General features: G+C 35.0%; 3 protein-coding genes across 3 annotated transcripts; 2 read left to right on the forward strand and 1 right to left on the reverse strand.

The window, feature by feature from the left end:
• Positions 1 to 12,989: 12,989 nt before the first annotated feature.
• LOC132550266 (uncharacterized) lies at positions 12,990 to 15,875 on the forward strand. Its single transcript, XM_060214312.1, has 2 exons — positions 12,990 to 13,001; positions 14,856 to 15,875. The coding sequence occupies exons 1-2, from the start codon at positions 12,990 to 12,992 to the stop codon at positions 15,873 to 15,875; spliced, it is 1,032 nt and encodes a 343-aa protein (XP_060070295.1).
• Positions 15,876 to 18,670: 2,795 nt separating this feature from the next.
• Positions 18,671 to 31,373, reverse strand: LOC132550245 (superoxide dismutase [Mn], mitochondrial-like). Its single transcript, XM_060214284.1, has 4 exons — positions 31,317 to 31,373; positions 29,013 to 29,212; positions 27,359 to 27,655; positions 18,671 to 19,742 (listed from the first exon to the last, which is right to left on the reverse strand). Exons 1-4 carry the CDS (start codon positions 31,346 to 31,348, stop codon positions 19,591 to 19,593), a joined length of 681 nt encoding a protein of 226 aa, XP_060070267.1. The 5' UTR covers positions 31,349 to 31,373; the 3' UTR covers positions 18,671 to 19,590.
• A 431-nt stretch (positions 31,374 to 31,804) lies between these two features.
• Positions 31,805 to 53,923, forward strand: LOC132550252 (pre-mRNA-splicing regulator WTAP-like). The gene is made up of 8 exons (XM_060214298.1): positions 31,805 to 31,878; positions 33,149 to 33,193; positions 33,573 to 33,628; positions 33,827 to 33,891; positions 34,096 to 34,220; positions 34,576 to 34,754; positions 48,442 to 48,596; positions 51,114 to 53,923. The coding sequence occupies exons 2-8, from the start codon at positions 33,164 to 33,166 to the stop codon at positions 51,851 to 51,853; spliced, it is 1,350 nt and encodes a 449-aa protein (XP_060070281.1). The 5' UTR covers positions 31,805 to 31,878; positions 33,149 to 33,163; the 3' UTR covers positions 51,854 to 53,923.
• Positions 53,924 to 60,948: the final 7,025 nt, after the last annotated feature.

The following is a 60,948-nucleotide window of genomic DNA, read 5'->3' on the forward strand; positions in this document are numbered from 1 at the left end:
CACCTCCTCCTTGGACATTAGTGTCTGTTAACTTAATTTTCATCTACTACTTTCGACTCTGTAAGTCTATCTTGGAAATGCCTTAACATTCTATAATGTAAAAATTGATATTCAAGCAAATTTGTGATTAAATATTCGCGACTGTCTATACATCTATCTACAGGATTCTTGCTGAATTTCACAATTTTGCCGTTATATCGTAAAGATCTAAGGGTATCTTAATCACTTATGGTCTCTCATGCCATTTTCGTGGACTGAATCAATCATTTTCTGTTAAACAGTTTCCATGGCCCGATTAATCCATTGTCATTAAGTACATTGTAGTTGTCATGGACCGGATCAACCAAGAAGTTCAAGATTAACCTTTGGTGTTTGGAGAGGCCTCGGTAGCTGATCTCCGGTTAATGGAGGTCGATGTTTTAAGAACTGCGTGCAAAATATCACGAGTTGGCAACCTCTCTAGACATCTTGCCCACTTATCCATCTTGCACAGAGCGATAAAGTAGTTTATGGTGAGACTAAATTTATCGTGCTTTTCGCCGTAACACAAATAAGATGGTAGCCAAAATCTTTCCTAATGTAATAGTCATACTGCAGTATTGGCACATGTTTCTGAATTTCATAATGAATTTGCAAGATAACGATTTGAAGACACATTTAAATTGTCATATTATGCATGTTTCCCATGAAGCCTAATAATCTAAATTGAATAAGTAAAGTAAATACAGCAGGAACCAGACTATAAATTGAAAATATAGCTAAACCATTAGATATCAACATCACTTACCCATACCGTTCAACACTATTGGGAATTATCAAGGTTCGCCAGATCTGTGATACTCGTTATACAAGTGAACGGCATTCAGACAAATTATAATCAATATTGATGATGAATGCATAGCATAACAGTTGTGTTATTTTCGTTGTTATGGACAAAAAAATATCCCCATTTTCCATCACGTAACATCTACTTGGCGTCCCCTCGGTAAGCGAGAACTCGAATGGCAATTAATCTTGTGGAACGATTCTCATCGATTGATGAGCTCATGCTGGCAATTTTGTCTTCTCGAAACGTTGCTATAACTATCAATACTCAAATGACAAAGGGCAACAACCGCTCGGTTGATACTTTTATACCACTGTATAAATCCATAGCGTGTACTTGTACCTAAAGGACGGAGAGTGTTTGCGATACATGGTTAGATGTTTAACTTGAGAATACTGTTTCCCAGCCCCACCAAGAGAATTAATTATCTATGTAGCCCAACGTCTACCTAGCTGGAACCGTGTGTATAAACAAACAAGGTCTACCAAAATCAATGTTGTCTGTTTTTGATAAGGACAGTTCATATATTAGACCAACATCGAGGCATTATATCGAGTAAAACAATGTAACAAGACTACATAAAGGATGGTAAAGAGTTGACAAAATATTAAATGGCAAGATATTACAATCATTAATAACATTTAAAACAATCTTAAGGCAGTGCTTCTGTTGCTTCTTTTAACGCAGAGCGGAAAACGATAGGCATAGATTTCAGAAACAATACAATGTCCTCATCATTCGTGCATGAACTCAAGTTACAAGATTTATTGAGACGTCACAAAGTGAAAATAAATGGCATACTCCTTTCAGAGATTGTATTATGACGTCAAAATGGAGGCTATAAAAACACGTTTTCTGTAATTTATTGCAAACACAATTGATTATGTGACACAATGATAATGAGAACATCTTTGAAAATTGTCACGTTTCACAATTAACGCATTAAAACACGATAGCAATAAACACATATAACACAATATTAAATATCTGTACATTAAACATTTAAAATGAAAATGTAATTAAATGACAGCAATAAGTTTGTCTTTTCACGATTTTTATAGAAATTAATTACTTAATGGTTGAAAATAAGATACAGTAACTTCTAACGTTCATTTGTAAATCATAATTGTAAACATTAAGTAGCTTACGAATACCAAGAATTCGAAGCGGAAATCAAATTAACTGAGTAAAGAATAAACGTATGACAATGATACTGTACCTGTGAACTATCGCACTCGCCCTGAAATTCCTGAAAACCATCCTCTTCTGAATCAATTCCTCTCTATTTTATAATTCTTCTTCTAAAGAACCAAGTGAGTCAACGCTTTCACCTCAGTCCTTACCAAAGTAAGTTACCTTTTCTTCTTTTTTCCACAGAATGAAGCTATTAAAATGAATATATGAAATTAGTTAACGGATGTATAATGTCATTCTATACCATGTAAACTGATGCTTGGGTAAACGAAGCTATAATATAGTGCACTAGTGCACAGACGTATATTCATCATCTGTTAACTGAGGCGTAACGGAATATTTTCATATGCAAAGTTTACTCGCACAACAAAGATGAAAGGCAATAAATGTACGCACTAAGTATTCTGATAAATATGTTTAAATGTAAGCTAGGATAACCGAAACACACATTCAAAGAACTGCCTCGTTGTATGTACTATTTTCGTTCCCTATTACCAAGACAAGCTGTAGGAAACGTTTAATTAGAAGATATTTAATGGAGCCGAAGGGTATTAGGATATTATTTGTAGTCTTAATGATGATATTTGATAACAATTACTGTTTCTCATAATCAGTGAAATTGTTCAATATACACAAGTGAGAGCGGAAAATGGACATTTCTTTTGGTCATTTTGGATTTTCTTCAGACGCCTCCTAGTTATCACAATTTAGTTACATGGCATCACTGGCGAGTCCTAGAAGGACGAAACGGTTGAACGATGCAGTTTCATTGATTATTCGGCTCTATAGTATCTTCTTCTTGATTGATATTAAAAGGTGATATTCACGTGTGTGTCTTTTTTACAATCTCGTTCGTTATCCGTTCATCTTGCTAGAGCTGGTCTGGTTATTTATATACCTGCTTTACTCGTATACACTAAACAATACCCAAGATACTGGTAAAAATATCAACACGTTCCTGAAGGAGCTCTTAAATATTGAACTATGGTTTTATGTCCTTATGGTATTCAGAGGGACGTTTGCCTGGAATTTATATGTGTCAAATTATCATACTTTCTATAATAAAACAATACAATACATTTACAATCGATCGTATTGAAGGGGAGTATACAACGATCTGGATAATGTGCGGGGCTAGTCGTAACACAATCTTTGGGATTTGCAATGTTGCCCTACTCTCGTTTTCTGGTTTATTGTATAGCATCACGATGTTTCTGTAACTCTTTTATGCTATGTTGGTCTAACATATTTGAATAATGTATGAGATCCCTGTCTAGAGTTCAATATCTTGGCTAGACATGCGCGAACACTCACCAACAGACATCAAAATAATTAATTTACACTTGATGTTATCGGTTCGTTTCAGAACGACATGTTACATGTTTAAAATGGAAAACTAGTAAAATGACTCCAAACCAGACAACAGCATAATGCTTCAGGAAAAAAAGTGATTACTGATAAAACTAAAGTGGTGTTCAAATAAATAAAAAAAGTGGATCAGTCCCATTAATGATTTCCCAAATTAACAGAACCCGGACGTATGGCTACACGTTAAAGAAAGATGGATCTGATATCACTGATGAACCCATAGCACAATTTTACAACTTGTAATAGGCGTCATATTAAAATCTTTATGCCTAGATCATATCCTGGCACCAATGTAATCGGCAGGTCTGTACACTATTTAACAGGTCCCATTTTCATTCCTTAACTATTATTTCCTTCGCTCATTAATGTCTGTCTATAAATAATTTCGGTAACTCACTAACTCAGTAAAATTAGAAATTTCATTTCACTAAAACAAATATATGCGAAATAACGTTTATGATATTCTTGTACAGTACAAAGGTGTCTCTACAATTTCTACCTTGTATATGTTATATAGTATATATTTACATTTCACTCGTATAACAGCATATCAATATTTTCAACAGTTCAAAGTACCATGCGAGTAAATGATTCGAGCGAATCATACAATATGTGTATAAAGAAGTCATTCATTTAACTTGGTTTTTGAAAGCAGTTTATAAGAGAAGTTGTCAAAAAGTCCATTAACCAAAAGAGCGATATTTTGGCGTTTTGATTAACAGGAAACCAGTTACATTGAACGGGTTGTTGTAGGCGGAGTACCGGTCTTTGTTGCTAATCGTTAGGGACAGCTTACCAAACATACTAAATATCAGTGTAGATGTAATCCATAGTACATACGTTAAATGTTAAACAATTTCTTATTTATTTTTATCCATTTATTTCTAAAATGGAAAAGTTGTTGTATCCCATTGTAGCATATAAAAAACTGTGCAGTAATGATTTTTTTATAAATACTAGTGGTATATCGTCTAAATACTTATAATTTTATATAATTTCACTTTTAGAAATAATGAATAATGTCTTTATATGTTTTCTTTCTTTGTTTACATCCTCAAAAGCCAACGGCCTTGAAGACGGATACCAAAGAACACGGGATGATTGGAGGAGAGGCAGTGGAGAATCTTGTGCTATAAGATACCATTCATCTTCATACTCAACTGAGAAAAGGGACTTCTCATGAACGATGTCAACATTTTACGGAAATTATCTGATGAGAGCAGTATTTTATCATTTTATTAATATAACAATTACCCCAGCCGTTTAATGTTAATCAACTTTGATGTAATATCAGTGCGTGGAGATATTTCCCTTTGACATGATGTATCAGCCTCATAAGACCTCCTTATCAAAGTGCATATTTCATCCTCTGTAGTGTGAGATCTTAGTTTAGACTTATTCCCTATAGATCGTCCTCGGTATCTGTATTTGGAAAGATCGCCCCATATCCGTCTAATTAGTTCTGTAGCTGAGAAGCATTTCAAGTTGTAAATGTAAAACCAAAAATCTGTTTCTAGTACCCGAAAAATCAATGAAACCAGAGAAATGTTGCTGTGATAAACAAGTATTCCATTTATAATCTTAATATAAGTACATGCATGGTACATTGACCTTAAGAATTAAAGCAACTTTTGCTACAAAGAGTTTTTTCATGTTTATCACCATAAAGCCATATTTATCTATACTGGTATGAAGTTTGGTTATCATTTAAACCACGTCTGAAAAGTTACTCGGAGTAGAAGTGTTTTCTTCTTCCTGAATTCCCAAACTATTCTTGGAAAGGTGCCATGGTGTGATATGTGTTTGGCGAAGAGTCCCGTGTTGGGGATAGCGTGGTGTAATTAGCGGATTACACTTGACCAGTATGTGATCTATTATTCATTAGTGTTTGTTAGCCGGATGTAATTAAAAGGACATGGGTAACTTGTTTGAATGTGCTATTGCATTAATGATTAGCCTCAATGCTGAAGGGGAATTCGCTAAAGCATGTCTACAAAACAACATTTTTTTCTTGGTTTTCGTTGAATTTGTTAGTTTTATAAATGTCATCATGATGAAAAATGTCGCGTTTATGCAGATTCAGTAACAAGCAACATTAGGCTATATTACAATTCCTCATCATAATGTAGGTAAGTATTAAATATTCAATTTATTTACAACATTGAAATACTGTAAATGTTCCTATTTTCGAGACGCTTTTTTGTCATTTTTTTTAAAGAAAATTACAAAATTAGATTAACTGAAAATAAGATCTATAGAGAAAGTCATTGTCTGTTTCAAGATTTCCACGAAAAATAAATTCATTTCCTCACATGTTTGTAAAACCACAAAAAGTTGAACCAATTACTTTTACAATCAATAATGTTATTGTTTCAGACATTAATCAACTGAGTATATATTTTTCTTGTAAGCTTTTCATGACCTCGTTGTACTCCCAGTTACAAGAAAGTTTCAACATCACCCACCACATCTGTTAGTGATTTAGATATTGTAATTGTAAGGTACTTTACCCTTGGTGAATTGATTTTCCAAAACAATTTTAACAACATAGCCATTTGGAATAACGCCAACGTTATTTTCAAAGAACAAAATCCGTGGATATCATTCAACGATAACATCTACGGGAAATGAATATCCTTATGCCTAATAGAACCACTTTTAGCAGGATGCAAAATTTAATTTAGAAATATTGTACAAGACTCTTAACACAATCATTGATTTTGTCTTCTTAATATTTAAGATATAAGCAGGCAGTGTAAATCCACTTTTAAATCGTTATCACTATCCATGATATCAGCGATTACAGAATTGGTCTAAGATAAGTGTTGAATTTTTCAGCGAAATTCCTTCTTCTGAGCTAGATAGATCAACCAATCGAAGAAAGACTATTAGGACAGGACAAAGAACTCTCTACCCGAGAAGGAGATTCGCGACTGTCTAAGCCAGGGCTTCCCGAGGAAGAGATTCGCGACTGTCTAAGCCGGGGCTTTGCTGAAGAAGAGATTCGCGACTGTCTAACCCAGGGCTTTGCTGAAGAAGAGATTCGCTACTGTCTAAGCCGGGGCTTTGCTGAAGAAGAGATTCGCAACTGTCTAAGCCGGGGCTTTGCTGAAGAAGAGATTCGCTACTGTCTAAGCCGGTGCTTTGCTGAAGAAGAGATTCGCTACTGTCTAAGCCGGGGCTTTGCTGAAGAAGAGATTCGCTACTGTCTAAGCCGGGGCTTTACTGAAGAAGAGATTCGCGACTGTCTAAGCCGGGGCTTTGCCGAGGGTTACACTTTCGGAAATCTTCGCCGAAGGAAAATATTTCTCTGCCTTACCCTCAAAATCAGGTAAAGAACGACATTTGGTTTTTATTTTGGCCATTTTGTAATCTACGAGGTACATCATACATTGTACAAAGACAATCGTAATGATAAATTATTGTCACAATCCATTTACAAAACTGTATAACGAACGATGATCAGATACTGTCTTACAATAACATTAAACTTATCTAAAACTGTCCTTATCAATCACATTTCTCACGTCTCAAATTAACTCCAGCTTTAGCACGTGTTTATGTTCTGTGCGTGCAGACTGTCTCACCCCGGCTTTAGTAGATGGTTCATTGTCATCGATAGAACAACACAAGCACACTCTGTGGTTCCGTCTGATTCTTGCATTTTTAAAGACCTACTGGACGTGACGTGGTCGTCAACGATAGTGTTTTATGTGGTGATATCCCTCAATCACTTTGTGAGAAAACAAACATACTCGAGAATGGTCCGCGGGCGTTTTCAAGAATGGTGGATGAATGCAATATTAACCTGATTCTAGCAACAGATACATTGGGGTTGTAATAAGAGATGACGTCATTTAGGCCATGTCGAAAACACACTAGCAGAAGGAGTTTTACCGGGGAATTGCCTCAGGCACAGTAAACATGGTACTGGGAGTGACGCCGGAACATATGTCCAGAGGATGAGCAAATTCCGATGTTCCGACACCGAACTGTTAGGTTTTGTACCGAAATTCCACCTTGGAAGAGATTTCACATGCTACAAGATCTTCCTTGGAATACTAGTGAGAGCATAGCTTAGTTTTCAGTAAACAGTCCACTCCAAAGAAAAAAAACAAAACAAAAATACAAAAACAAACAGTTGAGAGAATATCAACGTGTTAGCAGAATTATAATCCAAACTCAAAATCAATCGGACTTCAGCAAAATATGAACAAAAGAAGATTTACAAGGAGACTCCTAATAAAGTATAAAGAAAATAAGAACAATTTCAAATGAAAGTAAACGTCCTCTGCCTCATCGCCGACACCCACCATGGTCAAACCAAATAAGTAATGTCACATTCCCAGATATATCTCCATCAGAATTAAACATATCTCCCAAATTTTGGAGAGCGATACCTTTAAATAGAGATATGTATATGATGTATGTAGATATGTTTATCTAAGATACAACGATGAGATAACCATTTTTTATAATAAAAACCTCCAATTAATACATTTGGCTCATGACTTGATAGTTGTATCTCAAACAAAACATAAACAAAACGAAATACTTCAAAAAAAAGTTTCCGGATTCCCGGTCGTTCGTACTTTTTGCTAACGACCCCGTTTTATTAACATTTTGGTAAATCTCTAAGATATCCTTAATGATTTTTTAGTCGTGTTTTGTTTTTGGGCATAGCACCCAGAATCAAAGTCACTTTGACGCTTGACATATATTTATAAAGAAGGGTGTCCAACATGTTCTTTACACCTTTCTTGTAAGAAACCAGAACGTTAATTCAGTTTGTTAATATGGCTGGTGTAAAAAAAATATTTGTGAAATTGTCAGCTTATATCAGAGGTATATCCTGATTCTGATTCCACTCCGTAAGTACTTAATGTTTAAATACAACCAAAAAACCCACACCAATGGAAAAACAAAAGTGGACATATGACAAATATGGTAAAAAAAGGACGACAAAACCGGAAAACATCATGAACTTTCACCAAAACTAAAGGTGAGGTCAGGAGCTCCGGCAGGTATGCTTCACTGTTGCGTCTTTTCTCAATGTGGTACCTCTACATTGCTTTGTCAGATATTGACCTAACATCTAATTGTTTGTTTTTGTTTTTCCGCTTTCTTTTTACACAACCACAAACAAGTTTGACAGCAATATAGGAACCATCTTGTCTGTCAGTTGGTCTATCTTTCTGAAAGAAATTCAGAACACGATAGTAAAGGAAAGACAACCATTTTCAAACCTCAAACAGCTTAGATGTTCCGACGGATCGTGGTATGCAGCACGCTTCAATTACGCATGCGTGAGCCATAGGTATAGACCATTATCTAATCATTGTGTGGTATTTTTAGATCTAATCATTGTGTGGTACTTTTAGATCTAATCATTGTGTGGTACTTTTAGATCTAATCATTGTGTGGTACTTTTAGAAGTCCGTGTCAAAAACAATTGTTATTTAAAATCAAATAACCGACCTACCAACCCTATAGTTTATGCAGAAACTGGAAACACAGATGTTCGGATATTTCTTTATCAAGAGATCTCTCTCCTATATGAGATATCTGTTTGAGGTTGGTTAGTGGAAAACCCTGAAATAACCTATACTTGTGGAACGAACATTTCGATTATAACTGTATAGTGAATATCATTACTACACTTTGCATCATTACCTAGTGCTAGAAGGACGAAACAGCTGTATGATGCAGTTTAACGATTGTTTCACAATATCTAATACTAAATCGACTCGAGTGTTTTTGTACAATTGCCAACTACTTAAACTTTTAAACATCCTACGTGTAACCATACACATACATTAACCCAAGACAAAATATCTTTATTCATCTCAGACACACAACGTGTGCAACAAGAGTTCAATACAATCTTTGCATAAATCTAAATTTCAGGAGCATGACAAGCAAAAGTATTATATAAGGCTAGAAATATTACATCATTACTAACTTAATATCATGAACTCGTACTTATTGAATACATTGATGTCACTAATTACCATGCATTAAATATGCAATAAGTATAGATACTTATAATAGTGTCACTAATTAACAACATATTAAATGATACCAACGATAACATAACATATCAGATATTTTTTGTACAAATTGACTTATATTTACTAATAGCTTTTCATTTAAAATTTTAAACATACTTTTCATTTTATTATTTGTTCTCGTGTAAAAATGCTATAGAATAAATTTACGTTTTAATTGTACTACTTAAACACTATTAACTAAAGCACTATTAACACTAAACATTAAACACTATTAAAGACAAATAAATAATGATATTCATCTCCAATACCCACAGTACACAATGGACATATTCTATCTTACCGTTGGATCCCGACCCATCTTCCTGTTTCCATCGGAAATTTGATATTGGCCGTTTTAAATTTACATATTATCTTCCTTTCATATCCGTTTAGTCGTTTTTAAACAAAAATCTTCTAAACCAAATTGGGTTTTTAAGATAGAATACATTTGCCCTCGTGATGATGTTTCAAACGAGTTACCCCAAGTCTGATTAAATTGGTCGTGTAATTTATGCTTAATTGTATCATTTAAATGATTAATATCAGGTAATCATGTTTTCTGATACATCCAAACAAAACTTAATCCAACACTCCTTAATATATTTAAACATAATTAATCCACTTAAACTCGATTTGTCCAGATCCATGAAGGTTATTCACCAAATGTATATTTGGCTAGGCAGCTCATTTCCATTTTGAATAAGATTATGTCAAAACCTAATCATTCTTAACTTAATGTTAACTTCAATCGAGTATCTTCCTGTTTCACCATATATCATATAATTTGAGGTATTTTTCCGTAATCCAAGTATTCGTTTGCAAAACTGAAGGTGAATTGTTTCCATATGACTTACATTCTCAAATCTCCATATTTCACTAAAGTCTAACAAGATAAGATCAACTAAGGAATCAAATCATTTAAACTGAAGATCAATAGGTAATTTTAGGTTTCTAATTTTTCGGCTCACTGCAAAAAGATTTTATTTTTAGTAAGGGGGTGGGGGTGGGGGGGGGGGGGGGGGGTCGGTGATCGGACAAATGCTTATATCAAAGCTTCCATTGTAAGCTATCTTTTCGTCTTTTCATTTTCCCACTTACAGCCAGTTAGGACATTAAACACTAATCTATAGTGAACAACTGAAATAGAAGAATCAAAATCAAGAACTTCATAGTGATTCAACGTAGGAAAAACAATTTGTAGAGACAATCCACTAGGCTGACATTTTTATATGCATTCATTCCTATAAACTTGTCGATTCCTACTTTGCCGTTAGTAATATATAAATTATTATTCTTTCAAAACTTCAGCAACTTTACACCAAATGAACCTGGCCTGACCAGGGGTTGACTGGTCCTTTGTAATGGAATTCCTGGTCACGATAAAACTTCATAATCACATAACTAATTATGTAACTCGTCAATCTCACTTTTGTCAGACGCATTAATTAACTGATGATCTGGAGGTATACAATCATTGCAACAATGAGTTCTAGCATTAAAATCTCCAATAAGGATAATTTTGCCCGTTTCTAATCAACGCAATCATTTCATTTTCAATCTCAACAAAGCTTCATTAGAAGCGTATTTTGACGTTGGCACATACGCTCAACATAATTTAGCGTAGTAGAAGCCTTCTTACATGAAGTAATCTCTACCATTGAACCAACTCTGATGAAGTTTGTGGAAATACATGTGAAGGTTAATGTTTGTCTTTATAGATAAAAACTACTTCACCTGATTTACGTTTTACAATTGGTCTAATGTTTTACAATTGGTCTTTTCTTAACTGCATATTTATACATCCAGCAGGTAGTTCAAGTATGTCGAATTCATCGGTTTTGGTTTCAACTAGGATACTGACGTCATGAGACTTAATGATGTTAACAAATTCTGGTATTAGTAATTTGGCTCAGATTCCACAAACTTTTAAGAAATTGAACTTTATCAAGTCGCGAGTTACTTAATCTCTTACTGCGTTGGCCAAGGAGGTGATAGTCCACGGATAGTAATACTAGCGGAGGTGTAAATAGCTGACGGGGTGTCACAAAATACACAAAGATACTCGTAAATCGTCACATTTATATCTTTCTAAAGGGGTCTTCAGCGTACTGCCGGTCGAATGAATTAACGGGGTATTTTTAAATATATGTATATCATTTTTCTCCGCTATAGTGTGTAACTTTGTCTTTGTATCATATGTCGTGTATCTGATCTAAATCGTACCGTATTTTGTTTCCATGGCCACGCGAGGTTATTATGTTAATACAACCATCTGCAACGTTACACCCCCGACATAACCCAACGTTGCAGCTGCACAGGTATAAATAATTCAATGATCACTTTAAATGGATGATATAGTAACGCGAACACTATTTCATGAATATTGAAATGATTGAGTGACGAATTTTTTTCCTTTTTTAAATTTTCAACTCGTCATTATTATAGCTTTTGGAAATGCATATTCATAACACAAACACAAATCAGTTAATCTTACATTTAAAGAAAACGACTGACGAGCAAAACAGGGTTTAAGTATCAAGCAACTGTTTCCATTTATTCTATTCACTATCTAACTTCCTAATACATTCAACACGTGTATAAATCATCCTAGCATCACAATCTTTAATCAAGTCGTTTACAATCGGAACACCTTAATTAAACCACTCCTTATAAAAAAGGGAGCTTGTTTCATGTCTTAAAGTGTTTGTTATGCTAAATACGTGTTTTCAATGTCATCCTGCTTGTCCCTCAAATTAATTTCTTTGATTGCCAAATTCTTCCATGTTGGAGTCTTCCTAAAACAAATTTTAAACTGTCTGTTGAAAACTGGAAATATCTTCAGGCCCAGACCTGATCGTAATATCTTGGTGTTGGTCAGTATTGAGTTAAATGACCCACTGCATGTAAGTTTAAAAGCATAGTGTAGTATCATATTCGTGTTTCTACCATTAATTGTTCATTATAAATTTGCTGAATTAAAATAAAAAGCTGTCTTCAAGTGATATGTAGCGAATATCTTGGATGAGACAGAGTTGACGAACTAGAAAATCACAAAAACATTTACATTAACAAATAATATGCTGAAAAGATTACTGTCCTACCTTACATGTATAACGCGCCCGGTACAACAGGAAGGGGGGTAACTCTGTAAACCTTACTTAAACTCTCGAAAATTCAAATATTCAAATAATCTTCTTTGACTTTTGACAACACTGCATGGATTCTTTGTGTCATTTTAAGATATTAGGATTGCATTTATATTGCGGTTATGCAAACGGTACTGTTCAGTAAATCAGTGTTAAATTACTGTAGAACCTGGACTTGGCATCTTTGCATAATTTTTTTTATCACCAACCAAGATACACAATGTATTAATCATAATTATAATCATAGTTTTACCAGAGAGCTATAGATTTGGGTGTCTAGAGTTCGTTGTTATGTATCCAGCCAACTTAGTCTTTTTCGTTTCGCTATTTTCTTACAATCTCCCGCCTTTTTATAAAATTATCACGTGACACTTTTGTTATGATCCTTCAAGAAAAGCATTCGATATGGATTCGCAGGTAAAAACATATGTAGAAGACAAAAAACACCATGACACATACAAAATGATGTTCACCTTGAAGACCACATGTTTTTTCTGCATAAATGTGAATTTATTTTGAACGTATTTTAAACCGAGAGTCGGAAACAGGTATTTGTATCCTCAGTCCAAAGAACAAAACCGTCGCTGTCCATTAATATGATATAGTTCACAGCAGCTGTATTCTTTTTATTTGCTTGTAAAATATTCTTAGTTAACACAATGTCTAACTCCAACTCCCGGAACTCCTTCATTACAGAATTATTGCCCTTTTGTTATTTTTTGTGTTCAATGAAGTTGATAACGGTGAGCATTCATCATTTCATCGATACTCCGCCACCGGTTTTCAACCAATCTTTTTCAAACTTTGTACTAAACCCTGGCTTAGCTAGGACTTGAAGAGTTACTCCTCTTGTTGTGTCCATAAGTTTAGTCTTGTGTGAAGATCATCTCTTTCAGTTTTCGATGGATTTCTTTCAGACTTAGAAGGCTTATCATTAAAACCCAGTAATCACCATGACAAAGTAAAGAAAGCTAACTCCATGTTTGCACTTCAAAGAAGGACATTTCAGTTTATGGATCAACAATCTTTTATCTCATTGTATAAATGCTATGCAAGCTCAGTTTGGGCACAACAACAGATGAAGCATGTTGATAAAATTGAGTGAGTTCAAAGAAGAGCAACCAAATGCCTACCTGGCAAAATCTTACCTATAGCCAGAGATTGGAAAAGCTGAACCTACCAACTTTAGCCTGCAGGAGAGTCTGGGGAGAAATGATTGAACTTCATAAAATCCCCAATGGAATGTATGACCAGGAATGCTGCAACTCTGTCCAACTATGGGCTGAGGCCACTCAACGAAACAGTTGGCAGATCCAACTCGATAACAATTTTTCCAATATGAGCTTAAACTAGACTACGAAAAACTTTTTTTCCATAAGATCAGCATCGATTTGGAACAAATTACAAGGCCATATTGTTACTGCAAAAAGTCAATAGGTTTAAAAATGATTTAAACTGGAAGAACAAAGAACTTTTCTTCAACTACAGAGCTGAAATAACTTAACTATTGAATTAACTGTATAAGAAAAATTGTTTCATGAGAGACATACATAATTTATTTATCTATTATAGAATCTTGAAACTTAACATGCATTATTGAGTCTGGTAAAGAGGACTCTTCACGTCCTGAACTGGAGATAAACTCATCTTATCTGAAGTGGTGTTTCCTACACAGGAGATTGATTCAAGGAGTCCTGTGCGTTTTTTAACATTTCTATTTTGTATGGAGATCTTCTTCCCCAGTTTTTCACCAATGGCTCTGAGATTTGGAAAGCTTTATAACCATTACATGAAATGGTGTTTTCCCGACTGTCATTGTGATTTTGAAAGAGTTATTGCACCTTTTTTAAACATTTTTATCTTGTCCAGATATTACCTCCCACAGTTTTTAACCAATTTCTTTGAAACTTTGAAGACTTGCAAACAACACAAATTTGATTCAATGATATTTCCAAAAGTAATTGCCCTTTGTTCTTTTAAGCATTTTAATCTTGTCCAGAGATTTCTTTCAGTTTTCCACCCACTTTGTATGCATATTAGGATTTTTTTTGTATTTATTTTCAATACCAATTAAACAAATCCTGAATATTATTCTACCACACAATACTCATGTTTATTATTCAAAATGATTGTTTCAAGTGGAAAAGAAAACTGCAGTAATGGTCGTTTGATGTGAAAAGAAGCAGGGATATTCAAATTTTCTTTTTGTAAGATAGCAAACCCTTGGAATGATTATTCAACTAATCATGACTGTTATATTCTGCTTTCCAGGCTAAAGGTGTTAAAGTAGAGTCATCCATGACTGGTTCAATACACACTATAGAAGATTTTGTGATGAGAATTGTCAAGCATTTGAAGGATCTTGATTACCAGTCCCTACTATATGTACAAGAAACCCTTCAAAAAATGAAGAACAGTGTAAAATCTAAACATGAACTCAATTACTGGAAAGTGTTACAATGTCTTGGAGAACTCTCCATTGACCGTTTTGTAAGAACTCTTGTACTTAATGAGAGAGCCTCGTGCAAGTGCCATACATATTCAAATCTATTCTGTCTTATGCAGCTGTTTGTCCAGATGCAAGTCAGTGTTGCTGTGATCAAAAGGCTGCTGTGGTATAAAGAACAATTGATTCCGGTCTTCTTGAAGGCTCTGAGACAAAAAGAAGATCCAGCTCTGGTTAGAGAAAGCCTCATGGGAATGTATCGCCTGCTGATAGTTGGAAGAGGAGAACTAGTAGAAATCTTCATGAATAACCAATTACTTATGGATTTGCATGCTCAAATCAAATGTCGTTTTTCCAGTATTGGAATCCATTCATTTCAAACTGTTACTTACTGTTCAGAATTAATGCATGCAATGGCTGTTCATGGAACTCCAAAGACACGACGAATTCTCAAGAATTCTCCAGCTCTCAGGATAATGAAAGACTATTGTAAAAAGCTTCAGATGATGAAAAATGAGTTACCTAACAGGTACAAAGTGTTAGACAACTATGAGTTTATAAATGATATCGTTACAGATGAATACAAGGCAGAGAAAATGGCCCAGATCTGGAAACCAAAAGAGAAATTGAAGGAAGAATTTGAAAAGGGTATTGAATATGCCAATTATATGGTTTTCTGTTCTTCCCCGGCTTGCCGTAAACAATACATAGATGGGATGGCACATTTTAGATATTGTGGTGCTTGTAGACTTTCAAGATACTGCAGTGAATCATGTCAGAAAGATCACTGGAGGAAGAGCCACAAGACTAGCTGTCTTCAAAATCCTGAAGAAGAACCATTTTGATTTTATCTTTATAATGAAAATATCTGTGTGATAGAAAGACTATTGTTCTGATATGCCAAGACGTATGTTGTGTAGATATAGCCTCAAAAAACCAGGTGTAGTGATTTTGTTTAATTTAGATATGTGCTTTTATTTCATTTTTTAGTTATCTAAATATCTGCAAGATTACCGCAGTATGTGTTTTAAGTATGATTCTGTATCCATGTACTAATTATGTAGGTAATTTCTGCAAAGTTGAATATAATTTCTGTTTATACCTGCTATTATGTTTTCTGTTGATATATCCATCAAGACCTGTTCACATTATTTGTATGGACCCACAAACTTTCATTGTGTGATGTATATATTATACTATTCAGATAACACTAATATGAAGTATTTTCAAAGGTGAAGTCTTAACTGTGCTACAGTGAAGAACTACTAGTGTCTAAACACCAATATATATTTTTCACTCATTGTTTTTGTTCATTGATCCTATGCTTTTGATCAGTTTTTATATCCTTGAAGACATTTTGATATGTCGGGTATGATGATGTTTTAATTTATATTTTTTCTTTATGACCTTATTTCCCTTTTTTACTCTGTTGACTACTGATTTCTCTTGTTAACTGCTAGTCACTCATTTTGTTTTTAATGACCTTTTTAAAACCTTGTAAGATTTATTATTGTGATGTTCTTGTGTTTTTGTATTACAACAGTTTCATTCATCAATTTGTAACAGAATTTTTCTCTGTACCTTTTTGTGGCATTTTTTCATTGTCAGTTTTGCCTTCTCCCATTTTTTTATTGGTCTTTTTCAGGTCCTGTTAATATTCACACTTGTAACATGTTGGAAACATCACATTTTGGGACAGTATTTTTCCACACAGCCATGCTCATATTTCCAGATCCTTCTCAGGTCATTCAGGGTGTAGTACATAAAATGTGCCCCGATTAATAGATTTACTTAATTTTACATGTAGTTAACAATTGCTTGAAGGAATTAAGAATAACTGGTCCCTATGCCTTCACTTCAAATATTTTGATATAATAAAATAGTGATTTTGATCAATGAATAAAGGGTGTATATTCTAAATTGGTCTTGCTTTTTAAAACATAATTCAACAATACAGTTTGAATTCATGACAAATGTCTTGAATGTTAAATAGTCCCACACTTTCAATTATGCCTTTTGTTATTTTGTGTATGTACGATTAGTTATGAATAAACATTTTTTCTTTTTTTTTTTCACCCATTGGTATTCACTCCAAAATGTGATTTGGAATTACTGGAATAAACACCATGTTTGTGAAGGTTTTGACTTTCTTGTGAATTTGAATTAAATTATATTTTTCTACAATATGTGGTATTTGGTCTTTTAATCAATTTCGTAACAAGAAATACATTAAAGGATTCCAATATACTTGTTGAAATATTCAAGTAATTCATGTCATTGGTTCAGTTTTTGTGCATTTGTCACCATTCTAAAGATACAGTGGACAAGTTCACAAACCGAGGTTGACATGTCAATGTGAAGCTCACTTTGTCCTCATTGTGATTTTCTTTCAATCGTCACCAAATTAGAGCATACCCAAATAAGTACAATGGTCGATATCTCAATGTCGTATTAATAAATCAGTAAATGACATCTTGTCCTTGGTTATCCAAGGGCGGTTTTCAGCTCCCCAGTCATGGTATGGCACATCATCTGTTGTCAACTACTTGTCATGATAGGTGGATATGTCCAAATTTGGTCTGAAGCAATCTTTGTGAAAGGGGAACCAATAGTGTATAAACAGTGGGTACAGACCTCATGAGACTGGGCTCAATTGGAGAAAAATTGCATATTCAAAGTTCTATCCAAATTTGGTCAGAAGCATCTTTACCCGACAGAAATTAATTTTTGTAAAAAAAAAACGTTGGATCCAACCCCTATTGGCCTCTTGGGTTAGAGCCAGGACCAAGAATCGAAGGATAAACGAATGAAAAGCTTTGAAATCAACCCAAGATGCTTTGAAATCAACCCAAGTAGGAGAAATATATGAGATGAATTAAAAAAATTAGTTGATGTGACAAAATCCAAGATTGATGGCCATATCCACCTTGCAAGCTTATTTTTTACAAATTTTCAGGCACCGATGAAAATTTACATTTTGAACATAAAACCTGGTGAACACCTTGGGTAGTAATGTTAGCAAAAAGTTTCATCAATATCAAAGTTTTTTACCGATACCTGTACCTGCAAAAGTCAATATCAGGATACTAGTATTTGTTCTCGGACTCGGGTCAAATTTTATTTGGTAATTTTAATGAAAATTAAATGCTTCCATTTTCAATGGGCACCAGTGAGAGGTCAAATGATCATATCAATTGCTTTTATGTCTTTTGCAACAAAAAAAAGTGACAAATACTTTCATATGCCTTGTCTGCCATCACCATGAAATTGCCAAGATAAAAAGTATTGGATGTTTTATCATTGATTAGTTTTCAACACTTTTTTCTTTGATGGACAGAGATACAGGACTGAAATTCATGAAAGGATGCAGATCCATAATTTATCAGCATCCTAATTTTGGATACAGTATTGTTTATATTTCTAATGTTTCTGTATTGTTTGATCAAAAACAGCTTTTAATAAACTACGGTCACCCGCCTTGGTCATTCAAATATATTTCTGATGCAGTGTGAAAAGTCACAAGTTCACCAATCAAAAATCCAAGTTGCTCTAACTCATCAGTTTCATAGCTTAATAGATTTCTTTTACCTATATACTGTGTTTATAAAGAGCATGTACATGTTATCAAAGAAAAACTCAATTGCATTTGTGAATATACTTTTATTTTCTGTATCATGAATCATTTGAAAATCACAAAATAAAACAAATACTGTTAATCACACGTGTGCAATTTGAAAATTCACCCAAAATTAATTGCAAGAATATCAATTATGACATAACATACCAAATAAAAGAAATGCAGAAATTTTGTAAATAGGATGTCACACTATATACTTTGTACTACTTCTGATTGAAGAATTTTGAACTAAGAAAAGTATTTATTCTAAGTCCTAGAATGGAAAATAAATATGTTTTCTTTTCTTTTTCAGTGTAGTAAAATGTTAATAAATGCTATAAAGTGACAACTCATGAATACTGTCATTAATATGTAATGACAGTATTTATAAACATGATCTAGTATGTGCTGACATTTGATTGGTTTATATTATTGTGATGGGTTTATTCATTTCAATTTGGAGACATAATATACTTCCCTTTGTACACAAATGGAAGGCATTATAATCATTCTTGTGCACATGAAAGTGAAATATGTTAAATATACTCAAAATTAATTAGAAAGTTTCAAAAAACTGAATTAAATTATTCAGGACAGTGAACAGATCTTCAGCACTACCACTATGTGTATATAAACATTAGCACATTTTGAAGCTGGATTCTCAATATAGTGCTCTTGTAATAATGTAATAAAATAAACTCTGTCGCCACTCCTATGAGGCGCTGCTTAACCATCTCAGAGGCATAAAATCTGTCGATCACTTTCCTGGTTGATACGTTTGTTATTCAAATCATAAGATACATACACCAATTTTGCATAACGTACATGCTATATAAAAGCACAATATACTTGACATTATCTCTTGAGTAGATTAAATCCTGTTGGCCAGATTGACTGCTATAATAGGGTGCACACATCAAATGGCATTCTTTGAACAACATCTCCTAACATGCCATAATGGCATCCTGCAGTTTCTTAGCCACACTTTCCCAGTTAACAACATTCCAAATAGCCTTTACATAATCTGGGCGGACATTTTTATATTGTAGGTAGTAAGCATGCTCCCAGACATCAATGCCAAACAGAGGGACCAGTCCTGTAACACAGAAATGCACGTCAATTGTAATTTTACCTACTATCATTGAGGATATTGCTTGTACAAAATATTCTTTGTTGATTGTATTATCTGGTAATAAAGGCCTCCTCACCCACATCTAATGTAAAACTGCTTATTGTTTGAGTTAAAAGCCTCTTCTCTGTTGAGAGAAAGTCTGGTACAACAGAAATCATCATCTGCTACAAGGAGTTGACCATTGAAATATTGTATAAGCAATTAACATCCTGTCAGACCTCAATATTTTACTTTACATTGCTATAATGAAATTAATAATTGTTATGAAAAAACTGACAAGGGAAATAACTGATCCAGAATACTGTAAAGATTATTATTTTCAAGGTGTTTCATGGACAGTATAAAACTGCAAAAAATGATACCTTGAAAACAAGATTAACTTAAAGTAAGCCATTAAAGTATTTTTCTTTGGTTGTCTGGTGGCACAGTGGTAATGCACTCTTAATTTCACATTAGGTTATATTCCTAGGACAGATGTGAGGTAAGGGTTCACCTCCCAAACCATACGTGTTTTCCCCCAGGTACTTCTGTTTTCTTCCACAGTAAGACCCCATATAGCACATATTAGATTGAAAAACTTTTTTTGTAATTGTTGTAAAAATAATTCTTGTGTATAACTTTAAATGAAAATCTAAAAAAAACTTGATCAATTGAAAATATCTTTTGTAGAAGGAGATGCCAGAAGAATCTTGGTGCCCATCAGATTATTTCCATCTTTTTTCAATCCATTCAATAATAGATGTTGCACTTCTAATGATCAAGGGGAACCTACAGATATTGTTTCAGGGAAGACTGACAAAGGAAGATTTGAAAAACCCATCATCTGATGAATAAGGATTTAAATAAGAGGTCCAAAGGGCCTGTATTGCTCACCTGGATACTTAAGTCATTATTGCAAAACTGTACATTTCTTTAGAACGACCATGTTTCTGATGATGAGCCTCACCACACAGATAGTTTTAAATTCCCTAGGGATGGGGACTGAGATCAGCTGTTAATCTCTTGATGTCAAGCAATGCTATTAAGTTATGGGACGGTAATCTCAATGGCTTCAAAGACATAATCTGTCCTGGGGTGGGACCAAAACAGAGGACAAATTATCAGTTATGATTGTGTTTATCTCCCCATGCTCAACAATTCTGAAGTAATTCAGTGGTGGTCACAAACTGTTTCAAAGATTCATAGATCTACATGAATTGTTGATGGTGCAAAGCAATATTATGAAAATAGGATGCTTCAGACCAAATTTTATTAAAATCTGCTCAGTCATTCATGGAAAGTTGGAATACATTTGTATATAGTAAAACTTGACAGACAACCAACAGACGCTGCAGTATCCCTATGGCTCACTTTGCCTTTAAAACTGTTTGGATGTCTATATTTAAAGAAGAAAAGTAGAACTCTTCGTAATTATTTCTGATGCAGTTACATACAGTCAAACCTTGTTATTTTGAACTTGTATAGCTCAATGACCATGATTCAAGGAAGAACAAGGAGATAAAAGGTGCTGTCCTACACATTTTGTGATATACCTTAACTAGATGTCCTTTTTTCATCGCCAACAAAATCACTTGTTAAATAATATGATTAAAAATTTACTTTAAACATGCATATAAAGCAATAACATACTTAACAGGCACCAGTCCCCTTACAGTTTCAAGAAATACTATTTGTATCCTTTAAAATTCATTCTCAAAGGTTCACAAAAACCAAGTCAAGCAATGAAAAAATTGTCAATTCTGAGGATGGAAATAAATTAATGTATCAAATGAAAGAACAAAAACCTCCAATATGTTTGTGTTATAGTCACCGCAATACATACCGGTATATATATGGTCCTGGGTTGGGAATTGGTGCCAAGTCCCTGTGACCATGGCCAAAGGAAATATATTGACAATGTTTTGATTTTTCACTGACCTTTATATCATAACTAAGATCACATCCTATCGTTGCAGAAGTTGCTAGGTACAAAATCTTCATACCTCATTCTTACCATATTACATCACCAGAAGTGTCAATATGTAGCAAATAAAAGATTATTTCTCCTACTAAAATGTTCTTACCTTGATGAATGTATGGGCATAGACGATTGAAGTTTCATCACAAAAATGGCAAATAGATGAAAACAGTGCCATACAAAATGGGGCAAAGCATATTTTTGGGGCTCTGGTATAAAGCTGACACAATGTATGTTAGCTAACTCATTGCCTGTTTCAACAGATTAGAGGGGTATTGTTTGTTAATATTGCAGTTCGTTTTGTTGATAATTCACAAATGTTCACAAAGTACAGCATGACGCTTGTTAAGGATAAAACATGCTTTTATGTGGATCTCTAATACAGAAACCTGTATTGACAGGATTACCATTGCTAAAAACTCAAAATCACTTCTCCATTTAGAAGCCCATTTAGGGAGACTGTATACAATATTATGTACAAACCACACTGACACATTTCTTTTAGATTAATTTAAGTAAATGGTTGATCCATTATAGTAACAATTCAACAGTCTAAATCCAAAATGGCAAACTATCAGTATTTTGCTTTTCCAATCAGTCACAAAAGTTAACAGAAGCAACACCCTATTTTTCAAATTTATGAAGATCTCCTCAGTACTTTCCTAGAAATGGTACCAAATTTCAAGATGGTCATTTACAGTCATTTTCTGTTTCCAATCAATCCCAAAATTAAACAAGCACAACTAGGGATCATGGGAGATGAAATGTGAGAATGATTCATCTAGTACCAGGCAAGAAATAGTTATGTCAAAATCGAAGATGGCAACCTGTAATTTATGAATGAAATGTAAGAATGATCCATCCATTACTTATTGAGATAAACGATAACAACAATTAATGACAAACAAACAACAATTGTTGGATAACGAATGACAACATATCAAAAAGAGTAATACGAAAAACCCACTATGGTGGTATAACAAAATTATATTTCTGGTCTCTCTCGTGCATTGTTACCAAATTCCAGGGATACATGTCAAGTTTTACTTTGAATGTCATACAGATAACATTTTAGTGTGTTATGACACAACCTTAGTGTATAATACAACCATATCCTAGCTTCACAATTTCTAAAAATGCTAAAGCAAACCATAATTTACAGTTTTAGATTCAGAGTGATGTCCACACTAAATGTACAATAAAGTAAAAGCCATTCTGCCTTACAGTATTTTTTGATGAAATCAGGAGTTGGGTGTTTTATACATACATAGGAATCAATTCAATCATTATTGCTTTACTGGAGAAGGACATCCCAAAATCACTTGACATTGGCCAGTATCTTCCAAAGTCATAGTTACCTCTGGCAGTGGTATATTCGGTCTGAAGTACATCCAGGCTGTCAAAAGCTGGTATTCGCACTAGTTTCTCAACTGTATTGAACCATGTAAATTTTGACAAAATTATTCGCTCAATATCTGTATGAGTCTTGTCCAGTATAAACCAGACATCACGCCTTGCTTACCAATCACAATGTTATAGTTTATGGGCCACTTAGCATAGGTAGGTAAGTTCTGATTTATTCCTGAAATATTGTGGTCTATGGGGTGCTTTGCACAAGTAGACCATTTCAATTTTATTCCTGAAATATTGTGGTCTATGGGGTGCTTTGCACAAGTAGATCATTTCCATTTTATTCCTGAAATATTGTGGTCTGTTGGGGTGCTTTGCACAAGTAGGTCATTTCCATTTTATTCCTGAAATGTTGGGAACTTAGCATAGATAGATCAGTTCTAATCTAATACTGAAATGTTATGGTCTATGGGGTATGCAGCATAGGTAGGTAACTCCCAATTTATTCCAGAAATGTTATAGTCTATGGGGTACTAACCACAGGTAGGTAACTCCCAATTTATTCCAGAAATGTTACAGTCTATGGGGTACTAACCACAGGTAGGTAACTCCCAATTTATTCCAGAAATGTTATAGTCTATGGGGTACTAACCACAGGTAGGTAACTCCCAATTTATTCCTGAAATGTTACAGTCTATGGGGTACTAACCACAGGTAGGTAACTCCCAATTTATTCCTGAAATGTTACAGTCTATGGGGTACTAACCACAAGTAGGTAACTCCCAATTTATTCCAGAAATGTTACAGTCAATGGGGTACTAACCACAGGTAGGTAACTCCCAATTTATTCCAGAAATGTTACAGTCTATGGGGTACTAACCACAAGTAGGTAACTCCCAATTTATTCCAGAAATGTTACAGTCTATGAGGAACAAACCACAAGTAGGTAACTCCCAATTTATTCCAGAAATGTTACAGTCAATGGGGTACTAACCACAGGTAGGTAACTCCCAATTTATTCCAGAAATGTTACAGTCTATGCGGTACTAACCACAGGTAGGTAACTCCCAATTTATTCCAGAAATGTTACAGTCTATGCGGTACTAACCACAGGTAGGTAACTCCCAATTTATTCCTGAAATGTTATAGTCTATGGGGTACTAACCACAGGTAGGTAACTCCCAATTTATTCCAGAAATGTTACAGTCTATGGGGTACTAACCACAGGTAGGTAACTCCCAATTTATTCCAGAAATGTTACAGTCTATGGGGTACTAACTACAGGTAGGTAACTCCCAATTTATTCCAGAAATGTTACAGTCTATGGGGTACTAACCACAGGTAGGTAACTCCCAATTTATTCCAGAAATGTTACAGTCTATGGGGTACTAACCACAGGTAGGTAACTCCCAATTTATTCCAGAAATGTTACAGTCTATGGGGTACTAACCACAGGTAGGTAACTCCCAATTTATTCCAGAAATGTTATAGTCTATGGGGTACTAACCACAGGTAGGTAACTCCCAATTTATTCCTGAAATGTTACAGTCTATGGGGTACTAACCACAGGTAGGTAACTCCCAATTTATTCCTGAAATGTTACAGTCTATGGGGTACTAACCACAAGTAGGTAACTCCCAATTTATTCCAGAAATGTTACAGTCAATGGGGTACTAACCACAGGTAGGTAACTCCCAATTTATTCCAGAAATGTTACAGTCTATGGGGTACTAACCACAAGTAGGTAACTCCCAATTTATTCCAGAAATGTTACAGTCTATGGGGAACAAACCACAAGTAGGTAACTCCCAATTTATTCCAGAAATGTTACAGTCAATGGGGTACTAACCACAGGTAGGTAACTCCCAATTTATTCCAGAAATGTTACAGTCTATGCGGTACTAACCACAGGTAGGTAACTCCCAATTTATTCCAGAAATGTTACAGTCTATGCGGTACTAACCACAGGTAGGTAACTCCCAATTTATTCCTGAAATGTTATAGTCTATGGGGTACTAACCACAGGTAGGTAACTCCCAATTTATTCCAGAAATGTTACAGTCTATGGGGTACTAACCACAGGTAGGTAACTCCCAATTTATTCCAGAAATGTTACAGTCTATGGGGTACTAACTACAGGTAGGTAACTCCCAATTTATTCCAGAAATGTTACAGTCTATGGGGTACTAACCACAGGTAGGTAACTCCCAATTTATTCCAGAAATGTTACAGTCTATGGGGTACTAACCACAGGTAGGTAACTCCCAATTTATTCCAGAAATGTTACAGTCTATGCGGTACTAACCACAGGTAGGTAACTCCCAATTTATTCCTGAAATGTTATAGTCTATGGGGTACTAACCACAGGTAGGTAACTCCCAATTTATTCCAGAAATGTTACAGTCTATGGGGTACTAACCACAGGTAGGTAACTCCCAATTTATTCCAGAAATGTTACAGTCTATGCGGTACTAACCACAGGTAGGTAACTCCCAATTTATTCCAGAAATGTTACAGTCTATGCGGTACTAACCACAGGTAGGTAACTCCCAATTTATTCCTGAAATGTTACAGTCTATGGGGTACTAACCACAGGTAGGTAACTCCCAATTTATTCCAGAAATGTTACAGTCTATGGGGTACTAACCACAGGTAGGTAACTCCCAATTTATTCCAGAAATGTTACAGTCTATGGGGTACTAACTACAGGTAGGTAACTCCCAATTTATTCCAGAAATGTTACAGTCTATGGGGTACTAACCACAGGTAGGTAACTCCCAATTTATTCCAGAAATGTTACAGTCTATGGGGTACTAACCACAGGTAGGTAACTCCCAATTTATTCCAGAAATGTTACAGTCTATGCGGTACTAACCACAGGTAGGTAACTCCCAATTTATTCCTGAAATGTTATAGTCTATGGGGTACTAACCACAGGTAGGTAACTCCCAATTTATTCCAGAAATGTTACAGTCTATGGGGTACTAACCACAGGTAGGTAACTCCCAATTTATTCCAGAAATGTTACAGTCTATGGGGTACTAACTACAGGTAGGTAACTCCCAATTTATTCCAGAAATGTTACAGTCTATGGGGTACTAACCACAGGTAGGTAACTCCCAATTTATTCCAGAAATGTTACAGTCTATGGGGTACTAACCACAAGTAGGTAACTCCCAATTTATTCCAGAAATGTTACAGTCTATGGGGTACTAACCAGAAGTAGGTAACTCCCAATTTATTCCAGAAATGTTACAGTCTATGGGGTACTAACCACAGGTAGGTAACTCCCAATTTATTCCAGAAATGTTACAGTCTATGGGGTACTAACCACAGGTAGGTAACTCCCAATTTATTCCAGAAATGTTACAGTCTATGGGGTACTAACCACAGGTAGGTAACTCCCAATTTATTCCAGAAATGTTACAGTCTATGCGGTACTAACCACAGGTAGGTAACTCCCAATTTATTCCAGAAATGTTATAGTCTATGGGGTACTAACCACAGGTAGGTAACTCCCAATTTATTCCTGAAATGTTATAGTCTAAGGGGTACTTACCACAGGTAGGTAACTCCCAATTTATTCTTGAAATGTCATAGTCTATATGGAACTTACCATCAATTTGTTATATTTCAGATGTTGACAAATCAGTTAAACTGCCTAAACCCAAGCAGTCTAAGACAGTTACACTAAAAACTAAATTAAAGTCTGCTGGAATAGAGATTTAAAGACATGACATCTAAGAATGCCAACTTGTGGCTACAAATTGGCATATCCTCAACCAATGTGACTGATTAGATGTACATATATTGCAAACATTTATATTTCAATGAATTTACTGTCACCTACAACAGACAAATGACCAGTGAGGCCTATTTGCGCTAATATACAATGTATGAGATGATAATGAAATCAAGAAGACATTTTGGCTTTACCATCGTTCTATGTACACTAAGGTGGACAAGATGTTTGACATTGACAATTTAGTCATCAAAATGTCCAACATACAGTTCCACACAAATTTTTTAACTGGCTATGAACATCTAATAAATATCTTAAAATTACTAACCTGAAGAGAATATTTCATAAGATATGAAGGATGTCAGAGAAATAGGACCAGAAGGATGCATATGGTTATTATTCATATTTTTTTTCCATTAACTAGCAAGTTATAGATGATGATGATGAATCAAAGAAACAACAAACTTATGATAATGATATGTGATAATAATAAATATGGTTCTTCTTCCTCAGTGGAACTTATATATGTACCTGTGGTTGGTTGCAGTGGGTCTTGGTTGGCACAAGCAGCTACTCTAAGTCTTTTACTGACGGGGTTGAAACCTAACCACCCCCAGCCAGAACCTTGGACTGCAGCAGAAGCATTGCTAAGTTCAGTTTTCATAGCTTCAAATGAGCCAAAGTCTTGTTTAATGACATCAAGCAAATCCCCAGATGGTTCCCCTCCTCCGTTAGGGCTAAGGACCTCCCAGAAGATTGAGTGATTGATGTGGCCACCACCATTGAACTTCAGAGCTGGCTGTAATTGGATCACCTGACTGATATTTTCTGCACAAAGGAAAAATAAAATGTGAAAGACTTGATCCATTAATTTCTGACCGCAATGCAAAGAAGAGGCCCATGGGCCTTAACGGTCACCTGAGGACTTCATGTCTTTGGACAGTTTTAGAACCTGTCCATAAGTCCCAGCATTTGTGCAGGCAGAACAGAACTGATATATGCATACTTACAAAGTTTTATTATTGTTTTTAAGTTTGATGGCTTCATTTTTGAATGGAACTGATAACACTCACTGTTGTTGTACTTAAGTATATTTGTCCCATGTGACCTTGAATAAAGATCAAGGTCATTCATTTATACAAACTTGGTTTTCCTTCTTCCCAGCATGCTACATGGCCAATATTAGTACCATGAGCCTTTTTAGTAATTGAAAACAAGTTCTTTTAAAGATTTCAACACATTTGGCCTCTTATGACCTTAAAAGTGAGTCAAGGTCATTCATTTTAATAAACTTGGTAACCCTTCATCCCAGCATGCTACAGGCCCAATATCATTACTGTGGGCTTGGGCTTTTTGGTTATTAAGAAGAAATACAAAATGTCAATAGTTTACGCCGCATGATACCAGACAAAAGGCAATCGCAAATTAAAAACCTTTAATTTAACACTATTTACAAATAGTTTTGTGCAAATTCTGCAAACCATCCTAATGATGTAGGCAAGAAAAACAACATGATTGATCGGCCTCCTGATTATGTCCATCAAAATGATAAGCAGCTTATGAAGATATGTCAACTGACTATATACTCTCGGTTTGTAGAGTAAAATTCATTAGCATAATGAAACACTTTCCATTTCAGATGTTGACAGGCTTGTAAAAGTAAGAATAAGTATATGGTCATCCTTTGTATCAAATTTTAGGTCATTAACCTGCAGTTAATTAAAATGTAATCTGTAAATTAATAGGTGTTTTCATGAACAAGGTACAATATTTATAAAAAATACTTTGAAGAAATCGCTTGAGGATATTATTGTTCTAATACACTACCCTAGAAACCAGCATTCATTTTTATATTTCTTTATTAATAGTTGCAAATAGGATAAAAAAAAACAATGTTTTGGGAAAAGAATTAATACTGATACATGTATAATCTCTAAACTTTTTTCTCTATCCCAGCTGTAATATATGTGGGATGTTTAACCTTACTTCAAGTAATATATGTAACAAAGGAATACTTGGTTCACTGTTGATATACATACTGGTTAAATCATTTTAAATTTCTCAATCTTTACAGCATTCATGTCTTTGTCGTTTACAAACTGCCAAGAACTAATGACTTAATTAGTAGCTGAATACTGGTCTTTTACAACACAATTTCATACCATCATGAATACAAACATCTTACTTGTTTCCGTTGCTTCTGCTAATTTCTCTTCAGCAATGTTCAGGTTGTTGACATACGCAGCATGGTGTTTGGAGTGGTGGAGTTGCATGATCTCTGCAGAAATGTAAGGCTCCAATGCATTGTAGTCATAGGGAAGGTCAGGCAAAGTATGCTTCAGGCGACTCGTCAATGTGCCAAAAGCCCCAATACTTTTGGGAACACTGAAAATTTAAAAACATTATTGAATAATGTTGTTAAAAAGATTTTCAGTTTGCAATCACAAAAAATCAATTACTACTATATCAAATTATTCAATGTGAATTTTATGCCATTCCATTTATTTAGATTTGCAGTTGTACATTGGAGTAGAGAAAACATGAATAAGAAAAAATTGTTCCATATTAACCCAGTCCTCCTGATCTAATGACATAATTTTGGCTCTATTAAACTTGTATTAAAGCTTCAAAATCTGTCTGAAAAAAGCAAGTTTTACAAGATTAGCTGAATTTGACTCAACAAAATAAAGAATTAAAAAATCATGTTTTATATCTGTTGAACCCTTAACCTTTGCCTTCCATGGGCAATTAGGAAAAATTTAATCAGTCTTCTTTATTCAGGCATTGCATTTTTTCCACGTAATTCCAAGATCTCATTTTTAGATATTTGAACTTGAAGTGCTAAGGTAATTTGTGTGTGTGTCCAAACGTGATGAGGCCACTAAATGCCGTTCTCAAATACCATTACACACTGAATTACCTGTATTACATTGCAGTATGCATGTCACTCAATCAAGTCATGGTTCTTATTAAGAATATACTAACATCAGGCTAACCATACAACCAGCAACACTCACTTAAATCTGTTCAAACAAAAAATCCTTTTGTCATTTGTTATTTTGGTATTTATGTACCCCTCTATCCAAAATCCAAACTTTAAACAGAAATCCAAATATGAATATGTATGATCTAACCCTCCAGCAAAGTCTGATTATTGAATAGCAGCATTTTCTGTGTTCTATCTTTTACTGTTTAGTTGATTGTATTTAGAAATGGAAAATAAGAGACAAAGCATTGCATGTAAACTATATACTTCTAAAGAATGTTGGAAAGCATTCATTAACCTGATGGTATGTACCAAATGTTCTCTAAGTTTTAGATGTATGATTTTTAGATGCAGACATATTTTACACACTAGATGTTATTGCAGTTAACGATGTAGATGTAATAGAAAGACTTTAGTGCAGATTCAAATCAATGCAGAAGAGACATCACTTCATGGCCACTGTTTAGATGGACTACCACTTTGGTGTGATTCAGCAGAAGAGACTGCACCTTAAAAGTTTGAAACAAGCATCACATTGGGGTGACCTGGTTCTTCAGACCATCTCTTCTGCTGAATTGCAGCCACAGTTGCTGATCTTTGCTGATTTTTTTATGTCTGTATCTTTCAAAGTACTACATTTTAAAAGTAATTTAACCCTTTATGTCAATTTCAACTATTTCCTTTAGAAACACTGGTGTGATATGGAGGTAATCATTTAATATTTGTAAGTTTTTTATACACTGCTGCATTACTATAATCTATATTGTAATTCCAGGAAAATAATTCTGAAAATTTTTCAGAGGCAACCAAAAGAGCAACATATTTTTTATACGGCCCAATAACAATTGCATCATTGACTATTTTAAACAAATTATTTGTCTGGTTTTTGGTATTTTTGTTTCCTTTTTTTATTTTGTTTTTTTTTTTTTTTTTTGTTAACTCATAAAACTTATCACCTCCACACCACTAATAGTGTGGGTAAGAATTGAATACAAGTAAACTCATGCTCAATTATGGTATTAGTTCTAAATGTTCCAAATGGCTTACAATGAAGTCAGTGGTGGACAATATCGGTGATAAATTGTCGTTTGAACTCAAAGTTGAATGAATCAAGGACTCGGACATATCTTAGTCCGTTGATGAAAAGATCTTATGCAACATTGGATGGAAGACCATGTTAAATAGACGGCGCCAAATTCCACATATTTGTTGCAAATGTTTTTAAAATAAGAAATGCATTTGTTTCTATTTCAAATCGTTCGACATTTGAGAAAAGTATTTATCACTTAAGCCGTAAATGTCATTGTCATTCAAATGCATACGAGTACAATAAATCGTCACGCAAGCGTCAAGTCATTCAAGTGCCCTTCACTTCTCTTCGTCCTTAGTAGTTTCTGAGTAATAATAAGGGTTTAGTTGAAGCCTTACTCACAACCAACCGACAAAAAATTCATGCTTAGCTATATTTGAAAACATGACAATATCAAGTTCGCAATTTAACACCTTTTGATTACAGTAGCTGTAGCAGACAGCATGGTTCCGGTGATCCTCTCAGTCTCAAATGACCTTGACCTATCCGATAGCAAACTACACAAAATAATAACTGTGTATATGTGGAAAGAAAAGATAAACAAAATCGAAATGGAAATAATAGCTAATGAAAGTTGATTTCATAATTATTAGATATAGCTTCTAGTGGAAAATCCAAATGCTTAGCCATTTTAACGATAAACTATTTACTAAAAGCAATAATATTGTTCCCTATTCTTTTATTTGACGAAGTCTAAATTTATATTGACCATTTCAGAAATGTTAAATATTTTTATAATTATTATCAATTTACTACATATGACGATTTCCTTTTTTAAACTATCAAATTTTCGTATGAATTAACTTAGTAAAAGAAATAAGAATTATCACTACTTTTCCCCCCATGCTGCCTTCCCACAATTCCTATGTTAATTACATATGGCGGCCCCCTTGTGTCGATGGACAGTTTGAAACGTCGTTGAAATTTACCTTTGATTGCAGAATTTCATTGTCAGCAGGCGTGAAGAAAGTGAAGGTGAACGGCGATAGTAACATTTGATGATTTCTAAATATCCAATGTTTACAACATACGTTTTGTATAGAAAGGATTCAAGGAAGTAATAAGGCGTGGCGAGCCTAAATTGACGCCATGATCAAGTTATTAGAATGCGTCTATCATCAGTGTATGCAGTATTTAACATCATAGTGCTATTCTTAACATCATTTCCGAATATTACATCATAAAGAACACCGTACATTGTACTCCCGCCATACATCGCGTTCCTGCGGTTTCCTTCTCATTTCTTGTTCGTATATTTGAGTTATTCTGTTACTAAGACTACATCCAACTCTACTGTCATACTGGCACGTTTAAATTCCCGGGTGGGTGATGGTATGCAATAATACGGCAAAAAAAAGTGTCCAGAGTTATTTTATTCGTATTTGACATGAAAGTGCGTCTTTTGAATTCAAGGATAATTACTTGAATGGTTTGTTTTTTTGTTTCTCGGAAATGAGACGTACACGTCAATAGAAAGTGAAACTGCTAATTCAGAAGCAGGTATTGGGCAAGTTAAGTAGCGTTGTGACACCATACTAAAGTTCAACCTTTCTGCATAAACATATTATGTACTGAAAGATCACACATTTACTTTAAGTGCATTAAATCTGTTGGTTGGAAGAAATTTTAATACATTTTTCTGTATCAGCAATCGGGGCATTCAGTTGACCATTGGCATTTGACAATATTAATAATTGAAGTGAATCTTTTCTTCACAAATTATTTCAAAATTTAAAATGTGTATCATGATATTGCATGTATATATCTTTCGTTAGCCATAAAAAGAAACCTTGGTCAAAGTTAATTGATTACTGCTGAAATTGAACTGTGACTGTGTGATTCCATGAGAGGTGCAAAGGTCTTCCAGCTAACCAGACATGATTATTCTGTGTTTTACTGGTAGTCAAAATTAATCATTATGGACATTTCTGTAATTTATAAGATAATCTAAGTAATGAGTACAAGGTAGAAGAAGCTACCCAAGGCATTGAATCAAGTTTATAAAAAAGTATCAAAATGGTGACTGTGATGAAGGTGGTATAAGATGATTGGAAGGTGCTTCTGCATAATGTTATTAACTTAATTGAATTTCACCTGATGGGGACAGGAAATTGTTAGCAAACACTAGCTGTTCATGGTACAGATACAGTCTAAACTTTGACACATAAACTGCGCTTAACTTTTAAAGACACAGATACTGACATAGATTTATTATAATGAAAAATAAATTGATTTTTTTTTCCAGGTTACATTATCAATCATGACAGATAGCCCGCCATCACCTAAAAGGGTAAGAAATTTCAGTTGAAGGAATATATCTCAAGTGCTGAATAATCGAGTATCCAGTTTCCACTCATTGGAGAAAGGGTCTTATCTCATTTTTGGGAGAGAGTTGATCAGTTAGTACATTTAGTTTCATATCCATGCACTGAGTTTATTGTGTGAAGACTACATACATATATACTGTATGCTATATATGGGCACAGGCATTTGATGGTTAGGGCAACCTCTGCAAGAGTTATTCTATGAAAATATTATGAAACAGGCAGGGGTGCCACAGTATGAACAATAACAATAAAACAATAAGAGTTTGATCCCATGAACTCACACCATTTCCATTGCTAATATTATCATGATTATTGATGCATTTGCATACATATCCTTTTCAGGTGAAAATGGAAACAATAGACCTAAATGAACTTACCCGTGAAGAATTGATCAACAAGTAAGCTTATTAGGTTTTTGATTATCAATCAAGACTTTTTATTTCAATTCAGCTGTTTGAATATTCACATCCTTGCCATGGCCAATCATGGCCCTTAAATCTGTCTGTTAATATTAACTTCATTCAGTAAGACACATAAATGGATAAGCTCTATTCATCACACAAGAAATATTTATTATCATAACTTACTTTTGTCAGGGTGAAAGAACAAGAAAAGTATGTGCGGTATCTAGAAGAAAGACAGCAAAGAGGCCGTAAAGGAGGTATGGAAGATTTTAACAAAATCAGACTTCAAAACTATTGCCAATTGTGCCTGTTGCTGTGAATAAGAAAAGGCTGGATGATATTAGTTATGAAGAATAAATATATATTAGGAGACCATATCTGTATATTTCATTGGTTTACATAATTTTATACAGAAAACATTTAATGCATAGAAAGTTATTTTCAAAATTTTCTTTCCCAAGATGATGATAGTGATATGAAAGAGCTTGAGGAAAAAATGAAGCAACAGCTGCGTGATAATATGAGACGGGAGAGCACTCTGGTTCACCGCCTGACCACTAAAGAACAGGAGCTACAGGACTACATTGTATGATATAATTCATTTATCACTTATCAATTTAGTATCATAATAATGAATATCACAAACTAATTTTTCTTAGGAAAGAATAATAAAGTATATTATATAGAAGTGCTTTAGGGGTTAGAACATAATGACCAAAGATCAAAGTTATATCAATATCAGTATGTTAGGTGTTTATTTGTGAAACAAGGAATGTTTTTCAAAGTATCTTTTGTACTTTTGAGGGTAAATTTCCTGATTTTTATAGACAATTCATAATTGTGTCACCTAGCACAGACTTATGTTGAAAATACTGAAATGCGTTTGTGGTATGATTTATTAAGCACTAGTATTGCCACTCTGTTGCTATTTTTATTCTCAGAACCAAATTGCAGAAATGAAACAAGCACAGACCCAAAACTCTGCTCAACTAAGATCAATGCTGTTGGACCCTGCAGTCAATCTTGTGTTCCAGAGGATCACCAAGGAAATGGACGAATCACAGGAGAAACTCAAACAAACCCAAAATGAACTAAGTGCTTGGAAGTTCACACCAGACAGGTGCTTATCACCCCTTTTGGTAACTTTTATAATACTGACCAATTCATTACCAACATGACATGTAAGGCTTCTCAAGATTTGTTTCCATTTTAGTTTGTAATGCCCGTATCAGGTTCGTATTGTACCACTGCAGCCAAAGGTGTTTGATGCGCTCAGGAAAGTGTCCGAAACAGACCGTCGGTCAGTTCCCGAGACTTTAGCCAAACTTTCATCTCGCTGTGGCGTTTTCCGAATTTGAACTCCATTTATTAATTGACACACTTGAGGCTTACTGAACCACATACTATTGGTATGAAGCTGCCAGACCATTAACCAGACTGTGTTCAATAGAGGACAGGAACTGAGCCCCTGCAGTTCGTCCTACTGTTGTTAGGTATTATTTGAGGTATCATCAGTGGATAAACTGCTAATTTCAGTCACTGCCCATAGTGTGGAGTGACAATTTGTCGCGAATCTTGGGACAGAACTGTTGCTGCCACTATCATAATTTACTGTCCTTTTTTGACATTTTGTTATTAACTTCTTATCACTGAGAAGAAACAAACATTCAAATTCAAAATTATCTATTTCTCTTATCAGTAGCATGAACTTCCCCTGGCTTTGAAATCAAAATAATGGAGAGAAATACTGAGATATGACATGACTTTTAGGAAACATTTCTGAGACATAATTACATGTTGGAATTTGAAGATAACATTGCAGTTGATCAAAGGTTTGTATTTAAAATCCTGCTTCATTTTTTGATAAAATGATATGAAGCTATGTTTGGCAGATTGAATATGTTTCTTCGTAGAGACATTGTTGGGGGAAAAGTCTGTAATTATCTCTATCAGTGAGTTGTTGGTTGTAATTTTAGTTTCAGTCTCATATTGATGTGTTAACTTGTCAATAGGAAATTTATGGAGATACGTTGCTTCATGGTCATGATGTAGTGTACAATAAATATACCATTGTATTTAGGAGAAACATCTGTTCATAATATTGAAGAATATTTTCACTTGAATGCCTTAAATTATGAAATACTTTCTTTTTACTGAAATGTTCAGATCTTGATTAGCTGTGTGTTTATTTGTATGTGATTGTCTGCTTTGATGTTTTGCCCATCCAATCTGAACAAAATTACATATAAGGTATTTATAAAAATCTATAGATATGAAATTTACTTCATGTGACATTTTATCATAATTCGATACAGAACTTTCATCAATGTTATTGAAATCTTCATGAAATCTCTTATTGAACACCCACAGAGAACATAAATAGATTTTCTTTTGTTTTTATAGCCTGTAAATAAATGTTTATTTGTTTCTAGATGGGATGGTAATTGAGTATTTTATAATGACTTTTGTTGTGAAGTCTGACTCTAATTTGGAAAATCTGTTTAAATGCAAACCTTATATTTTCTTATGCTGTCTCTTGAGTGAGAGTTCAATCAGATATCTACATATAAGAGATTGACACGGAATTATAGAAATATTTGACAATTTAACTCAATTCAATGTTATCTTTAATGATCAACAGATATTATTTATATATATATATATATATATATAATTTACTTTGCCATATATCAACTGTTGACCATTAGAGTGCTGCATGCCACATTCCACTAATGTTCACTGGTCTTTGATGGATCATATTCCAAACTTGGTGACATTGTATAGAAATGCTAAAATCTTTTTGAAGGTACATTTATCACCACCTAGCTTATTAAGAACTAAACCAATTGTTTGAAGTCAAATACCCAAACTCTGCATGACAGATTACTATCATCTTTGTTCTTAACCTCTAATTATTGTATTTTAAATCATAGCTCAAACCAGATACATGGTACATACTGAGAATAAATTGTAATTAAAAAAATGTCAACCAAAAATGTTAAAAGTCCACGCCTAGGTCCCCTGTATCAATAGCCCACTGCTATGTGATCTGTACCAAAGTCCGCCCCAAGGTCCCCTTTATTAATAGCCCACTGCTATGTAATCTGTACCAAAGTCCACCCCAAGGTAACCTGTATCAATAATCCATGCCAAAGTACCTGAATCAGCAGTCTGCCCCTAGGTTCCCTGTATCAATAGTTCACTGTTATATGATATGTATCACTAGTACAATTTGAGGTGATCTGTATCATCAGTCCAACCCATAGGTTATCTGTATCAAAAGTCACCTCTAAGTGACCTATATCAATATATTACGATACTATGATACTAGTTCCTGTATTGATAGACCTATGATACTAGTTCCTGTATTGATAGACCTACAGTACTAGTTCCTGTATTGATAGACCTACAGTACTAGTTCCTGTATTGATAGATCTACAGTACTAGTTCCTGTATTGATAGACCTATGATACTAGTTCCTGTATTGATAGACCTACAGTACTAGTTCCTGTATTGATAGACCTACAGTACTAGTTCCTGTATTGATAGACCTACAGTACTAGTTCCTGTATTGATAGACCTATGATACTAGTTCCTGTATTGATAGACCTACAGTACTAGTTCCTGTATTGATAGACCTATGATACTAGTTCCTGTATTGGTAGACCTACAGTACTGGTTCCTGTATTGGTAGACCTACAGTTCTAGTTCCTGTATTGATAGACCTACAGTACTAGTTCCTGTATTGATAGGCCTATAGTACTAGTTCCTGTATTGATAGACCTATGATACTAGTTCCTGTATTGATAGACCTACAGTACTAGTTCCTGTATTGATAGACCTATGATACTAGTTCCTCTATTGATAGACCTATGATACTAGTTCCTGTATTGGTAGACCTACAGTACTAGTTCCTGTATTGATAGACCTACAGTACTAGTTCCTGTATAGATAGACCTACAGTACTAGTTCCTGTATTGATAGACCTACAGTACTAGTTCCTGTATTGATAGACCTATGATACGAGTTCCTTTATTGATAGACCTACAGTACTAGTTCCTGTATTGATAGACCTACAGTACTAGTTCCTGTATTGATAGACCTATGATACTAGTTCCTCTATTGATAGACCTATGATACTAGTTCCTGTATTGGTAGACCTACAGTACTAGTTCCTGTATTGATAGACCTACAGTACTAGTTCCTGTATTGATAGACCTACAGTACTAGTTCCTGTATTGATAGATCTACAGTACTAGTTCCTGTATTGATAGACCTATGATACTAGTTCCTGTATTGATAGACCTACAGTACTAGTTCCTGTATTGATAGACCTACAGTACTAGTTCCTGTATTGATAGACCTACAGTACTAGTTCCTGTATTGATAGACCTATGATACTATGATACTAGTTCCTGTATTCGTAGACCTACAGTACTAGTTCCTGTATTGATAGACCTATGATACTAGTTCCTGTATTGGTAGACCTACAGTACTGGTTCCTGTATTGGTAGACCTACAGTACTAGTTCCTGTATTGATAGACCTACAGTACTAGTTCCTGTATTGATAGGCCTATAGTACTAGTTCCTGTATTGATAGACCTATGATACTAGTTCCTGTATTGATAGACCTACAGTACTAGTTCCTGTATTGATAGACCTATGATACTAGTTCCTCTATTGATAGACCTATGATACTAGTTCCTGTATTGGTAGACCTACAGTACTAGTTCCTGTATTGATAGACCTACAGTACTAGTTCCTGTATAGATAGACCTACAGTACTAGTTCCTGTATTGATAGACCTACAGTACTAGTTCCTGTATGATAGACCTATGATACGAGTTCCTTTATTGATAGACCTACAGTACTAGTTCCTGTATTGATAGACCTACAGTACTAGTTCCTGTATTGGTAGACCTATGATACTAGTTCCTCTATTGATAGACCTATGATACTAGTTCCTGTATTGGTAGACCTACAGTACTAGTTCCTGTATTGATAGACCTACAGTACTAGTTCCTGTATTGATAGACCTACAGTACTAGTTCCTGTATTGATAGACCTACAGTACTAGTTCCTGTATTGATAGACCTACAGTCCTAGTTCCTCTATTGATAGACCTACAGTACTAGTTCCTGTATTGATAGACCTACAGTCCTAGTTCCTCTATTGATAGACCTATGATACTAGTTCCTGTATTGATAGACCTATGATACCTTTATCACTTGTACACAGTTTGATGCCTGATTAAGTAAGAAATACTTAGGTACACATACCTTTGGTTTACATTTTATTTATGCCTTTGTTTGCTGCTACCTTTAAAACATTCTATTTTCTTAATGCTTGTTTTAGCTGTACTATTGTGTATGTCTGCCTATATGTAGTTTATAATGTTGTCTGTTGTTTTTTTTAATGGATATCTCCATCTGTATATATTTACAAAAATAGTATGATTAATGGTACCTTAAAAATTCTGTTGTAAAGTTAATTTATACCCCATAAAATGATGTTTATACTGTCACCATGAATTTGGTGGTTTAAATAGAATTTGTCCTATGTGGCATTGAATATCTATTTCTGTCATTCATTGTTTGGGGGTCATGGATTTACATCACTGTGTCGAGGCTTTTATGATGCTAATATCAGTGGAGAATTTTAAAGGGCAGAATGTTGTTCAGATTTCTGCTTCCGTTTTGATCTTTGGTAACATAGATCGAAACAGACATTTGATAAATCAGCTTGTGAACTAAGAGATTCTAATGATGGATTAAAAAAAGGGAACAAAATATTCCATTGTTACAAGACTAAAGAAAAACTAAACAGATTTTAACCAAAAAATTCTTTGATGGTGCTTATATAATAGCTGATCATTTTTGATAATTTGTTTATGTGGCAAAAATAGATTAATGTAATGAAATGATATACAATACTTCATAAACTGAATATAACAAATTGTTCTCATTCCTGGCTTTATAAGAGATGCTTGTTATTATAAAGGTGATGATAAATGCATGTGTGACAGTCATAAAATAGACATTGATTTTACTGTCAGACATGGTGATATATAATTCTGTGATACTTAGATGAAAAAAGATTGAGTTTTTTTTCAGGACAAAAACTGTTTTGTGTTGATTCTGATAATCAGGATATGAAAAAAAGAAGGAAGGGGGGAGGAATTCTTCTGTGCATGTGCATTTGTAAAAAGAAATTTGAGGAAATCTGTGATTTTCAACAAGTGATGAAGAGTGCTAAGTGTTGGTGATTATTGAGCTTTTCTATGGAATCATGGCATTAAACACTAGTCAACTGTAAGTGCAAATATTAAGATACAGGAAAGATGTGCAAAAAAGTTCATAATTTCATTAGGTAAGTTTCCAAACCTGTGATTTTAAAAGTGAAATATTGATAGTAAATCAGTGCAATCTCTTGACCCTTTGATAAAGTGAAATATTGATGGTATATCAACGCCACCATTAGAAGAGTTTCAGCTGATGTAAGCAACTTTTAGTAATTCATCGTTTCCCTGTTCATACAGAGGATAATATCGTTAAGTTCATCAGTGTTGACATCATGCAGATCATCAGTGTTATGAACATGCAGTTAGTCCATGTTGACATCATACTGATCAGCAGATCATCAAGTAGTCCATCAAGATGGAAAGAAATAAAAGATATTAAAGGAAGTTGGTTAAAAATGATCATTCTTATTCCCCAAAGACATAGTCAGCAGGAATACTGACATCAGCAGGAGTTAATAACTATGACTCTACAAGGACATAGTTAGTCAGCAGGAATACTGACATCAGCAGGAGTTAATAACTATGACTCTACAAGGACATAGTTAGTCAGCAGGGATACTGACATCAGCAGGAGTTAATAACTATGACTCTACAAGGACATAGTTAGTCAGCAGGAATACTGACATCAGCATCAGTTAATAACTATGACTCTACAAGGACATAGTTAGTCAGCAGGAATACTGACATCAGCAGGAGTTAATAACTATGACTCTACAAGGACATAGTTAGTCAGCAGGAATACTGACATCAGCAGGAGTTAATAACTATGACTCTACAAGGACATAGTTAGTCAGCAGGGATACTGACATCAGCAGGAGTTAATAACTATGACTCTACAAGGACATAGTTAGTCAGCAGGGATACTGACATCAGCAGCAGTAAATAACTATGACTCTACAAGGGAGTAGTTAGTCTGCAGGGATACTGACATCAGCAGGAGTTAATAACTATGACTCTACAAGGACATAGTTAGTCAGCAGGAGTTAATACCTACAACTCTACAAGGACATAGTTAGTCAGCAGGATTACCGACATCAGCAGGAGTTAATAACTATGACTCTACAAGGACATAGTTAGTCAGCAGGAGTTAATAACTACAACTCTACAAGGCAGTAGTTAGTCAGCAGGAATACTGACATCAGCAGGAGTTAATAACTATGACTCTACAAGGACATAGTTAGTCAGCAGGATTACCGACATCAGCAGGAGTTAATAACTATGACTCTACAAGGACATAGTTAGTCAGCAGGAGTTAATAACTACAACTCTACAAGGCAGTAGTTAGTCAGCAGGAATACTGACATCAGCAAGAGTTAATAACTACAACTCTACAAGGACATAGTTAGTCAGCAGGGATACTGACATCAGCAGGAGTTAATAACTATGACTCTACAAGGCCATAGTTAGTCAGCAGGGATACTGACATCAGCAGGAGTTAATAACTACAACTCTACAAGGCCATAGTTAGTCAGCAGGAGTTGATAACTATGACTCTACAAGTATGAGGCCAATAGCTATAGAGATAATTTGTCGTCAAAGCAAAGGATGAGATATTTCTAAATCTACTCTACAATGACAATGATACAAAGTGTTGAATATATGTTAAAAGTAAAACTCAAACCAAATCATCTCTTAACAAAAATGTTGGAACAGAAGATCATCTCGTTGTAGTATTGAACAACAAAAAATCAGAATTTCGGGTATAAACTGGTCTTCTACCTAAGAAATTATGCCACCAGAAATTTGACAACTGAAGAAGATCATTAAGGATACAAACAGTTGTACAGGTTACCTACAAGAGTGTTACCCAGCAGAAATAATAATTGATGGTTCAAATATACACCATGACTCTGCTGTGCTCATCCAGTCTACACAAATCATCAAAAACCTAGCTACTGTTGTAAGTAAATGTACCCTATGAAAGACAATATATTCAAAAACTGTTCTAATGGGTCAGAGTGGGCAACAAATTGTGATGGACAGTAATCATATTTATACACTACTGTTACTGCAGTTATATTAAGATATCTTATTATAACTTTTCTCAAGAGACTACAAATGTTATTACTGTTCTCCCCTTAGGAGGAAAAGGTAAGAAATACCACATATTGTGGTATACTGAAATCTGTCAACATAAAGAGGGAAGTGTGTTTGGACTGTCATTTGTGGTTGTAGACTTTGCTGAATGGCCTGCATCTCAAGATAACAGGCATCAAATATTAGCCATAGTGTAGACTAATGCCTTGCAGAAGGAATGGCTGTTTAAAAAGCAATTACACAAGATTCATTCTTTCTGCAGTGAAGTATTTTGAAACATTTGAAATGAAAATATGAGACATCAAGGCTCAACTCCTCATATGAGTGATGTGTTGGAAGAAAGATAAACATTTGTTGAAACCTAAGGAACAGACATAATCTTTCTCTGAAAAAAATATGAAACTTAATTGGTAGTCTTGTTTTTGATAGCAAATTCGGCTGCATTTTTTTTGAAGTTCCTAGAATTCTACATAATGTAATCCCTAAAGTGCTGTTTGGATAAAGATGTTTTCCAGATTCAGTGAGGATCAATATGTGTTAAGTCGCAGATCATATTGTGCTGTGTTTTTCTGGAAAAAAAAAGAACTTGAGTGAGATGAAAAGCAAACAAAATAGCAAATGAAACATGTTTTCTTGTGTGTGGGGGGAAAAAAGTTGTTGCCATGTTTTATCATAAAGAATTCTTTCATATTAGGGAGGATTTTGTGTTGCAAGCTCTACAATTTGGAATGACATTTTGTGGTGCGAGAAAGTTAAAGGAGAATATACTGAAAAGTATGTGATAAAATGTGTTCCTTATTGCAAAGGTTTCTGTTGAGAGCATTATGATCGATGGAGTTTGTTCATTCAGTGTATGTGAAAAGAGGTGTGCATTCGATGGAACTAATTGGAGCCCAAAGGAATTATCTCCTGTGTCAACATCAGTTGTGATTCCTGCGAGAAATTATCAGTTGTGATTCCTGCTAGAAATTTCTAGTTTCTTAATGTTCTGTTTAAACAAAACTTTCATGTATTTGATTAAATGATCATCGTTCTTTATCTTTGGTAACATGATGTTCGCCCAGCACTTCCTTAACCGTGTCTTTTCTTTATATCGTATGTTTTATTACTGTCTGAATTTATCACTATTCAAGGTATTCCTATCCATTTCTTTCCAATGTAAAGCTACATGGAAAACAAGAATTGATATGAATAAGATAAAGTTAAAATCATATTCTATTACAAAAAATTAATCCAAAAGCAGATGAAAAATTATGAAATGAAAAATTTGGTACCTAAAATTTTCTGCATTGTTCTATTTAGTACAAGCCTTTATTGCAAAATGAATTTATATTGTCCATTCTAGATTGTTTTTGTAAACCTCAGTTTACAGGTAAATACTAAAAAGTGAAAGGTGACTCATTACCAATGATAACTATATTATATACAAGTGATGACACTTTAAGGTTCCATACTACGTATGTCGCTACAAGGGTCCCATACTACATTTGTCACTACAAGGGTCCCATACTACATATGTCACTTCAAGGGTCCCATACTACATATGTCACTTCAAGGGTCCCATACTACATATGTCACTACAAGGGTCCCATACTACATTTGTCACTACAAGGGTCCCATACTACATATGTCACTACAAGGGTTCCATACTACATATGTCACTTCAAGGGTCCCATACTACATATGTCACTTCAAGGGTCCCATACTGCATATGTCACTACAAGGGTCCAATACTATGTGTAATGACTTCAGAGTAGACACATCTCCTACTGAGTATTTTAGGCAGAATTTGTTTTTTTCTCTCAAAGATGTTTAAAAATAACTCTTTGCAGTCTGATCAGAATTTCATTTTCCAACATCAAATCTGTTTGAAACAAGATTCAGACTAATTGCTGACAAGGAGATTAGATTTCTGCTAAAATCAGAAGTCATTACTCAGGACGTCACATTTCTCTGTAGACCTGATTTTCAGGTTATTCTTCAGTAATTGTTAGGGATTCTGGTTGGTAGTTTTTAAAAATAATGCTTTATTTTGAAATGACAACTATTTCTTTTCATGCTGGCACATGAGATTACTTTGTACCAAAATTATGACTTCTTGTAAAGAGGGAACAAAGGAAGAAAAAGAAAGGAGGGGTGGTTATGAGACACAAATTGGTTTGATTTTCAGTTTAGTCAAGTGAAAAGGTAAAAACAGATCAGAATCAGAGGCCTTGATGACAGATGCTGTTGTGATTGGCGTCTTTCTGATATGAACACTGATCACAGCAGGAGATAGGCTGATTTAGCCCTTTCAAAGATGTGAAGCCTATCTGTTAACTGTAATGTGCTGTGGATATGCAAAAAATAGACATTACTATGGCATGTGTCTGGTTAGGATGTGTTACATAATATTATCTACAACTTTCAGCCATGTAGCAAGATATTACTGTTATGTAGTGGTAGAAAGTCTTATATCTTCCATAGTGAAAGCCAATGATAAATTGTCTTCTGTACTGTAGGTTATGTAGTACACCCACTAATGCACAGATATTATCAATTATATATACCATTTAGATCAGAAATGTTTTAATTCAATCCAGTTCTCTAGGGATATACTTTTTTTTCTATGAATGTTTGACAGCTAAATTTAAGAAAGAAAAAGAAAGAATATTGGCAACCCCTACTTTTTATGCCCCTGTAGGTTGGGAGCATATTTTTTTGGTCTGTGTGTGTCTGTCTCTCTGTTTTAGGGTTTCCTTTGAATAGCTTGAGTTCTTTTCATCAGATTACAACAAAATTTGTTATATTTCTTTTCAGAATTTAGATCTCAAATGAAATTAATATTTATAAAAATATGTCAACATTTGCTAGAGTTACAGGACTTTATAAAAATCCTTTAAAACTTTTTATTTATTTCTGTCAAATAACCAATTAATGTCTTATACACTTATAGAAAATGCTTTCCTATTTAACACATGCATTCCTAATGACCTTTCACATGATTGCACCTGATTTGTTCACCTACAACTTTGATGTATAGCAAAAATGCCTGTCTTTATCTATTTACATATTCTAGAGACTTTCTTAGATTATGATCTGAAAATTTTTGGGGTCTTGATATATTCAATATTATCATTCCATCCTCAGACTTTCATTTTTGATATCACTTAGGTTAACACAAAGTAACTGTTTTCATGTTAATTGAATGTGTTTGGTGAATGATACACATGGCTTTAAGTTTGGAAATATTGACTCAGGTTGTTGAAAAAATGCAGTCATTGTTGTGGTATTTCATCAAGTCAAGTGTCAAAGAGCAATGCAGTGTTAGTATTTCCGTTGTGTCATTTTCTTTCGTCAGTTCTTGATGTTTATAAAGTTTTACAGTTTTGACGAAGTGTTTTTTTTTTATAAAAGTCTTTCATATATAATAGTGTGACCTTACATATTTGTTGGAAGTATTGTATATAACACTGTAAACATACCTATATGTTGGAAGTATTGTATATAACACTGTAAACATACCTATATGTTGGAAGTATTGTATATAACACTGTAAACATACCTATATGTTGGAAGTATTGTATATAACATGTAAACATACCTATATGTTGGAAGTATTGTATATAACACTGTAAACATACCTATATGTTGGAAGTATTGTATATAACACTGTAAACATACCTATATGTTGGAAGTATTGTATATAACACTGTAAACATACCTATATGTTGGAAGTATTGTATATAACACTGTAAACATACCTATATGTTGGAAGCAAATGTATTGTGCTAAGACAATATAGCACTAATTAGTTTCTGTATGTTAATACAATGATGCACAATAATGTGTACAATCCCCTATGTTCTAATTGGCCAAAAATCAACAATATACTAAAATTTGATGGCACCAATCTAAGTACACGTGCATTAAAAGAAAAAAATGGGGTTTAGTAATATTTCATTTGATGTAAGATTAATATTTCTGTATATAATCCACTAGTTCTAGCCTCTGTAATTACACCTGTAAGGTAATCATGGATGTATGGTCATGACAGGCCAATACTAGTACTACCTGTGATCTAAACACTACCTTAACAAATGGAGTTCAAACAACTATGAATGCAGTTAGATCATTTTTATGACTCTCCCCCTGGCTGGGAAGAAGCAAAGATTTTTGTGTCGGTTTTTCTATTTTGAAAAGAGAAGAAAACCCAATGACTTTCTGATTGATATAGGCAAGCTGCATTACCTCGTTTCTTATAAAGTTGGTGTACAGTAGATCTTTGTTATGAATAAGTTATATGTATAGAACAAACTTTCTTCTCTAATTGTATAACTGTGGATAGGTTCTGCTGGTTTTAAGTGAAGTCCTTGCAGGCCTCATGTAATATAGATATAGAAGAACTGCATTTAAACCTACAAGAATGTTTGAAAAAAGAGGAACAAAAATGTAAATGCATCTCCTCTCTTACATTCTGAACAGCTTGTACTATTTAGGAAATTTTACATTGATATTTCCTTAAAATAACTAACCAAATGTATATGGTGATTGGTACATATATGTATCAATTTTTTTAACATTTTGTATGTTGTGACCTTTAGTTTTCTATGTGTCACTCTAGTTTAGTCTTTATCTTGCATACTGTGTCATCAAAAATATGTTTATTTTAATGCAAAAATTTTGTTTAAGGTAGAAAATTTTACATCAACTGTTTCAGTTTTTTTTTCTGTAGACAAAATTTGTCTGTTGTTGAGAATTACAAATTTGAACTTAAGTTGCATGTAGTTGAAGGTCCAAAGATCTGAAGTTTGCCATAATTTGTGGGCATGTAGCTGAGGGCCTGTAGATATGAAGTTTGCCTTTGCTGTGGGCATGTAGGTGAGGGCCTGTAGATATGAAGTTAACCTTAGCTGTGGACATGTAGGTGAGGGCCTGTAGATATGAAGTTACCCTTAGCTGTGGACATGTAGGTTAGGGCCTGTAGATATGAAGTTTGCCTTAGCTGAAGGCATGTAGGTGAGGGCCTGTAGATATGAAGTTACCCTTAGCTGAAGGCATGTAGGTGAGGGCCTGTAGATATGAAGTTTGCCCTAGTTGTGGGCATGTAGTTGAGGGCCTGTAGATAGGAAATTTTTCTGTAGATTAGGGTCTTTAGACATGCAGTTTGGCTATAGGAGAGGGTCTACGGGTCTGAAATTTGCCTATAAGTTGTATGTGAGGGCCAGTGGATTTGTAGTTAGCCTTTAGGTGAGACCCTATAGATCTGAAAATTGTTTGTTGGGTAATTTTAAGTCCAAATTTTTGTGATTGGGGAACAATGGGTACATAGTTTGGCTTTAGGTACAAGAACTATCCTCTGTTTGGCAGTTAGTGAGGGACTATGCATGCTAAGTTTGGCTGATAATTGAGAGATACTGATCAGAAGGTGGAGATTAAAAGAAAAAGTCAGGTGTATGGGAGGATCTACTAATCCAGCTTGGCTTTAGGAGATATAAAATAAAATGTTTATGTTTAGACAACTGTACCAGTACACCTAGATCCAATGTTTGCTTGTAAGTAGAGGATTAAAGATCCAAAATTTGACTGTAAGTGGGGGACAAGATACCAAAATTTGCCTGTAAGTGGAGGATTAAAGTTCCAAAATTTGTCTATAAGTGGGGGGGGCTAAAGATCCAAAGTGTTTGCCTGTAAGTAGGGGGTTAGAGATCCAAAGTTTTGCTATAGAATAAGGCCTTTAGATTCTAAATTTTGTAATTGTTCAGGGTTTATAGCTCCTATGTTTGGCTATAAGTTGGAGAATTACGCTAGAAATTTGGTTATAAGTCAGGATCAGCAAATTGAATGCTTGACTGTATATCGTTAAATATGAATTCAAAATTTGGTGAAGGGTTCAGGAAACAATGGATAAGAATTTTTGCCTGGATGGTCATTGACTGCAGATCTTGACTTCAGCTTTAGGTGACAGATTATGAATCTGTAATCCAGAAGTTCAAAGGGGTTAGAGATCGAAAGTGTGACAGTAGGTAAGGGCCTAGAAATCCCAAGTTTGGCTATAGATGAGTAGTAGAAATACAATTTTTCTTACTTAGGCAGGGATTAGATAACAAAGTTAGGAACAATTGGTTTGGCTGATGGCTTGTGGGATGTGGCATGTTGGATTAAAACTTTGTTAGAGAGTGATGGATTATTTTCAGTAAATCTGGCTGTGGATGGGGAATTGTACAGCCAAGATATTTTTTACAATATATGCAACTGTCAACCTGGATTCCAAAGCATTGATATTGACTTCCAAGTGTTGTTTTTTATAAAAATAACTCCTTGTTGTTTGCATTTTTTTTTGTTTTTTGTTTTTTTTTTTTTTTTTTAGTTAACTTCACAGCTTGACCACCTGCATTGAAGAAGGTCCAACTTTCACCTGGTAAGGGATTGCTGCCCTTTTCTGTTAGAGGTCCTCATTATATGTCCCATTTGTTTTGATACTTTCAGCCAAACTGGTAAGCGACTGATGGCCAAGTGTCGGATGCTCCTCCAGGAGAATGAGGAGCTTGGAAAGGTGATCAATTCTGGAAAGACTGCACAATTGGAAGGAGAGATTGCCTTACAGAAATCTCTTGTCCAAGAAATGACCAACAACCAGTCTGGTAAAGAATTTTATTGTACCGTGTCTGGGTAGGCCCCATATACCAGAAGTGCAACTCATTGTACCGTGTCTGGGTAGGCACCATATACCAGTAGGGCTTCTCAATGCAACATGTCTTGGTAGGCCCTATATACCAGTATGGCTTCTCAATGCAACATGTCTTGGTAGGCCCAATATACCAGTAGGGCTTCTCAATACAACATGTCTGGGTAGGCCCTATATACCAGAAGTGCACCTCATTGTACCGCGTCTGATCAGGCCCAGTATACAAGTAGTGCTCCTCATTGTACCGTGTCTATGAACGCCCAGTATACAAGTAGTGCTCCTCATTGTACCGTGTCTATGAACGCCCAGTATGCAAGTAGTGCTCCTCATTGTACCGCGTCTGATCAGGCCCAGTATACAAGTAGTGCTCCTCATTGTACCGCGTCTGATCAGGCCCAGTATACAAGTAGTGCTCCTCATTGTACCGCGTCTGATCAGGCCCAGTATACAAGTAGTGCTCCTCATTGTACCGTGTCTATGAACGCCCAGTATACAAGTAGTGCTCCTCATTGTACCGTGTCTGATCAGGCCCAGTATACAAGTAGTGCTCCTCATTGTACCGCGTCTGATCAGGCCCAGTATACAAGTAGTGCTCTTCATTGTATCACGTCTGATCAGGCCCAGTATACAAGTAGTGCTCCTCATTGTACCGTGTCTGATCAGGCCCAGTATACAAGTAGTGCTCTTCATTGTACCGTGTCTATGAACGCCCAGTATGCAAGTAGTGCTCCTCATTGTACCGCGTCTGATCAGGCCCAGTATACAAGTAGTGCTCCTCATTGTACCGCGTCTGATCAGGCCCAGTATACAAGTAGTGCTCCTCATTGTACCGCGTCTGATCAGGCTCCCATTGTACCGCGTCTGATCAGGCCCAGTATACAAGTAGTGCTCCTCATTGTACCGCGTCTGATCAGGCCCAGTATACAAGTAGTGCTCCTCATTGTACCGCGTCTGATCAGGCCCAGTATACAAGTAGTGCTCCTCATTGTACCGCGTCTGATCAGGCCCAGTATACAAGTAGTGCTCCTCATTGTACCGCGTCTGATCAGGCCCAGTATACAAGTAGTGCTCCTCATTGTATCGTGTCTGATCAGGCCCAGTATACAAGTAGTGCTCTTCATTGTACCGTGTCTATGAACGCCCAGTATACAAGTAGTGCTCCTCATTGTACCGTGTCTGATCAGGCCCAGTATACAAGTAGTGCTCCTCATTGTACCGTGTCTGATCAGGCCCAGTATACAAGTAGTGCTCCTCATTGTACCGTGTCTGATCAGGCCCAGTCTGATCAGGCCCAGTATACAAGTAGTGCTCCTCATTGTACCGCGTCTGATCAGGCCCAGTATACAACTAGTGCTCTTCATTGTACAGGTTGGACCCATTATACGAATAGTGCTCTTTATTGTACCATGAGTAGTGCTCCTCATTGTACAATGTCTAGGAAGGCCCAGTATATGTGTAGTGCTCCTCATGGTACTTGTCTAGTTAGGCAAGAGATTATTATAGGTTAGGACTAATGTGTTTGTTGAGAGTTCACCCATTTATACTCACTATGTGTGGGAATTTTTTGTACACTTCATATTTTTTGTTAATACTGTAAATCCATATGCGACTCCTCAGAGTTTGACACAGTAGCAGTGAATTAGAGATCATGCATGCAGCAGAGTTATAGCTTTGGTTAGTTTTGAGCTTGTCTAGAGGTTTTTGATAAGTTATTACACCTGTCTATAAATGGCATCACATTTATGCTTGTATTCAATCCACCTGCTGTGACATTTCAGCAATTAATCAAAGCTAGCTGCAGCTACAACAATATAGATGTGGTTGTCAGTATCACTTTAGAACAGGTTGATCTGCAGGTGTTACTTCTTACTTGTGAGCCTACTTTATCTGGATACATCATATCCTGTTCACAACAACCTTATTGTTTTGCTTATGTACATCTGACATACACAGATAATATTCTGCTAACATGGTTTGCCTCTGACAGTCTCTGTATCATATACCAGGGCCTAAAGTACTAAGTAAGCCATTGGCTCTTGTCACATTTCTAATAAGAGAGGAGAGAGAAATATATCTTGGTCCAAATGCTAAGAAAGGAACATAGAATAACAGATTTGATTTATGTTGTACTGAGAGTAAGCTATTAGCCCTGGTCACAATGCTTATGAGGGGAGAAAAATCATTAAACCCAAGAGCCAACACTAACAAGGGAAGTAAGGCCCGAACTTGATGCTAGTAAGTGGAGTTCCATTAGTAAGGCCTTGCCAAACTGGTATTGTTAAAGTTAAAGATGAACCTTGAACAGAATTCTAACAAGGGAAGCTAATTGTAATCAAGGGAGGCAACAGCCTCAACACTAGAATAGAAAGATACATCAGAAGAGAATGCCTTTCCAGGGATGTGAGATTTTCTCCTTCTCTCAGGGTCTTTAGTTCTAATGATTTATAGAAACTCCAATTTATTGCTTTACCAGAACTGGACGACCTTCTGGGTGACCTTGACGAGGATGTGGAGGGTATGCAGAGTATGATCTATGTGTTACAGCAGCAACTCAAAGACACTAAAGAACAGTTGGGACTATTACAGGAGGAGAATGCACAGCTACGCCTTGCACAAAATACCACCCCCGTCACATCAACAATTGTGCCTCCTACAGACGTTAAACCAATCATTAAACAGGAGACACCTAGTTTCCCCAACAGTCCAATCACAGACTCTGTAGCACAGAGTAAATGGACACCACACAGTGATAGTAAGTATGAACCCTCACAATTATCACAAGACTGTGATATTGCCAAAGAACAACCAGAGACACCTGATGGTAATGGTGAAATAGAGCCAATGGAAACTGACCAAAATACTTTGTCAGATTCATACAACATTCACTCATTATACAGTAGCAGTACAGACATAGAGCACAATCATACCACAGACCAGAATGACTCCCTAGAACAATATAGAACAGCTAACACAGACGTTCAGCTCAAAGAGAACGTAGATGATTTATCACAGGATGCCTGGAGTCCACGGAAACCAGCACTTGACCAATTGGAAGAGGACAGTGCTTTAAGGAAATCCCATGAGGAGTTAAGTTGTAGTCCAGATACAACAAGCTTAGACAAGTTAGGGGAGAGAGACCTATCAACAGGTGATTTCTTACACATACAGAACGGCGTAAATAGGACTAGTGATGGTGAAATTGAACAGGCGTAGGTTAAACCAGTGTGCCACCAGTCACAGATCATTCATCCAATACATTTCATTTGCAGATAAATCATTAATGTTTAGAAGAATCAAAATTCTATGATAAAATGTTACCTTTTTTTTTTTTATTTGTGAAAAAACAGTTTGTCCCTCAAATAGTTCCATTAAAGTTGATTTACCATATGTTAATGTGGTGTAAAATATTGTATGGTGGAATGTTCTGAACCATGGTAGTTTAAGTTGATATATAGATTTCGACAGATAGAAAAGTAAGATATGAAATGAAAAAAATAGTATTTAATGCTATAATTATGAAAGAAACTAGATTTATTTCACATTTATGAAACAAACAAACAACAGCTTCATCAATGTAGTACCGGGGTATTTAAAAAATATCCAAGACTGATAGTGATAATTTAAGAGTCCTTTTATACAAATTACTGGATTTGATTCACAATTAAAGTAGAAGTGTATAGAATGTGTTCCTGTAAGTTGTAGCACAAGGAAAATATTATTCATCTGTTAAAAAGTCACTGAAACCAATACAAAATTAATAGAAAGAATTTTTCCTTGTAAACTTCATCACAGGTTATCAACATTATATGGTATTTAGTACCCTGTTTTAAAGCCAAGATTTCTTTCTGAACTGTGAATCTTATACAAGTTTTGGATATGAATTGGTTTTTGGCTGTTATTTAATAATGAATAGTAATGTAGTGATTTACATATACACATATGTAATACCAGGTAAGATGTCACTAGTTAAACATTAAATCATCTACATTTTCCCCAGTCTTGAAATATAGGTAAGTTTGAGTCACTTCTGATGAAACATGAATTATTGACAGAAGGTAAATGTTTTCTAATACTTTTGAAGATGTATTTAATCTATTGTTCATGTTTAATTTGAAATAATTAGATGTTATAGTGATTTGTGTTTCATTTCAATAGCATAAGGAATGCCCTGATTCTTTTAAGGAGTGGAAGTGTACACAAGTGTCAATGAAGGTCCCCAATGTGCTTGTATTACTGCATTAAAAGAAATCTTTCTTGGATTTTTTATGATGGTACATTTATGTATTGTCAATAATGTTTGAAAAGGTTGTTCATAACATTTCCAAAGTTGTGATATAACTTTCTGGACTAAAACACAGCAACATGATGTGTGAATGAAATTACTGTCTATTTTCAGTACTGAACAGTCACGTCTTGTTTCTATCAAAAGAAAAATAGAAAGCCATTCTGTTGAGTAGTTAGAGAGATCTGTCATTGTTTTCTCATAAAAATGTCCCGTTTATAATTTGTTGATGTTAAAAGCTCAGTTAGAATGTTGACAGTTTTACAACCATACAATTTGTAGTGATTGGGATTTGAGATCTTCCTGTTCTATAGTGTATGCTTTTCAATTTTCCTGAAATACATTATTATATTTTGCGGGCAACAATAACTGTAAGTTAAGAATGTTATTTTCTTTACTTTCACATTGTCTATGTGAATATCAGCAGGAGAAATTGGATACAAGATTAACTTCACTATAAGCATTATTTAGACTATACTCCTGCTGTATATGTGACATATTTGGTTACATTCATGCAAGTATGAATGCAGGTCGGTTACATTCATATTTAGCATCTAGCTGTAGCACAGCAGATGTTAACAACTTGTATTCATACTGGCTTTGCCGGTAAATAAAAAGTTGCATCAATATGCGTTAAAACATTTCAGATTCTTTTTTCAGGAATGTGATGTTAAAAAAAATTTACTATCATTTCACAGTATTCAGATTCTAACATGGAAAAAAAAAGTTTGATATCTTTGAATTATTTATCTGATACGTAAATGGTTATGATCTCATAGTTTATTTAGTCATCCTGGTATTGTTTTTACGTGAGATAGCTATAATTGCCAAGTGCTGCTGTTTTGTGGTCAACCTTTCACTTACTTGTCAAAATGGACCTACACCCTATAGGAAAAAATATTGTGTTTTGTATGTCTTTATTTCATGGAATGAGTGGTCTATCATGCAAATGTTTGTGTTCAGATCTATGTGAATAAACGAGGCAGCAAATGAGAAATTAATCAGACCTTACTGTTTTTATTTTGACCATCACCACATGGCTATTCCAATCACCCTACATATTCAAATTTCACTTGTTCATTTTCTTTGGTCACTGGTTGAGCCCAGCAAAATGGCCTACATGTGACCTTCTAGGATTTTAAAATAGCTGACAGGCAAATCTGTTGAAATACTGGATGGATCTTTTCTCAAATTTCATAAGAATTTTTCCCATTTTGGGAACAATAAGAAAAAAACTAGCTGACAAATGGCAATCTCAGATTTTGACAATCAAAGATTTGTTACCACTTTCTTGGTTTGAACTATTTAACTTGTTTCAAATAATATATACAACATGATTTGGTGACATGTTATCTAACTTACATTCAACTCTTTACAAATAGCATTTAGCAATATATAGAGAAAAAGTTTATATTATGTTCATGAACTCATTTGTGTGATCAGTCTCTGAAACACAAATGACACCAGTAGAAAATCTGATATGAAAAAAATGGCCAAAAGCCAGCCTTCATGGATTTTGACTCTGATTGTTTGTTATCCGCATTTCTTGAGAAGTAATGTTTGGATCATATGTAGGTTTCTCATGGTCACCGGTTGTGCCATTTTCTTTTTAGGGCTGGTCAGTAAGACAAAATGGCTTACAGGTGGACATCTTGGATTTTGACAGATTATCAAAATTATTGAAGCAGTACTGGGTCAGTTTTTCTCCTGCAGGTTTCCCTGGTTCCTAGTTGTTTTCGTTTGATCTTAGGACTGATCAGAAAAACAAAAAACCTTACAGGCAACCATCTTACATTGAGCTGCTATTTCCTATCGATATAATGCCAGTGAATATCAATTGTAGATACATAGCACTACCCAAACCAACTAAATCAGAAGATGGTAAAACCTTCCAACAAACCCAAAGGGCATACTGCATCATCCAGCATCCAGTGTTCGTCCTTCAACTTTTTCATACAAATGGCTACTTTTTATAAACAAGTGACAGGGTTTTTACAATATTTCGTCAGAAGTATTCCTAGGGAAAGCAGAACAAATTTTGTATAAGTGGAATAGCCTGGGGGACGGGGCCTAAAAGGGGGACATTTTAAAATCCTACTCCTCCCGTAGGAATGATTGGATTTTGCCCAAATTTTGTCTGAAACATTGTTGGGCTAAGGAATATCATTTTATTTTTATAAACGACGGGTCTCGGCCCATTGGGGCGTGGGGAGCATGGCCCAATGGGGGAAATGGAGCAATATTTTTTCTAAATCCTACTCTGCTTGTAGAAGTGATTGGATTTTGTCCAAATTTATTCAGAAGCATTCTTGGGCGACGTGTTATCACTTTTAAATAAACGATGGGTCTCTGCCCCCTGGGGTGGGAGGGGCGTGGCCAAATTTGGTCTGAAGCATTTTTGGTCTCCTTTCTTTGGAAGTGAAAATACAAATATTGATAACAGCATAATGAATGTACATTTGTTAACACAGATTCGGTCATACGGCACCATAAAAGTACAAGCATACTTCAGTGGCCCTATTATCTTAGGATACCCTCTTCATATAACCCCGAGCAAACAACCCCTTAGCATAGGACATATAAAAACAAAACCTTCGACTTGTCTCGAGAGATTAATCCCATGTTTGGGCTACGTTTCGTGAAATGGTTTTCAAGTTTTTAACATTTCGGTAGAACTAACGAGATAGAACATTCATCATGTTGGAGAACATTTGATCAGAATCTAAAGACGAATGCCGGAAATTGGCATTCTTCCAATCACATTGACTTTCAATACACTTGTTAGGTATCCCATGCGACTTCAAACGGGCAAACGAAAAAACAATAAAATGTATATATACAGATCAACAAAAGTAATGATAACATGACGATGTTTATTTTATTTTATTTTTGATCGTGGTTTTGTTAGGAATAGAGCTGGTGAATGGTATTTGGTTGTGTTTTCATCCATTGCAAAGAGTTCGGACTTATTTCTCCTTATACAAAGTATTTGAGCTTTCTGTACCATAGTACCTTTGCCGTGTATTTATCGGTATTTTTCGCCTTCAAGCGATAGAGTTTATTTAAGCCCCGACGGGGACAGGTGACAACTGTTATGATCCAACTACACTTCTCTGCTCCTTCAAACGTAAACTAGTCTTTCTTACTATCTAAACATCGTGAGATTATAACTTCTGGGTATAAACCTATTGTTTATGAATATATGTATTATACTGTTATACAGAGCTGTCTCGAGAAGTCGCGTGGCTCTTCTTACCTTGTGAGTAGATAGTGTTGTATTACAACCTCAGCAATTCAACTTGTATAGAATTGTAAAAGTTTGGACAATGGTATATATTTTTAATTCATTATGTTCGTGATTTAATTCCATATATTCAAGTTCTGAAACACAAAAATGCTCCAGTTGATATAGTTTCCAAAAATCGAGAGAGAGAATCTATATTATTGTTATCTCTGTGTGTGTTATATATGTATGCAAGGAAAAGGAAATTCAAGAGTGTGCTTTTTATTAGGTACAACCCATATATACTTGTATAATGTGCAATTTCAATGGCTTTACACTAACGCGTATCCTGGTTCACACTGCTTTCCAATTTCATGTCCAAAGTTAATTCGACAATACTTGTATACCACAAAGCTATGATCGTTACCAACAAGTAGGCGTTCAGTAGTATGTATAGACAATCATAAACATTGTGACAGGTAGGTGGTTTATGAGGAGAAATCAATAAATTCTTGACAGTCCCCTTATCGCCTGCGCTCCACATGACAAGGAAGACGAGCAGGCAGAATTTTAGTCTTCCGCGGAATACGTTCTGAATGTTGTACATTACTGAGACAATGTCGATTTTTCAATAACCATAGAGAAATAACTAATAGATCAAGAAGGAATATATTCCCTTTCATGGCTCCTATATTTTTGTCGTTGATCCCAATAAAATTGAGTCTACCACTGAAATGAAATACATCTAGCAAGTCTATTGTACATCAGCAATCGACATACTATCAACGCTGTTCTAGTGTATAATGTACATGTATAGTTCTCTTGCATACCTGTACAATTCCCCGGTATACTTGTTTGTCTACTAGGTTATCGCCCCTTGAACAGACAGCTATTTTTAGGCGTGGCGGTGGCTACCTCACTGAAAAACATACGGAAAGCCCGTGATCACGTGTTATTCACTGAATCGCAAATAAAAAAAAAGCAACCATACGGTAATTAAATTAAATGCGCTGCTACTCAGGTGAGATAACCTCTATTGCCTATGTAAATCAGTGTACCTTAAAATTTATGTATGATATACATCTTTAAACCTGAGAGACATCATTAACAACTCACTTTGAACTATCTCACGTTTTTATGATTGAACGAGTTATTCAATGTTCTTTTCGGTATTTCAATATCTCAGTTGGGTCAAAAATAGTACTGAGCCACATCCGGGTAAAAAATATTATATCGCAGAAAAGAATGGGCATTTATTAAAAAAAAAAAAAAAAAACACTACTGTATCATGGAAAGGGAAAGAACGGATAATATCGACTCTATCTCATCAGAGAAAAAGAAAGCATTGTCTCCAATTATACGATTATAAGCACCAAACAAGAGGACATCCCTGCAACGGTAAGCTTGTTGTTAAAAGTGTTTCACACAGTTTAATATAAACGAAATACGTAAGACAAAAAACACACCGATTGGTAAATTAAACAATAATTCTAATCTCACAATCGATGAAACGAAACGAAAAGAAAATCCCAAAAAGAGAGGCTTTCAAGAAAACCATTGAAATATTCTGGAATGATGACCGACTGGTGTAAAATCCAAGTCGTGTCACATTCTCAAAATTATCAACGGGAACGTGAAAACGAAACTGATAACATAAGGTGAAGTATTTTGATAAGCATAGAAAGCGTCGAAAACCACAGCATACAAATAGTTAAACCAGAATAGATGTGATGCCAAATAAGATCGTGATAGCGAAATTAAACATTTTCCATGTTTTTCATCAACATTTCCGCTTGAAAACTTATTGCTTCCAGTGTTTTTGTTAGCAGAAATCGGTCAAAATACTGGTAGTCAATTCTCTTATGTAGAATCAACTGCGGTGAATATTTCAACGTCTGCATTTCCCCATTCCCTACACCTCTGTTGTATATCGTTACACAAAACGGCTGTGGTCCTGATCTATATAGAAGATATGATAACTATATAGAAGTTTTGGATATGCTTGATAAAGCAAATAACAGAGCCAGAAGTAAACCGTTGTTTATAACGATGTACAGTTTATAAATCCAATATACACGTGGCGAGTCCGTATCACTGCAAAAATGAAACACGATTAGTAGAAATTTAGAAACGCATAAGATAGAGCTCTTTTTATCAAGCAAACCTTACTAATTTTGCAGACAAAGACGATGTTAATAGATGTCATTCTAGTGTACAGATACAACTATTGCATTGCACGAAATGTATTTTTGAGATAAAACAATGCCGATTTTAGGGTGGGTCTTATTTTGAAATCTCAGTTGCTCGTTTTTTTCGGGACAACTGACCAATTTTACCCATTCATAAACTAAATCCTATCCAGCAAGCTTTCGGTTTGCCGAACTTCCGGTGTCTGCATCTACGGCATGCTTGGAATTAATCTTTCATTCAAAAGAAAGTGTGGTGTTGTCTCGACACTTAGGATAAACCAGGTACACAAGGATAATGACATCGGTCAGTATTACGGGGAACAGTCTGTATAGAATCTCGGTCGCCATCGGCTGTCAAGTTTATCACCATACATTGTACTGACATAGTGAAAACGAAGGGCAGTAACTCTGGGAGACCAGAATGACTGTGTAATGCAATAGACAATTAACATGTCAATTGTTTAAGTTTTAAAGTAATCAGATCAGTGTAAATTCGCTATAGCCGTTTGAAATTTAAACATAAGTAAGCAGAAAGTCGAATACAATTTGTAGTGTGGGTATTTCAAAAAAAGTATGTATGTATATACATTTCCAACTTCACGGTTCAGCATGTTTCAGAGTTCGTGTCAAGATTCTGTTGTACAGATTTTGCCTATTTAGTTTTCATCTCTTTATCAATAAGTGAAATTTATTTTGTGTATGATACACTTCGACCGTTTGTACAGGCTGATCACAGCCCTTTATCGTGTTTATCTTATATGGTGGGCTGAATGTTATCGTTACCGTTAGGTGTGACCAATATCCGTGTAAACAGATTGATGTGACTTTTTACGGATTATTTCTTCATTCTTCATTCGCATCAAAACTATGTCCTTATCTGCTATCGGAATAAGCCAAATAAATATACTGTACAACTGTGCCCGGCTGTCAACTGGGTTATAACCGGGGTCTGAATGGGTTGTGACCAGTAGAAGTCCAGTGGTAAGTGAGAGTATATCATACCTGCCAGGTACTATTGAGTCAATAAGGTGAACAAGATCCACACACGCCAATCTGTTGTGTTAGAAAGTCTAACTTCGGTACTGTCTCAAGTATCTACAAGTGGACAAATAGAGTTATCTCCAGGCAATATTTAGAGTTGAAGTGAACTTGACATTTAAAACCAAATTCAAAAGTCCATGCATACCCTATCGTTATCTTTAAAAATATATCCGATTCATTTAAAGTACCCGCATGGATTTATTTTTTAAATTTCAACAATACGTGTATTTAATTTACTGTTCTTACGACTTAGTTTTAAGAATAATATTCAAAGCATTGCAATTACCGAGGGAAAAAACAAATCATCACGCTTTCACAATGTGAAAATGTGACTTGACTTTATCCCTTTAATGGGTACACATAATGTCAATAACTATTATACCAAATTATTCTTAAATATTTCCCTAAAATCTAGCTACCCCTAGAAATCCCTTTTGCGCCTCATTATTCGTATTTATATTACACACACACAGCTTGATAAATTGTTATCAAAGTCTTAAATTTTGTTTTTATATAAATTCTGAGAACGTGTTCAGCTATTTATCGAGACCTCGTGAGTTATCTTCAGGAGTGTGAAGGCGGGGAAAGGAAAAAGGTATAAACGCGCATTACGTGTATGACAATTATAAAAAGCAAACGTCATATAAAAATAGGATTATATAAAACACATCTTGTAAACAGTGACAGACAGATGTATTTGTAAGGCTGTCTGTTGTATTCCACAGGTAAGATTGAACCCATGTGTCCAGAACATATGACACAGGGCACGTTGTATTGGAGGAATTATATTGTTCGCGGATTAAACTTGTCTCTCTGTTCGTCATCTCCTCTCCCACAGACCAGGTGTTGTACTACAGCTCGTCAAAGTCGTTTCCGTAAAACTCTCTTTTGGGTTTATATTCCAATTCTTTCATTACATTAGGCGCCAGGGTCTTTGCGGAATCTGTAAAATATACAATAGTGGGGATGTCATATTATGTATACTAACACAAAACGAAATCACTTTATTCACTGAAATCATATTTCTACCTATAAAAAACTCCAAATACGTAGAGTTGACGTAATCATATTCCAAGAAATCGACTGAAATTGAAAGTTAAGGCCAATGACATTATCGTCATGAAAATTATTTCAATATTTTTTGTGTATGCTGTATAATGCAATGACTTTGTTCTTTGACAGAATTTACAATATGATACATCGGAGTTTTATATCGGTAAATGAGCCGATACCCGAAAACCATTTCAACATTACACCACAAGTAATTAATGTTTTGTATTGGTCACTAACTTTGTGTATGCATCAGTGTTATGTTCTGACAGGTTCAGTAAATCAATACTTTCGTATATATGTTATCTACATTAGAGAATGTAAAGTTTTTATCATAAAAGACCTACTTGACGTAACTATAAGTTCTCTGCTAATTATTACATACATATACTACATACAAACTGATGGACAGGTATTTTCAAAAGAGTGACAACAATAGTGATCAGTTTCAGTTGAAATAGCTTTGTTTCACAACTGCTTTAGAAATAAATAAAACATTTAAAGTTTAAATATCGTCTTCACC

Source organism: Ylistrum balloti, unplaced genomic scaffold, assembly GCF_031769215.1.
Source record: "Ylistrum balloti isolate Yb309-2 unplaced genomic scaffold, AGI_CSIRO_Ybal_v1 Utg370114, whole genome shotgun sequence".
Taxonomy (NCBI): domain Eukaryota; kingdom Metazoa; phylum Mollusca; class Bivalvia; order Pectinida; family Pectinidae; genus Ylistrum; species Ylistrum balloti.

Coding starts and splice junctions, on each gene's coding strand:
- LOC132550245 (XM_060214284.1), bottom strand. CDS start 31,348: ATGCTGTCTGCTACAGCTACTGTAATCAAAAG. Junction 27,656..29,012: donor AGCAGAAGCAACGGAAACAA/GTAAGATGTTTG, acceptor TCCTTTGTGCAG/AAAATATCAGTCAGGTGATC. Junction 19,743..27,358: donor CCCACTGCAACCAACCACAG/GTACATATATAA, acceptor TCTGTGTTACAG/GACTGGTCCCTCTGTTTGGC.
- LOC132550252 (XM_060214298.1), top strand. CDS start 33,164: ATGACAGATAGCCCGCCATCACCTAAAAGG. Junction 33,194..33,572: donor GCCCGCCATCACCTAAAAGG/GTAAGAAATTTC, acceptor TATCCTTTTCAG/GTGAAAATGGAAACAATAGA. Junction 48,597..51,113: donor AATGACCAACAACCAGTCTG/GTAAAGAATTTT, acceptor TTGCTTTACCAG/AACTGGACGACCTTCTGGGT.